This window comes from Bufo gargarizans, chromosome 6 (assembly GCF_014858855.1).
Source record: "Bufo gargarizans isolate SCDJY-AF-19 chromosome 6, ASM1485885v1, whole genome shotgun sequence".
In the NCBI taxonomy this organism is placed as follows: domain Eukaryota; kingdom Metazoa; phylum Chordata; class Amphibia; order Anura; family Bufonidae; genus Bufo; species Bufo gargarizans.
Window position 1 is genome coordinate 29605728 of NC_058085.1, and position 68087 is coordinate 29673814.

Here is a 68087-nt window from a genome sequence, read left to right on the forward strand (position 1 = left end):
GGACATGACAGAGACTCCGCTGTAGTAACTGAACATTACACATACACAGCTCTGCTACATGGACATGACAGAGACTATGCTGTAGTAACTGAACATTACACATACACAGCTCTGCTACATGGACATGACAAAGACTCAGCTGTAGTAACTGAACATTACACATACACAGCTCTGCTACATGGACATGACAAAGACTCTGCTGTAGTAACTGAACATTACACATACACAGCTCTGCTACATGGACATGACAGAGACTCAGCTGTAGTAACTGAACATTACACATACACAGCTCTGCTACATGGACATGACAGAGACTCCGCTGTAGTAACTGAACATTACACATACACAGCTCTGCTACATGGACATGACAGAGACTCAGCTGTAGTAACTGAACATTACACATACACAGCTATGCTACATGGACATGACAGAGACTCAGCTGTAGTAACTGAACATTACACATACACAGCTCTGCTACATGGACATGACAGAGACTCCGCTGTAGTAACTGAACATTACACATACACAGCTCTGCTACATGGACATGACAGAGACTATGCTGTAGTAACTGAACATTACACATACACAGCTCTGCTACATGGACATGACAGAGACTAAGCTGTAGTAACTGAACATTACACATACACAGCTCTGCTACATGGACATGACAGAGACTCAGCTGTAGTAACTGAACATTACACATACACAGCTCTGCTACATGAACATGACAAAGACTCAGCTGTAGTAACTGAACATTACACATACACAGCTCTGCTACATGGACATGACAGAGACTCAGCTATAGTAACTGAACATTACACATACACAGCTCTGCTACATGGACATGACAGAGACTCCGCTGTAGTAACTGAACATTACACATACACAGCTCTGCTACATGGACATGACAGAGACTCCGCTGTAGTCACTGAACATTACACATACACATCTCTGCTACATGGACATGACAGAGACTCAGCTGTAGTAACTGAACATCACACATACACAGCTCTGCTACATGGACATGACAGAGACTCCGCTGTAGTAACTGAACATCACACATACACAGCTCTGCTACATGGACATGACAAAGACCCAGCTGTAGTAACTGAACATTACACATACACAGCTCTGCTACATGGACATGACAGGGACTCAGCTGTAGTAACTGAACATTACACATACACAGCTCTGCTACATGGACATGACAGAGACTCCGCTGTAGTAACTGAACATTACACATACACAGCTCTGCTACATGGACATGACAGAGACTCCGCTGTAGTAACTGAACATCACACATACACAGCTCTGCTGCATGGACATGACAAAGACTCAGCTGTAGTAACTGAACATTACACATACACAGCTCTGCTACATGGACATGACAGAGACTCAGCTGTAGTACATGAACATTACACATACACAGCTCTGCTACATGGACATGACAAAGACTCAGCTGTAGTAACTGAACATTACACATACACAGCTCTGCTACATGGACATGACAGAGACTCCGCTGTAGTAACTGAACATTACACATACACAGCTCTACTACATGGACATGACAAAGACTCTGCTGTAGTAACTGAACATTACACATACACAGCTCTGCTACATGGACATGACAGGGACTCTGCTGTAGTAACTGCACATTACACATACACAGCTCTGCTACATGGACATGACAGAGACTGTAGTAACTGAACATTACACATACACAGCTCTGCTACATGGACATGACAGAGACTCCGCTGTAGTAACTGAACATCACACATACACAGCTCTGCTACATGGACATGACAGAGACTCAGCTGTAGTAACTGAACATTACACATACACAGCTCTGCTACATGGACATGACAGAGACTCCGCTGTAGTAACTGAACATTACACATACACAGCTCTGCTGCATGGACATGACAGAGACTCAGCTGTAGTAACTGAAAATTACACATACACAGCTCTGCTACATGGACATGACAGAGACTCCGCTGTAGTAACTGAACAATACACATACACAGCTCTGCTACATGGACATGACAGACTCAGCTGTAGTAACTGAACATTACACATACACAGCTCTGCTACATGGACATGACAAAGACTCAGCTGTAGTAACTGAACATTACACATACACAGCTCTGCTACATGGACATGACAGAGACTCTGCTGTAGTAACTGAACATTACACATACACAGCTCTGCTACATGGACATGACAGAGACTCCCTGTAGTAACTGAACATTACACATACACAGCTCTGCTACATGGACATGACAAAGACTTAGCTGTAGTAACTGAATATTACACATACACAGCTCTGCTGCACACACTGATACAAGTCTTCAGAGGCATATTACACATAAACAGCTTGGTTGTATGCACATACAGCTCAACTACACAGACATTACACACATACAGCACAACTACACAGACATTACACACATACAGCTCATCTACATAAACGTTACAGGTTTACAGCTCTGCTACATACAGACTGGGATTACAAGCAGTACAGCAGAGACCTGTGTACAGGGAGCAGATAATCCTGGCCATGTGATCTTCATGACTCCTCCCACACACGATCACATGGTCATGACATCATCACAGGTCCTGTACCTTCTCCTGCAGCACAGCCTGACTCCTCCCACACCTGATCACATGGTTATGACATCACACAGGTCCTGTACCTTATCCTGCAGCACAGCCTGACTCCTCCCACACACGATCACATGGTCATGACATCATTACAGGTCCTGTACTTTCTCCTGCAGCACAGCCTGACTCCTCCCACACATGATCACATGGTCATGACATCATCACAGGTCCTGTACCTTCTCCTGCAGCACAGCCTGACTCCTCCCACACACGATCACATGGTCATGACATCATCACAGGTCCTGTACCTTCTCCCGCAGCACAGCCTGGAGCCCGACTTCTGTACATGGTGGTAGAAATTACAGCCCAGGAGGCTCCATAGTGAAGGGTTGTCAGAGGAGGACACGCCTGCCCCCAGGTAAGTGGAACACTCATCACATCCACACATATAAGGCTCCACAGCCAGAAGGATACACAGCTCCATCCGCCCTTAAAGAGGACCTTTCACCTGGATACCTTTAATCGAATTATTATCCTTATAGTGCGGCCCCCACTGATGTCTTGGCACTTTTTTCTCTCTAAAGATGTACGGTCGGAAGGAAAGGGCAGAATCCAAGATCACTGCAAGGCAGCGGGCTTTGTTGACTGGGGAGAGTGTGCAACCATTGATCATGATAGATAGGTCTGTTGGGGGGGTTGAACAAGATGGGGGAAAGATTATGAATTCTGTCTTATCCATGTTAAGTTTAAGAAAGCGAGAGGCGAAGAAGGATGATATAGAAGATAGACATTGTGGGATTCTAGATAGTAAGGTGGTGATGTCTGGACCAGAGAGGTAGATTTGTGTGTCGTCAGCGTAGGAGTGATACTGAAAGCCATAGGACTCTATGAGCTGTCCCAGGCCAAAAGTGTAGAGAAGAGCAGGGGTCCTAGGACAGAGCCTTGCGGGACACCAAGAGAGAGGGAATGAGACAAGGAGGTGGTGCGGGAGTGGGAGACGCTAAACGTCCGGTCTGTGAGGTATGATGTGATCCAGGAGAGGGCCAGGTCAGTGATGCCAAGAGATGAGAGAGTTTTTAACAAAAGGGAGTGGTCAACAGTGTTGAAGAAGGAGGACAGAGTATTGGTTATTGGTTTTGGCTGTCAGTAGGTCATTGGTGACTTTGGTAGGGGCAGTCTCGGTCGAGTGGTGGGGTCAGAAGCCAGATTGTAAGCAGTCAAAGAGGGAGCAGGAGGAGAGGTGGGAGGACAGTTCTGAATGGACATGTTGTTCAAGTAGCTTTGAGGCATACGGAAGAAGTGATATGGGGCGATAACTGGACAAGGAAGATGGGTCAAGTGAAGGCTTTTTGAGGATGGGTGTAATGGTAGCATGTTTAAAAGAAGAGGGGAAGACACCAGAGTTTAGTGATAGGTTGAAGAGTTGAGTTAGGGCTGGGATAAACACTGCGGTGAGGTTAGGGATGAGGTGGGATGGGATTGGGTCAAGTGCACAGGTGGTCAGATGAGATTTGGAGAGTAGAGTGGAGAGTTTTCCTTCTGTAATGGTAGAGAAGTGGGTTTTGGGAGAAGAGGACCGAGCAGTTGTGTAGAGGGTCTGTGGGGACTGTGTAGTAAAGCTTTCTCTGATGTGGACTATCTTTTGTTTGAAATATTTGGCAAAGTCCTCAGCTGAGAAGAGAGGAGAGGGTGGGGGTGCTGGGGGACGGAGAAGGGAATTAAAAGTGCTAAAAAGTTGTTTAGGGCTGTGTGACAGGGAAGATATGAGAAATGAGAAGTAGGCCTGTTTTGCATCAGCGAGTGAGGATTTGAATATGAGAAGGGATTGCTTGTATGCGGTGAAGTGATCTTTAGAATGGAATTTCTTCCATCGCCGTCTGAGTTTTTTGGTCAGGTTGGTGTGCCAGGGTTGTCTGTTGATTTTCCGGATTTTGTTGTGTGTGAGGGGGGCAACAGTGTCCAGAGCTGTACTTAATGTGGTGTTATATAGGGTGGTAGCAGCTTCTGGGTCTTGGAGGCAACAGATGGTAGAGAGTGGGAGAAGAGAGTCAGAAAGCAAGCGAAAGTCGAGATGTTTGAGGTCCCTGCGGGGGTGTGCTAGTGTGTGGACCGGGGGGGCTGCAGAAGAGACCAGTGAAGAGAAGGTGAGTAGGTTGTGGTCGGATAGGGGGAGAGGCAAATTAGAAAGGTTAGATAGGGAGCAGAGGCGGGAAAAGATCAGATCCAGAGTGTGACCATCTCTGTGGGTGGGAGCTGAAGACCACTGTGATAGGCCGAAGGAGGAAGAGAGCGACAGGAGTTTAGAGGCGGCCGAGTGGCATGTGTCAATAGGGATGTTGAAGTCACCCATGATGATAGTGGGGATGTCGGCAGAAAGAAAGTGTAGTAGCCAGGTGTTAAAGTGGTCAAGAAAGATGGTGGCTGGGCCTGGAGGGCGGTAAATGACTGCTACTTGAAGGTTGGAGGGAGAGTAGATGCGAACATTGTAACAAAAATGTGGTGGACATGGAGCAATGCACCGGTGTGTGAATCGGCAACAGCTGTTTCGCGCTTTGTCAAGCCTCCTTTGACGTGGAGGGGAGGAGGATTTAAATACCTCCCTCCCCTCCCATACACGTCACTGTTATACATGTGCATAAATATACAAAAACATATGCAACCTTTAAAAACATTCAAATGAAGACAGCCAAATAATTTTTATCATTTAACCCTAAAGGTCCCATAGCCTGCATTCTAATTATCCATGCTGCCTCTCGTTGGAGGAGGATGCGTTTTCTGTCTCCACCCCCCCCCCCCCCCCTCTTATTGGGGTCTGAACTATCTCTATCCCTGCACATCTCAAGGCTATGGTACCTTTTAGGGTTAAATGATAAAAATTATTTGGCTGTCTTCATTTGAATGTTTTTAAAGGTTGCATACGTTTTTGTATATTTATGCACATGTATAACAGTGACGTGTATGGGAGGGAGGTATTTAAATCCTCCTCCCCTCCACGTCAAAAGAGGCTTGACAAAGCGCGAAACAGCTGTTGCAGATTCACACACCGGTGCATTGCTCAATGTCCACCACCTTTTTGTTACAATAAAAAAAAAACTGCAATTCAAGATCGATGGTGAGTGCCGCGGTACTTTTTTCTATTTACATACTTCACTATATGGACTATAAAACCAGCAGAGCACCACCTTGAGACCACTGAGTCAGTGTGATACCATGATTTAAGTGATCATACAGACACATGTAGCAGTGCTGGCTGTGTTACTTCTTATTTTCTTTAATATACAATGCATTTCAAAGGCGGCCTTCCTCAGGTGCAACAAAAGCCTGGAGCAGGGGGCATTATATAGAATACATATCCAGGAGATCTCAGAGACGTGGACTGGAGCAGGGGGTGTTATATAGAAGACATATCCAGGAGATCTCAGAGATGTGGACTGGAGCAGGGGACGTTATTAAGAAGACATATCCAGGAGATCTCAGAGATGTGGACTGGAGCAGGGGGCGTTATATAGAAGACATATCCAGGAGATCTCCGAGATGTAGACTGGAGCAGGGGTGTTATAATTAAAGAAGACATATCCAGGAGATCTCCGAGACGTGGACTGGAGGAGGGGGGAGTTATATAGAAGACATATCCAGGAGATCTCAGAGATGTGGACTGGAGCAGGGGGCGTTATATGGAAGACATATCTAGGAGATCTCAGAGACATGGACTAGAGCAGGGAGCGTTATATAGAAGACATATCCAGGAGATCTCCGAGATGTGGACTGGAGGAGGGGGTGTTATATAGAAGACATATCCTGGAGATCTCAGCGACATGGACTGGAGCAGGGGGCGTTACATAGAAGACATATCCAGGAGATCTCAGAGATGTGGACTGGAGGAGGGGGCGTTATATAGAAGACATAACCAGGAGATCTCTGAGACGTGGACTGGAGGAGGGAGCCTTATATAGAAGACATATCCAGGAGATCTCAGAGACGTGGACTGGAGCAGGGGGCGTTATATAGAAGACATATCTAGGAGATCTCAGAGACGTGGACTGGAGCAGGGGGCGTTATATAGAAGACATATCTAGGAGATCTCAGAGACGTGGACTGGAGCAGGGGGCGTTATATAGAAGACATATCCAGGAGATCTCAGAGACGTGGACTGGAGGAGGGAGCCTTATATAGAAGACATATCCAGGAGATCTCAGAGATGTGGACTGGAGGAGGGGGTGTTATATAGAAGACATATCCAGGAGATCTCAGAGACGTGGACTGGAGCAGGGGCGTTACATAGAAGACATATCCAGGAGATCTCAGAGACGTGGACTGGAGCAGGGGCGTTACATAGAAGACATATCCAGGAGATCTCAGAGACGTGGACTGGAGCAGGGGCGTTACATAGAAGACATATCCAGGAGATCTCAGAGACGTGGACTGGAGCAGGGGCGTTACATAGAAGACATATCCAGGAGATCTCAGAGACGTGGACTGGAGCAGGGGCGTTACATAGAAGACATATCCAGGAGATCTCAGAGACGTGGACTGGAGCAGGGGCGTTACATAGAAGACATATCCAGGAGATCTCAGAGACATGGACTGGAGCAGGGGGCGTTATATAGAAGACATATCCAGGAGATCTCAGAGATGTGGACTGGAGCAGGGGTGTTATAATTAAAGAAGACATATCCAGGAGATCTCCGAGACGTGGACTGGAGGAGGGGGGAGTTATATAGAAGACATATCCAGGAGATCTCAGAGACGTGGACTGGAGCAGGGGGCGTTATATGGAAGACATATCTAGGAGATCTCAGAGACATGGACTACAGCAGGGAGCGTTATATAGAAGACATATCCAGGAGATCTCAGCGACATGGACTGGAGCAGGGGGCGTTACATAGAAGACATATCCAGGAGATCTCAGAGACATGGACTGGAGCAGGGGGCGTTATATAGAAGACATATCCAGGAGATCTCAGAGATGTGGACTGGAGGAGGGGGCGTTATATAGAAGACATATCCAGGAGATCTCTGAGACAGGGACTGGAACAGGGTAAAACATATAAAAAGTTACTATAAAGATAGAACTCCACTGACCTCTTTCTGATATCTATAGACACAATAGAGAGATGAATAAATCTAACGCCCAAAACATATAAAATCACAACTTTATTTAAAAAAAGTCACTAAAACCAGGACTGGATAAATACGAGTCACATGGATAAAAAAAGAGGATCGACACCCCCCCCCCCCCCCCCCCAACCCAAGGATTACGAAGCTCATACAGGAGACAAGGCTGAAGTTGGTGTTTTCTTTTTATTCAGTTTCTTATTCATATCCTTAGTATTTTTTATTTTATTTTTTTAAACATATTTTGAGGAGACCTTATTGCAGCGACCAGGCCTCAGGGGCAATGTGTGTGATTTATGTTGGGCTGATGGGTGTAGCAGTTTACTCCAAGTTCTGTAGAGCTTCCTGGGCTGGCGTGCAGTGAATGGAAGGGCAGCAACAGTTCCTTCAGGGCACACTCTGTTGTCCAGGACTCCCGCCAGATGGTGGTTGAGGTGCCCTCGGTGGTGTGGTTTTAAGGTGCAGGGAAGGAAGGGTCCCTGGTGTTCGTGACGCCAGCACCCTTAGGTACAAATTGGTGATACGTTCTCACAATAAGGAGACCAGTTCTCTTAACAAACTCCCATTACTTTACTGAAGCTGATCCAAATTTTTATTTTTAACAATGAATCCCTTGTTTCTCCAGACTGGAGGGATGTACTATGTCTGCTGTACTGTATAGTCATACACTTCTGTATCCTCTCTAGGAATACTATCTCCTGACAGGTGGCCTTTCTGTCTTTGGTTATAGTGGGCAGCCAGTAGCTTAGAATCTATCCACCAGATGCAGAGGAGGCTAAAGCCTGATAAACAATATTCTTATTCCCTCTCTGGGTTGCCTGGATCTTCTGTAATCTTTCCCTTCTATGGGCTGGTACATGGAACTAACTCTGGAGTTTAGATAACTCTCCAAAATGGCTGCTGAGGTGCAGCTTTTCCTCAGACATCACACTCTCCTCCTTCTTCTCCTCTTCTCTCAGAGAGCAGGGCGGAGTCAGTCCTGGGAGGTTTGTTAGACCCTCCTCCTCCTCCCTATGCAACTTTATGGGAACTTGGGCAAAAGCACATTTGTCAAGGTTCATTGTGACTGTTTTGGTCATGTAGGCTGGCTGTATGCTCTCTTGCGTAATGACTGCAGGCAGAGACCTGTGAATGCTGGTTGCTTGGGGCTGCATGCTGGCTGCGGTGTCTTGTGTCAACTATGCCTGTGTATGTGTGTACTCTCCGTGTCGTCTGCATCTCTGTGAAGTTCCTGTCTCTGTTGCTGTGTAGGCTGGCTGCAGTCTCCCTCACGTTCTGGCTGTAGACTGTTTCCTGTGTATGCTGGTTGCTTGGGACTGCGTGCTGGATGCGGTGTGTGTGTGTGAACTATGGCCTGTGGTTGGGGCTTCCGTGTCTGTATATGTGTGGTTCCTGTCTCTGGTGCTGTGCAGGCTGACTGCATGCTCTTTGTGTACTGGCTGCGGTGGACTCCGTGTGTGCTGGTTGCCAGGGCCAATGTCCTATACTGCAGCCTGTGTGTTCTGTGGTTCTGGTACTCCTGTTCTCTTGGGGTTAACGTTCCCTGATCTGTTTCTCAGTGTGGTTTATCAGGTGCCCTTGTTAGGCAGCTATTTCTATCAGTGAGCTGTTGGGCTTGGGGTCAGTCTGTCTTGTGTCTTACAAGGTGTAGCCCCTTGCTGCTGACCCAGGGGTTTTGCCATCTGCCCTTGTTTGTGGTGTTGCCTGGTAAAGCATTGATGTTGTGTCCTTGTCTGATCCTCTGTAACTGTTCTGTAATGATGTTGATGGTTTTCATTTTTGTCCATGCCTTGCCTGTTCTTCTGTACCTGTTCTCTGTCTGGATCCACTCTCTTCCTTGTATAGCCTAGCAGTGCTCTAACTGCATCTGATAGCCTGGCAGTGCTAAACTGCTTTTGATCCTGTTACTTGTCCAGCCTGGCAGTGCCTACTGCTTCTGTTCTAGTCTGTTCCTTGTCTTTCCTGCAATGCCTTACTGCTTTTGTTCCTGTGTTTGTCCTGCCTTCATCAGAGGGCCCCTAGGTTCTCCGGAGGGAGGATCTCTAGTCTTTGTGCAGCTCTGCCTGAGACTGCCATGCTTCCATTCCAATTGGGGTCCAGGCACCTGCTTCTGTGCTTTTCCCGTTTGTCTTGTTGTCCATGTGCTGTGTTTGTATGGGTTTCAGTTCTTCTGATGTCTGTTTCTGCTAGTGCTTGCACCAGCGTGGTTCTTTGCAGGTAGGGGCCAAGTGTATCGGGACCTTCCTGGAGGTGTGACCAGTGAGCCCTTGGCCCAGTTCATCCCCACCACCAGGGGTTCTGTGAAGAACTTCCCTCACTGGCTCCCCGCTGTAACGGTCATGTACACACACACACACGCACACACGCACACACACACACACACACACACACGCGGGGGAGGGAAGTGACCACTGCGTTCCACCCTTACCCCTGGCCCTGCCTATTTGCCTCGCGAGTCCTAATGACAGGGGACAACTGGACGGCAATCCCTAGCTTGAACTAAGTGCAGGGATGACAGACAGACAAACAACAGAACGTGAACGGACCGAGTCAATACCAGGAAAGCTACAAAGTACAAATGGAGCAAGCAGAGAATAGTCAGGAGAAGCCGGGGTCATAAATACCAGGAGAGTCGCGAAGTACCAAAGGAGTCAGCAGAGGATCGTCAGGAGGAGGCCAGGGTCAGAATACCAGGAGAGCAGCAAAGTACACAAGGAACAGGCAGAGGATCGTCAGGAAACAGCAGGATGTAAGTACGCCAGGAAATACAACATCACAGGTGGAACCTAAAATTAACAGGCAAGCTGTGGCCAGCAGGCTGCCTGTATTTATAGTGGGGAGTGAGGGTCATTTGATGTGGCCAGCGTCACATGACCGACAGACCAACCAGTCGAGCACCGAGTGATCAGCTCGGCGCTCAAGGCAGACTTAGGAGCAGGGAACCTCCCAGCTAGCAAAGTCGCCCTGGGAACGAGGTCAAGCACAGATCCTCGCTCCCGAAGCTAAGCAGCTAATGGGAGACCGAGTGCATCTTCGGAACCCCGTTACACTCGCCCTCTGGATGTTTTGCCTCTGGTCTGCCGGTGCACTTGATTCTGTGGTAGTGCTAGCACTATTGCCTATCCTGCTTACTGTTATGTGCTTTTATTACACTTGTAATAAAGTTCTGTGTGGTCCTTGGGCACGTGACGTTTTACATGAAACACAATCACAATATTAAGCAGTGTGTTTCAGGACACAGCAGCCTCCGCCTACTTTAATGTAAGCCATCCTCAGCACACTCTTGCCACAGTGATGCTTCACCTGAAAAATATAAAAAGAGCATGCATGTATATACACCGTGTCATTACCCCATTCTTGTGTTTTCTCTTCTTTGGCTGCAAGAGACCCTGCTCTCCGGCGGACTCCATTCGTAAGCTGACAGGGAAACGCTGGGGTCGCACTCCCTGTTGAGCAGGAGCCTGCCCTAAGCTGCTGCAGTGTCGTCTACCTCCCTGTGTAGGTAGCTGGCCGGAGGATGTTTTGCGCAGGCGCGCACATCTGTTGTCACTTCCGGGCAAACCCAGAAGCGGACGTCCTCAAAGAAAAGCTCACATGCGTTCTCTGTATTACCGGGCGAAATGTCGGACCAAGAGAAGGAGCCGCAGCAGAAGGAGCAGACCGCTCCAGAGCGCCCCTGCATAAGTAGCCCATCTGGGCATGCCGGCTGCTTGACATATGCTGATCTGGGGTCAATGGGGAGGGTGCCTCAGTATTACTGTTCAGGTAGCCACTGGGTATGAGCCCCCCTCCCCTAGTGTCTTCTGGTATTCTGCATCTAAAATGTATGCACCTATACTGGATCTGCACAAAATTGATGGGTTGCTCTCTCACTTTAGGCCAAACTTGCTTTGAAAAAGCCCAGAAAGACTGCCAGATGCATCCAGTTTTCGTCAGGCTTCCCGATGATTATCCTAAGAAACTTTGCAAAGATTGTATTGCCAAGTTGGTAAGAGAAGAACAACCCTCAATTATGCAGGAATTTAGAACTATGATTCAGGAGGAAGTTTAAATCTTCTCTAGCCTCCCTCCGTGAGGACACCTTGGGGGCTCGCCCACCCAAGCATCCCAGAATGGCGGACATCTCCTCCTCAGACTCCGAGGATTTGGAGGGCGAGGCCTCATCTTCCAAAAAGAGGATGACGAATACCCCCTATCAGAGGGCGAAATCATTGAGGAATCTAGAAAATTCTTCTTCTCCCCTAGCGAGATGAGTGACCTTCTGTGACGCTTTGCGATACTAGGAAATGGCAAATGCGCCATATCAACATAGAAATATAGAAACATAGAATGTGTCGGCAGATAAGAACCATTTGGCCCATCTAGTCTGCACAATATACTGAATACTATGGATAGCCCCTGGCCCTATCTTATTTCACAATCACAAAGACAAAAGAGCCTTCACTAAGAATCTTCTCTTTTGACTAAAGGAGTAATTCACAGAGCAGAGGTGCCATTATCACCACCTTGTGACAAACCTTTCCTGCCCATGCCAAGTTGAGTAGCCATCAATCTAGTTCTCTTATGACAGAACCTCATAAACCTGGTCTTTCTGCAGCCATAGTGTCTCCAATACCAGCAGGGGTCTCACACCCACAGCCTGGGCAGCGAGCTTCAGAAGAAAAGGACAGATCCTTATCACACAGCTGGTTGGTACAGGAAGGAAGATGACCTGAAAGTCCCCTTCAATCCATAAGCTTCATATTTTTCCCATATTTTCCTAATATTTCATGGGTTATGGAAATGTGAAAGGAACCATCTTTTCAGAGATGGTTTTGGTTCTTCTAACCCACCTTCTAGGAAACCCGCGGGCAAATCAGAGATTCCCGCTCTGAGATATAAAGGTTCTCAGGCACCCTGTATTATCTTTTAGTCGTATTTGTTATCAGATGATGCGTAAAATTGTACTGATTATCAATATCAACTATATTTCTTGATTGGACTTACGGGATATGGAGACATGGGCAAAGCAAAGATTCTGCCAGATTTTCTCCCTATGGGGCAAAGGACTGCCCCTGTTCCAATTACACAAGGCTGGACCTGAACGTGTCATAACCACTCCCCGCTTCAGAGTAGGTAAAAACAGTGACACACTCAGGTCCTGGGTCCTTATTCTACCATCTGACGTCGACTAACATCACGACCGCCCGCGGGACACGGGCACACCCCACCATCTTGGATTATTCTACAAAGACTTTGCCTATTACTGGACCCTACCACAGTAATTCTGAACTTACAGACATTCTATTCCCTTCCACCTCTTACCTATTTCTATCCAAACCAATCTGTTCAACTGGCAGGTATACAGGGAGTGCAGAATTATTAGGCAAGTTGTATTTTTGAGGATTAATTTTATTATTGAACAACAACCATGTTCTCAATGAACCCAAAAAACTCATTAATATCAAAGCTGAATATTTTTGGAAGTAGTTTTTAGTTTGTTTTTAGTTTTAGCTATTTTAGGGGGATATCTGTGTGTGCAGGTGACTATTACTGTGCATAATTATTAGGCAACTTAACAAAAAACTAATATATACCCATTTCAATTATTTATTTTTACCAGTGAAACCAATATAACATCTCAACATTCACAAATATACATTTCTGACATTCAAAAACAAAACAAATCAGTGACCAATATAGCCACCTTTCTTTGCAAGGACACTCAAAAGCCTGCCATCCATGGATTCTGTCAGTGTTTTGATCTGTTCACCATCAACATTGCGTGCAGCAGCAACCACAGCCTCCCAGACACTGTTCATAGAGGTGTACTGTTTTCCCTCCTTGTAAATCTCACATTTGATGATGGACCACAGGTTCTCAATGGGGTTCAGATCAGGTGAACAAGGAGGCCATGTCATTAGATTTTTATACTTCTTTTATACCCTTTCTTGCCAGCCACGCTGTGGAGTACTTGGACGCGTGTGATGGAGCATTGTCCTGCATATAAATCATGTTTTTCTTGAAGGATGCAGACTTCTTCCTGTACTACTGCTTGAAGAAGGTGTCTTCCAGAAACTGGCAGTAGGACTGGGAGTTGAGCTTGACTCCATCCTCAACCCGAAAAGGCCCCACAAGCTCATCTTTGATGATACCAGCCCAAACCAGTACTCCACCTCCACCTTGCTGGCGTCTGAGTCGGACTGGAGCTCTCTGCCCTTTACCAATCCAGCCACGGGCCCATCCATCTGGCCCATCAAGACTCACTCTCATTTCATCAGTCCATAAAACCTTAGAAAAATCAGTCTTGAGATATTTCTTGGCCCAGTCTTGACGTTTCAGCTTGTGTGTCTTGTTCAGTGGTGGTCGTCTTTCAGCCTTTCTTACCTTGGCCATGTCTCTGAGTATTGCTCGCCTTGTGCTTTTGGGCACTCCAGTGATGTTGCAGCTCTGAAATATGGCTAAACTGGTGGCAAGTGGCATCTTGGCAGCTGCACGCTTGACTTTTCTCAGTTCATGGGCAGTTATTTTGCGCCTTGGTTTTTCCACACGCTTCTTGCGACCCTGTTGACTATTTTGAATGAAACGCTTGATTGTTCGATGATCACGCTTCAGAAGCTTTGCAATTTTAAGAGTGCTGCATCCCTCTGCAAGATATCTCACTATTTTTGACTTTTCTGAGCCTGTCAAGTCCTTCTTTTGACCCATTTTGCCAAAGGAAAGGAAGTTGCCTAATAATTATGCACACCTGATATAGGGTGTTGATGTCATTAGACCACACCCCTTCTCATTACAGAGATGCACATCACCTAATATGCTTAATTGGTAGTAGGCTTTCGAGCCTATACAGCTTGGAGTAAGACAACATGCATAAAGAGGATGATGTGGTCAAAATACTCATTTGCCTAATAATTCTGCACTCCCTGTATTTATCTGTCAGCTTTAATATATATATATATTTTTGTGTATAGTTTTAGAATAAAAAACTAGCGATTTCATCGTTCCAGTTTTGCCCTTGTTACTTGATGACCTGATCTATGCTAAGAACTCTGTCCTCAGAAGACATACTACCAAATAGTTTTATTTTTATAAATTGCTAATGTACTAGCTAGGTTGCAAATAACCGTTTCGTCCCTTTAGGATTAGCTAGCCGGAGTCTCTTCGCCCCGATTCAATACGTAGAGTGGTGGCAGCAAAATTAATTTGATTTCCAGCGTGAAATCAGTAATTTTATTTTTACCGATTGTACATACAATCGTGATTGCATCCGGTCTGGGCCCACCAACCAATCTTAAACGTCTTCTGTGCTCACAGTGGATTCGCCTCCAGAAGTCTCTAGTGGAGACCTGTATGGCAACTGTGGCTTAGTACGACGGGATTGGCGGGTGGTTGTCACACCTTCTAAAAGCGGTAAGGGATACATCGGGGGTGGAAGGTCAAACGTTCCCGTGTATTCCCCATAAATGAAAATATTAAAGAGATGGTGATGGACGAATGGGCCCATCCAGAAAATAAATTAGGTATTTCCAAATAATTCAGGAACCGCCTTGTATTTGACCCGTCAGACTCTAGGATCTTTGACGAGGTCTCCAAAATTGATGTCCAGGTGGCCAAAATTTATAAAAAAGCTCATTACCATTCGAGGACTCCTGTCAGTTAAAGGACACCATGGAGAGGAAGGCGGACAGTCTATTAAAAAAATCTTGGGAGGCAGCTATGTTCAGTGTTAAGACCAACATAGCCGCTACTTCAGTCGCCAGGTCTATGTACCTGTGGCTGAATGAGTTAGAGAACCATCTAATCAACAAGACGTCCAGGGAACAAATATTAGACTCCATTCCCTTGTTAAAATCCGCCACGGGGTTCTTGGCGGATGCCTCCGCCGAGACAATTAGATTCTCGACCAAGGACTCGGCTTTGTCCAATGCTGCCCGGAGGGCACTTTGGATGAGATCTTGGTCAGGCGACATCGCTTTTAAAATAAAGCTGTGCTCTATATCCTTCTCGGGCGAATATGTGTTCGGTCCTGTATTGGACAAGATCCTCGAGAAGGCTACTGATAAAAAGAGAGGGTTCCCTGAAGAGAAAACCCCTAAAAAGAAACCCTCCTTTTGTAACCAATACTCCCAAAATAGCTCTTTTCGTGGTAAAGATAAATCCGGATGTTGGAGTTACCCAAGAGGGGAGAAAGGTAGAGGGTACCTTCTTAATCCCCAGAACAAGGGTGGTGAGAAACAGTGATGCCAGGATAGGGGGAAGACTATCCCAATTTTTTGCCCAGTGGCATCAGACTTCTCCCAACCCCTGGGCAAAAAATCTTATCAAAAACAGCTACAGGATAGCATTATCTCCCCCCCCCCCCCCCCCCGAATGTATTTCTGGTATCTCACCACTCTTCCCCATTCCAGCAGAACCAAATTTGGAAGGAGGTCCAGGGGGTTCCTTTCGCATGATTATAAACCTGAAAAGGTTAAACAGATTCGTAGTTTACAAAAGATTTAAGATGGAATCCCTAAACTCTATCATTCCTTTAATTCAAAAAGACGCGTTCCTTTGCACAATCGACCTGAAGGACACATATTATCATGTTCCTATTCACATCCAGTCTCAGAGGCTTCTGCGTTTTGCATTGAGGGATCACAGAGGCTCTGTTCACCATTTCCAGTTCGTGGCTCTCCCCTTCGGGCTGGCCTCAGCCCCAAGGATTTTCACGAAACTGGTGGTAGAGATGGTCGCCTCCCTGAGATCTCAGGGGGTGACTGTCGTTCCTTACCTAGACGACTTTTTGCGGATTTCAGACACTGTGGATCAGTCAATAGCGGATTGAGATACCTTCTGTGCCCTTCTGACAGGCCTAGGTTGGGTGATAAACCTAAAAAAGTCATCCCTAGTTCCAGATACCAGGGAAAAAATCTTAGGGGTATTGCTGGATTCGGTAAAACAGACAGCCTTTCTTCCAGCATAAAGAATTCAAGGTCTTCAGACCTCAATCAGGGCCTTCCTAGGACGTTGTTTCTTCTCCTTCAGAGAAACAATGAGCCTTTTGGGTCAGATGACAGCCTGTATTGTAGCAGTCCCTTGGTGCCAGGTCCATTACAGGGCCCTCCAGTCCTGGCTTCTAAGGAGATGGGACAAACATTTGTCCTCTCTAGACAAAAATATCCTGATCATGTAAAATCATTAGTCCGATGGTGGCTTCATACAGAAAATCTAAAAAAGTGCATGGGTTGGCTCAAAACCCCAGCAGTGCATGTTCAGACAGATGCCAGCGCAAAGGGATGGGGCGCAAGGATATACTCCGACCTCTACCAGGGAGCTTGGTCTCCAAATATTGCAGCCCAGTCCTCTAAATTACAGGGAGCTCAGGGCAGTTTGGGAGACAATACGAGCTGCTGCCCCAAGACTAAAGGACCAACACATAAAAATCTATTCAGACAATGTAACGACCGTGTCCTACCTCAAACATCAGGGGGGCACACGGTCTCAAAAGCTAGAAAATCTCTCCAGAAGAATCTTCCTTTGGGGGAAAAAAATGTTAAATCAGTATCTGCGATTCATTTAAAGGGAAGCCTAAACAGCGCTGTGGACTTCCTCAGCAGGACCACTATATACCAGGGGGAATGGTCTCTAAACATCGTCTTCAATCTGATTGTCCAGAAATGGGTAGATCTATTCGCTTCAAGGAAAAAACACAAAGGTATCAACCTTTTGCTCCTAAAACCCAAGGGACAGGCCTCTAGTGATCGACGCCTTCTCCCTGCACTGGAACTCGGATCTTGCATATGCCTTCCCTCCGTTCCCGTTAATCCCAAAGGTTCTCCAGAAGATCATCAGGGATAGGGCCAGAATAATCCTGGTCACCCCATACTGGCCCAAGAGAATCTGGTTCTCGATCCTAACCAACCTCTCCCCACAGGAAGTATTCATTCTCCCAAGGAGGAAAGGTATCCTGATCCAGGGGCCGGTTCTCCATCCACATCCAGAGATCTTCAACCTCTCGGCTTGGATCCTGAGTTCGACCTTCTAAGACTGTCATTTCCTTGTGAAGGAGAGTATCTATTCGGACCACCTCTGGATGACCTGCTTGATAAGGCTGCTGACAAAAAGAAAACATTTCCTACACAGGGCGCCTTTTTTTTCCAGGGAAAGGTCCAACCAATCCTTTCTCTCTATCCGTTCCTTTCGGAATAACAGAGAAAATGCAAAGGAAGAAAAGTCTTACAAACCAAGATCCTGGAGAGAAGGAGCAAAAGTTTTTTTCTTCAACAAACAGACCAGAGGAGATAAGAAATCTCAACAGCAATGACGCCAGGGACCATGTAGGGGGAAGGTTAAAACACTTTCTTCCTGCATGGACCCAGATTTCCAGCAGCCCTTGGATTCTGGACACATTAAAAGAGGGATTAAAGCTGGAATTTTGTTTAAATCCTCCTTCAAGGTTCGTGGTTACGGAAGCAGCGCAAAAAGATGGAGGGGTGATCAGGTAAGAAGTGCAGTCATTAATAGAAAAGAAGGTCCTAGGGGCAGTCCCAAAGCATCAAGAAGGAGAGGAGTTTTATTCCTCTTTTTAGTAAAAAAAGCCAGATGGTTCCTACAGAACCATAATCAATTTAAAGAAACTGAACCACTTTCTCTTAGAGAAAAAGTTCAGAATGGAGACCATCAATTCAACTATAAACCTACTCTTCCCAGGGTGCTTCATGGCGGTTCTGGACTTGAAGGACACCTATCTTCATGTTCCGATCCATCAGGATTATCAGAAATACCTGAAATTTGCAGTTCAGATGGAAGGGGTATTGAAACACTGGCAGTTCCAGGCGCTCCCATTTGGTTTAGCAATGGCCCCCCAGAGTCTTCACCAAGGTGATAGTGGAATTGTCAGCTCACATCCAAGAAAAGGACACATTGTTTATACCTTATCTCAACGATTTCTTGATTGTGGCACAAACTGAGAAAGCTTGCAAATTGGCAGTCTTGGAAGTAATCCAAGAAGCTGGGTTGGATTCTGAATGACAAGAAGTCAAAGCCAAGGCCTATTTAACGTCAGCAGTTCCTGGGCCTAATCTTGGACTCCAGACACCAGAAGTGTTTTTTGACAGAAGAGAAGATAGCCGTATACGACAGAAGATCCAAAATTTTATAGATCACCCCTGGATCACCTTGAGAAAAGGTATGTCGATCCTAGGGAGTTTAACTTCCTGCATCCCAGCTGTCACTTGGGCACAATTCCATTTAAGAGAACTGCAGTGGGATTCTAGAGACTTGGCAGAAGGGGAGTCTTCCTCTAGATATGATATTCACAATATCTTTCCAGACCTTATTCAACCTAAGGTGTTGGTTGAAGACAGACAATTTAAATCAAGGTCTTCCTTGGTTAAAGAACGAGATTGTTTGTTTGACAACCGACGCAAGTCCATGAGGTTGGGGGGCCCACATTCAGAAGCTCTTTTCAGGGGCGTTGGGAGGGACGCTTGATAAAGGCTTCCTCCAACATGAAGGAGCTCATGGCGGTGAAAGAAGCAATTCAGGAAGCTCTTTCACTATGTGTAGGCAAGGATCTAAGAATTATGTACGACCATACAACAGTTGTTTACTACATAAACAAGCAGGGGGGACCAGGTGTCAGGACCTAATGCTAGTACTAAGTTACATCCTCCACATGGTAGAGGGCAAATTCAGGTCTATTTCAGCAGTTCACATCAGGGGGAAGGAAAATATCCAGGCAGACTTTCTGAGTCGCCATCAGATTTCCCAGGGGGAGTGGTGTCTGGACCACAAGATGTTCACCCAGATTTTGAAAGCTGGGGTCTCCCATATATTGACCTGTTTGCCACGGCTTAGAACAAAAAGGTGAAAAGGTTCTTTTCCCTGTCTCCAGAGGGATCCCCCTGTGGGCTGGATGCTTTCCTCCACAGGTGGGATTTTCCTCTGGCCTTAGTAATACTAATCGCCCCATTTTGGCCGCAGAGGCCATGGTTTACATGGCTGAGGAAGTTATTGATTTTCAGATCCTTGGGTGCTCCCGGCAACTCAGGATCTTCTTTTTCAGGGTCTGATTTTTCCATCCACAGGTGGGTAACCTCAACCTGACGGCGTGGAACTTGAGAGGCAATTGTTGAGGAGTAAGGGATTTTCTGTCAACTTAACAAATACCTTTTTAAGTAGCAGGAAAAAGATAACTATTTATGCCAGAACGTGGCAGAAGTTTTTGTCTTTCGCAGGTCTTCAGTTTAAAAACCTTCCAGGCTCTCCACCCTTAAATGAGGTACTAGAATTCCTTCAGAAAGGGCTAGAAATAGGTCTCTCTCCAAGCACTCTGAAAGTCCAGGTGTCTGCCTTGTCGGCCCTCTTTAACGAACACTTGGCGTCAACCTTGGGTTATGCGTTTCTTTAAAGCAGTTTCCAGATCTTCCCTTAATGTTTCCCAGAGAATAGCCCTTTGGGACCTAAATCTGGTTCTGCAGGCCCTGACAGCCCCTCCCTTTTGAGCCTCTCCATTAGATTATTAGTGGCCTTAACCTCAGCACGTAGAGTCTCCGAAATCCAGGCAATATCCATAAATCCCCCGTACACAGCTATCCTTCAGGATAGTCATTTTAAAACCTGACCCGGCTTTGTTACCTAAAGTGGCTACTAAATTCCATAGATCACAAGAAATTATTCTTCCTTCCTTTTTATGATAATCCATCTTCAGAAAAGGAGGTAGTTTTTAATTGCCTGGATGTCAGAAGATGTCTCATTCAATACCTGAATGATACTAGGGAGTGGAGGAAATATTCCTCGCTATTTGTTCTTTTTCAGGGAAAAAAATAAAGGACATCAGGCCTCAAAGAAGACTCTGGCAAGATGGATCACATCAGCTCTTTCTCTGGCATAATCCTCCTCGGGGAAGGAGCCTCCTCGGGGTCTGCGTGCGCACTCCACAAGGGCTGTATCAACGCCATGGGCTGAAAGAGCGGCGGTCTCTATCAAGGACATCTGTAAAGCTGCAGTTTGGTCTTCTCCTTCTACATTCTTTAACCACTACCAGTTACAATTGAACTCTCCTTCTGATTTATTCTTTGGAGCTTCGGTGCTATCTGCTGTCATCCCACCCTAGTTTTCCTTGGCTCTATCTCTCGTGGTGCTGTCGTCGGTGAGGGGTAAAATGAAAATTAGTTACGAGTAATTGGATTTTCCTGAACCCACGACAGCTCCCTTATTTTTTTCCCTCCCTTCATTCTTTAAAAAAAAGAGTAGAAAAGTTAACCAAAGAAGACGGCGGAGTTCCTCAAATCCGTGGGAATGTCATACTGAGGACAGAGAGGAGTCTCTGCCTTTTTGTGCCGCAGGTTTCCTGTCTTTGGGGGCGTATCCATCCTCTCGTGGTGCCGTTGTGGGTTCAGGAAAATCCAATTACCTGTAAGTAATCTAATCAAAATGATGGTATGTGTCCCATGGTATATTTGTACTCTACAAAGGTCTTATTCTATATATTGGAGTTCATCTTTGTCTTGTGTATATATATTTTTTTCTTGTAAATTTCATTTTATCTGTAATTTTTTAAAATCCTTTTAGTTGTCCGCGAAATCACATACACTTTACTGTATGTATGTGGATATTACGACCACCTTTTTTTGCCATTTTTATCTTTTTATTGTAATCTTCTCCATTATATTTTTATTTATAATTAGTTGATACATGCAGATGCCAACTTAATACCCCCCTTCCTTGTCTTAACCTGCCCCTCCCTCGATTCTCAGCACTACACCGACAAGAGGGTGGTTCTTAGGGGCAGAGTAATAGGCAGGAGGTATGTAACATTGAGAGCGGTGCGCCATACCACAGGAAGAGGGAAAAGGTGAAGAATTGTGAGGGCGGCGCGATCCTTAGTGGAACGCACAGCTTGGGTGCAGGAATGCACCACCGGAATAGTAACCCCGATCACCATTAACTATTTCAAAACCACTGGGGGCGATGCTCTCATCAGCAGGCCTTTCCAGCACAGCCCTGGGGCAATAGTTTCTCTCCCCCTTATTTATGGAATTCTTAATTTTACCACTCATCTTAAGTTAAGCGTTCCACCCTGAGACTAAAAAAACGGAAGTGAGTCTCAACTTTCGGTACCTTACACCTCGCACTTTACACATGTGTTTTCAGTCCTGTGGGTATATAAGAATGTATCCAAAGTGTTATGTGATCGTGGGACCATTTGTATCCATTGGTCATTGTATACCATGTACTACTCCTGAAGATAAGTATCCTATGCTTTCCACAGGTGTTCTTAAAGCCCTATAGCCTTATGTCAAAGGGTAATGTCATTTTAAGATTATTTTAAGATTGTTTTGTAAGTATGGATCTTTTTTTTACTCCTGAAGAAGGGGGCATCCAGAACCCCAAACACGTTGAGCCATATATTATTTGTCAAAATAAAGTGATTGATCAGAAGCCTCCAGACGTGGGCTGCCATCAATTTCCAACACTTCTATGTGCGATCCTGGCCAGGGGGGTTTAAAGTCTCAGGTGTCTTGAGTTTATCCTGTTGACTACCCTCCAGCGAAGTGAGTACCGTATTTTTCGGCCCTATAAGACGCAACTAGGTTTTTGAGAAGGAAAAAAATATTTTGAACTAAAAAGGTGTGCTTTTGGTGGGCTTTGAACTAATGGTGGCCTGTGAATGGCACTGTTATGGGGGCGTCTGTGGATGACAGATAAATAGCATCTTATGCTATTTGACATCCACAGATCCCCCCCCCCCCCATAACAGTGTCAGCCACTGTGAATAACCCCCAATACAGGGGGTGGGGGCTGGCATCTACACTAGTTTTTAAATGGCAGCGAGGGCCCAGTGCAGTCATTGTATTCCATTGCACTGGGCCCCGCTCACTGTACTAATGGTATCTGTAACTGCAGGCAGGCAATGGTTAAATATACATATGTTCAATCCAGCACTGAGCAGCCTGTACTTACGATCATAGCAGGCTGGATGCTGGAGGCAGGGCGGGCACTGGCAGCTTAACTTCCTACGTCACGTGCCTGCGCCACCTGCCTCATTTATAAAGTGGGCGGAGCAGGCACGTGATGTAGGAAGTTATGCTGCCAGGGCCCGCCCTGCCTCCAGCATCCAGCCTGCTATGATCGTAAGTACAGGCTGCTCAGTGCTGGATCGAACATATGTATAGTTAACCATTGCCTGCCTGCAGTTACAGATACCATTAGTACAGTGAGCTGGGCCCAGTGCAATTGGATACAGTGACTGCATCGGGCCCCGCTGCCATTAAAAAAAACTAAAGGCCGGCCTCCAGCCCCTTCTCCCCCCTCGCTGATGCACACGCCAGCCGCGCTGTGCAGCTTGCGGTCGGCAGTGTATCAGTGTAAAAATGGCAGCCTTCGCCCCATAAGACGCACTGCCATTTTCCTCCCACTTTTTTTGGGGGGGGGGGTGCGTCTTATAGGGTGAAAAATACGGGTACATACAGATTTTTATTTTATTTTGCTTCAACTGATTTTATTAATTATTCATTCATTCATACTGATGTGTTTTCTGTATTTATCTATCCTACTGCACATACCACATACCATATGTGTTCTAACCATTTACTTACACTAGGTAGAGGCGCCTTATTGTGTGTTTGTTTTTTTCTTTGACAGTTCACGGGAGGTATTTGCCTGGCTCCACCTGTGCCAGTCTCGTCTTTTGATCACTTATATCATTTGGGTGTGGGATTTGTCCCACTCCCATTAACACCTGTGCTGCCTTCCCATCGTATCAATCTGCGCACCTGCATTAATCTGTTCACTTATCTCTTTCTGCTTTTACTCCACCATCCTGGCACCCAATATCCTTAGGTACTTTGTTTTTCTGGGTTGACCATCCTTGATTAGTATCTTGCACCATAATCTTCTCTTTTTTATTTTCTCTTTCTCAAGCAAAGTGGACAGACAGACAGACACTGTCACGGATTTCAATGAGTAACTAGTGTTTTTAAAGGGTTAATTGAATATTGGCCGGGCTGAACTGAAATGTATATGATGTGGGGTATCACCCTCTGTAAGTTGGCAGTGTGAGATCTGTGGCCGAATTCATTTAACACCGTGGATGTCACTGTTGGGAAGGGGGGGCGCTGTGGATGTCTGTTATGGGGTGTCGGAGAGTTCAAGGGATGATTGTGGATGATAGATACAAAGCTGCCCATAATTATTCATACCCTTAGCAAATTTTGACTTAAAGTTACTTTTATTTAACCAGCAAGTAATTTTTTGACGGGAAATGACATAGGTGTCTCCCAAAAGATAAGACTATGTACAAGAGGCATTATTGTGGGGGAAAAAAAATTTCTCAGCTTTTATTTACATTTGAGCAAAAAGTGTTAAGTCCAAAATTATTCATACCCTTCTCAATAATCAATAGAAAAGTCTTTATTGGCTATTACAGCAATCAAACACTTCCTATAATTGCAGACCAGCTTTTTGCATGTCTCCACAGGTATTTTTGCCCATTTTATCTTTAGCAACGAGCTCCAAATATTTCAGGTTTGAGGGTCTTCTTGCCATCACCCTGATCTTTGACTCCCTCCAAAGATTCTCAGTTGGATTCAAGTCTCGACTCTGGCTGGGCCACTCCAAAACGTTAATGTCTGCTAACCATTTCTTCACCACTTTTGCTGTGTGTTTTGGGACATTGTCATGCTGAAATGTCAACTGGTGCCCAAGGCCAAGTTTCTCTGCAGACTGCCTGATGTTGACGTTGAGAATCCCCATGTATTGCTCTTTTTTTCATGGTGCTTTTTACTGTGAATAGGTTCCCTGGTCCATTGGCTGAAAAACACCCCCAAGGCATTAGGTTCCCACCACCATGTTTGACAGTGGGGATGGTGTTCTTTGGATTGAAGGCTTCTCCTTTTTTACGCAAAATGAAGGTAACATCATTGTGCCTAAATAATTCAATCTTTGTTTCATCTGACCATAACATAGAAGACCAGAAGTCTTCTTATTTGTCCAGATGAGCTTTTGCAAAGGCCAAGCGAGCTTTTGTGTGCCTTATCTGGAGAAGTGGAGTCCTCCTTTGTATGCATCCGTGGAACCCAACAGTGTGCAGTCTCGAGTGGATTGTCTGCCTTGAGACATTGCCACCAGCAGAGCCCAGATTCACCAGGATGGCCTTGGTGGTGATCCTTGGATTCTTTTTCACCTCTATAACTATCCTCCTGGCCAGCACAGGTGTCACTTTTGGCTTCCGACCACATTCTCTGAGGTTTTCCACAGTGCTGAACATCTTGTATTTTTTAATTATACTTTGCACTGTAGCCACTGGAACTTGAAAACATTTAGAAATGGCCTTGTAGCCCTTTCCTGACCTGTGAGCAGCCACAATGCGCAGCCGCAGGTCCTCACTGACCTCCTTTGTCTTAGCCATGACTGTCCACAAACCAACTGCAGAAAGCTGCTGTTTTTCACCTGTTGAGTTGATTAAAACAGCTGTTCCCAATTATTCAGGGTGATTAGGATGCTTTAAAACAGCTTGGACTATTTGGAATGGTATAGAACTTTTGATTTTCCCACAGACTGTGACCGTTTGTCAAGGGTATGAATAATTTTGGACTGGACACTTTTTGCTCAAATGTAAATAAAAGCTAAAGAAATGTTTTTTTTTTCCACAATAATGCCTCTTGTACATTGTCTTATTATCTTTTGGGAGACACCCATGTCATTTCCCGTCAAAAAATTACTTGCTGGTTGAATAAAAGTTACTTTAAGTCAAAATTTGCCTGGGGTATGAATAATTATGGGCAGCACTGTATGTGTCATCAAGGTTCCTGGCCTTGGTGAAGTAAGAGCCAGTTTCATGTGTTAGCAGCAGTTGCTGTTTGACACGTTGCTATTTAGTATGACACTGATAGCTGAACTGGGACGGCTCTTACTGGGAGTAGTCAAAGTGCTGGGTGGGTGACTACTCCCCACGTTCCAGCCCGGGTCTTGGTTTTGGCTATAAAACACAGGCAGCACAGTCAGGTGGTGTGAATTACTCCTCTCTAACAGTGGAGCTCTGTCAGTCTCTGTGTTGGGACCTGGAAGTTTGGGCCTGGATTAAGGCCTGCTATCATGTTGGTGTGAAAGCAGGTGGATTCTGCTTTGTCCAAGGACTTCTTCTTTGCTGCATGGTGCGAACGAACACCAGAATCACAAGGTGACTGTTTTCCTTAAAACTTTGTCATTTACTTCTTGTGTGAATAAGCACTGAACTGTTTAATTCAAAGACTTTGTTGTTGCCTCTATACTGTGTCGGCTAACCTGCCTATCCTAGCAAATTCCCCACAATGGGCCCTGTGGATGTCACTGTTATGGGGGCCCTGTGGATACCACTTTTATGGAGGCACTGTGGATGTCACTGTATACTGTTGAGGCGACCTTTACAATAAAATCTTTTTTTATCTTCCACCTGAGTGGGCCCCTTCTGAGTTTGGGCCCCAAAGCAGAAGCTTCCCCTATATCTACGTCCCTGTGACAGAGAAACCCTTTAACCCCTTGGCTTCCAGCATCATACATGTACAGCACTGTTGCGATGGGCAAACATGGCACCTGCACAAGTGCGCAGCGGGCCGGTCGCGGTCATTAATGCCTTTTTAAATGCCGTGATCAAGTGAGATCACTGCATTCAAAGGGTGAAAAACCCAGAAGCTTGTGCTTCCGGGCTTCTTACCAGCATCCCCTGCGGCCAATGAGGATGTTGGTAATTGGTTTCAATGTGCTGGGTCTTGCTGAAGAGACCTCAGGGTATTGAAGCTGCAATTCTTATTTTGGCCAGCAGGCGGCATGCCAACATAAGAAATGAGCAATTCAGAACATCTACAAAATCCATGATTGTTCAGAATTTTTTTTAAAAATTGGATTTTGTAGGCTAAAATCCGAGCTTCAAAATCATAAAAAAGTTTTAAAAAAAATGTTAAATATATTTACATTTAAAAAAATTGCATTTTTAATCACAAACTTTCCGTAGAATAAAAAATAGGTACATAAAAAAAATATCTCTTCTCTTACCCCCCAAAATTTAATACAATGTGATGAAAAACTCCCACACACACTTCAAAAAGTTATCAATAAAAACTACAGATTGTCCCGCAAAACATGAGTCCCCACACAGCTCAGTAGATATAACTATAAAAAAGGTTGTGGGGGTACCAAGTAAACTTTTTTTTTTAACACTATTTAGACGTAAAACCCTATACATATGTGGTATCATTGTAATTGTACTGACCCAGAGAATGAAGGGCACAGGTCAGTTTTTCCACAAATAGAAACAGAACCCGTAAAAAGGTGGTGTAATTGCGTTTTTTTTTTTCCAATTCCAATCCATTTGGAATTTACATTCTGCTTCCCACTACATTGTATGCCATATTAAATGATGGCATTAGAAAGTAAAGTGTGTCCCGCTAGAAATAAGCCCCATACAGCTATGTGAACGGAAAATAAAAAAGTTATGGCTTAAGGAAGATGGGGAAGAAATTATGAAAACTAAAAAAACCTCCGGTATCCTAAGGGTTAAGGACCGCTGTATTTAGTCATGCCGCTTGTTAAAATAAATCTATTAAACTGCAACACCTGTGTGGTCGTGAGTAGAGATGAGCAAATTTCTAAAAAATTTGATTAAGGCAGTTCGCCGAATTTCCCCCCAAAATTTGATTTGATACAAATTTATTTGTGACGAATCGCGTTAAAAACAGGTATTCCTGGCTGCGGAGAGCCTGTATAGTGGTGTAGAACACTGTGCATTGCAGAAAAATGCATAGGGAGTCAGTATGACACGCAGATGACAGGCGTCGCTCTTAGAATCACTGCACACTTTACTTATTTGGTCAGTTACGGGGCCAAAACTGACCAAATAACTCAGTGTCAACTCAGCCTTACAGGTCAATGTTAGTCCCAGGTATGAAGAACCGTGCAGCGGCCCAAGATCCTACTATAGCGTGAACGGGCGTACTCCTTTTACACCGTCGGCTAATTCCACATTTGTTTTCTGCAGAACCTGTTCGGTTATACGCTGAAACAAGTAGTGCCCCCATTACTGAGTGGTGAGGTTGGGAATCGCATGAGACGTCAACACAGTGGCCCAGTCACACAGTGGGCCATGTTCATCATCCTCCGGCAGTCCACACCGCCGAGTATGGCATTTTCCCCCCACTGTGCTGACTGCCTGCTACCACTGCCTCCGTGAACCCGCGCACCGCTACTTTTGGGACGAGTCTAATTTTTCCAGAAATTCAGATCGAATTCCACTTCGTCATCTTCATTTCGCTCATCTGTAGTCGTGAGCAGCTGTGAAAAACAAAATCTGCTAACCAAATGTCTGTCTAGATAGTAGTAATAACAAATCTTTATGTATCGTCAACATATTCCGCAGCAATTTACAATTAGCCGGATAACTTAGGACCTATAGAATCCTCCACTGCTCCAGCACTGAGGCTCCTGTGGTCTCCTTCAGTCTGTTTACATCACTGCAATGACAACATTGGTTGGAGCTCTGATGGCAGCATGTATATCACATGACCATTGAGGCCTATGATGGTCAATAGCATTCAGGTGCTGTTCATATTGGCATCACTAATCCATCTTTCATTCGCTGTAGGAAGGTGTGACATAACCATGAAATTGCTTTAACCTCAAGCATGGAACGGCCTTGACTAAGTTATTCAACTCATGTTCCAATTTATACAAAAAGATAGAACATAACATCTACACTTTATTATCTCCTTCAATGTCTCCTCCTGGTATCTCCAGTAATTGTATCTTACATCAGATTCTTTATGATTTTACATTGTCTCTTCTTCTCTCCATTCAGGTTCTTACAATATAGGATCCGCTCAGTGGATATCTTCTATATCAGATCCTTCTCTGGACTTACCCATAAGAATGGACAGAGACTTGATGGCAGAGAATATAATAAATCTCACCCTTGAGATCCTCTTCCGGCTTACTGGAGAGGTGAGGGATTCTGATGATGTCGCATTACATCATCTTATATATGCTACAAACAGATGTCTGTGAAGGTTCTCATTTATCCAGGTCATGGTATATATCTGTAAAGAATAAATCAAGGCAACTGGACTTACTGTAGATTTCTTGAAAACGATTCACTCGTTCTTCCAACGAGCTTTCTCAATTCTGAGTGAATTGAGAAAGCTTGTTGGAAGAACGAGTAAAACGTTTTCAAGAAATCTACAGTAAGTCCAGTTGCCTTGATTTATTCTTTACAGCTTTACTAACCGATGGACATGACTGGAGAGGTGAGGGACTCTGGAGATGTATGGAGTGATAGTTATTACTGTGTCTCTCCATAACCAGGACTACACAGTAGTGAAGAAGACCTCTAGAGAGCGCTATCAGGCCCCTGTGTCTGAAGGATGGAGAAGAACCCTGAGCCCAATCACGGGGCCTCCACCTCACCCCCTGATACATGAGGAAATTAATAGAGAGACGATCCTAGAATTCACCAACAAGATGATTGAGCTGCTGACTGGAGAGGTGACACTGCTGGGAATGCTTGGACATTATACAGGAAGGCTATGAAGGGATCTGGGTGATGACTGTATCATTTTGTTGTCAGGTTCCTATAAGGTGTCAGGATGTCACTGTCTATTTCTCCATGGAGGAGTGGGAGTATTTAGAAGAACACAAAGATCTGTACAAGGACGTCATGATGGGGGGTCACCGGCCCCTCACATCACCAGGTAATAGACATGACTAAATACACATGTCCTCTCATTATCTGTATGTAAGGAATGAATTCAGTCACTGGATGTGTTTCCTACAGTTAAGGAAGAGATAATAACACCGGAGAGATGTCCCAGTCCTCTTCTTCCACAGGATGATCAGGTAGATGGAGATAAAGTCTCATGAAATGTTCCCTATGACCTGTAGAAGCATTTGTAGATCTTGGGTCCAATGTTGTTTTATCCACCGTTATTATGTTTTACGTTGCATAATGAGTAAGTCAAAGATGGAAGGATTACAACTGATCATAGCTTTCTGGTTGTTCTCGCAATTTTCTGCCAATGGAGACTTTAAAATTGACCTTCTCTGTGAACTGCTGCAGACCTTTTGTGGTTGCACAAAGGTTGAACTCCATTTTTTGGAGCAGTCCTCAGCTTGCACCATGTGATACTAAAACTTGTGAACCATAGTTGAGTTGTATCCAAATGTTCAGCTTTTGCCTGTCTTACAATGTATCTATAGATATCTAAGATGCTACTCCCTTCCTATAGCCTGCCCTGCCTGGGAATTTCACAAAGAGTTGCAACATTTACTGAGAAAGGAGTTCTGTGGGCTACTCTCCCTGCACTGCAAACTTCTGGTTCGAATAACAAAGCAATCAGATCGAATTGATACAGGAGACCTGCAGATATTTGGGTTAGATAAGTCCTGTTCTCTGTTTTTGGGCATCATTCTAATTACTGATCTTCTCTGGTCATATAAAACCTTCCACGCGACTTCTCCAACCGTCTGATGACTTCTACAATATTTATTTCACAGCTTGTGAATCCAGGTGAAGATCTGAACAATATTAATCCTACAGAGACATATGTGAGGGGTGATGAGCAGAGTACAGAGGACATTCCTACAGATAACCACCCAGGTGAGTAGTAACCACTAAGTAAAGCAGAGAAGACTCACAGATTCTACTCCATCACTGGATACTACTATTTTATGTTAAATGTTTAGGTTCTCCCTTTCCTTTTTTTTTCAGCATTATATTCGATTGAGTTCAAATTAAATATGGATGAAAATGTGATAGTGTTACAGGTGATCAGTCATATGGGCGTCGCTCAGTCTGATTCAGTTGAATGGGTCTGAGATGCAATGCGAAGCACAGCCACTATCTAATAGACGGCGCTGTTCATGGTAAGCTGTGAGGAGGCCATCGCGTGCACTGGAGCTCCAGCGAGCCTTGAGGCTTCGTAAGACAGCCGATTGGTGGGGTGCAGAGAGTCGGACGCCCCACTGATCTCATATTGATGGCCTATGCTCAGAAAAATCTTGGAGAAGCCCTTTAATGATTTGCAAATGATAAAAAGTGGTATTTAAAATCACTTTCTTTTAAACTGGCTTTTATGTCCCTCCCACATGCCACAGACTGAAACTAGGTGCTCGACAATTTCATCATCTGCAGATCTTCTCCACTCCTACTGCTTCCTCTATTATGATAATCTCACGGCTTGTCATTCCCGGCATTACACTCATCAAAATGGAAATTGCATGTCCCTTCTGCACTCTCTAAATATCAACAAGTTTTGTTTTATAAAAATCATGTCACATTTTGCCTCAACCCTTGAATCCATAGCAGATTTTAACCCTTTAGCAAATTCTGGATTGAAAGTAGGTCCATATAAAAAATCATTTAGCTCAATGATTAGAAAGGATATGGTCCTGAGGAATCCTCCTGGCATGTACTGCCTGGTGATGGAGCTAAATTCCTTTCCTTGCTTCTTCCTATGTATTGCTAGTGGCTACTGTATTTGATTCTCCTCCTGACCACACTACTGCCTTGTCTTTTTGTATTGTATACCAAGAACCTATTGTCCTTCTGTCTTTGATCCTTGGCAACGTTTCTGAACATGCTCTTGTCCTTTTGACCAGTTGCATTTTGACTGAGCTCCTAGTGACGACACTTGCCTCCGTTCCTTACTATAATACTACTGCATCAACACTACTGTCACGAATCTGTGACTGCAGATCAAAACCTGAGGATCATCCATCAGATATGTCCTTACCCCAGAACTAAACATCACAGTCATTACTACGACTAGAACACAGTTCACACTCAGGTCACTCTTATATAAACAAAGTGCATGGTCCTCACCTTAAATTCTTGCTTTTTGTGGATTTACATCAAGTGCTTGCAATCTACTTATATGCAAAACACCCATAGATAAAGAAAAGTGTGTTAGGCTGACAGTCCATGTCCACCACTGTCCTGCTCTGCTTTGTATGTGTTGCCCCACTCTCCCTATGTGTATTGGGACTAGTGCTAAGTGAACTTCCTTGCAGCACTGATGGAGTTAATCCTTCTCTTTTGCTCCCTGTCCGGCTGCTGAGTAAGGTGCTGATCAACCTCCCTATTTATGTGGGTGATCCATGGCTTGCAACTGAGCATTACCATCTCTGCATCTTCTCCGATTCACTCATGCAGTCTGGTGTGAGGCTCTTCTAAGCGCTGATCCCTAACTGCAGACATTAGGGGCTCTGACTGCTCTCCTTATATACTGTTTTTAGATGAACTGGAACCATCTAGTTGGAGGGGAGGAATGGAGAAACTCAGCACAAACAGATACAAAGTTACAAGTTACAAATCCGGCCTGTCATAGACTTGATTTGGAGCTTTAATGATACTCGGGGCAATTATGCAGCAGTTTTTCAGGCTTAATAAGATAGCAGCAGGTGGCATTCAAAAGGCCAGTCTGTCTGAGTTTTGGTGGTAAACAACATCTGGCTTTTGCTCTCCAATAAGCTCTTTTTCAACCCTTTATTGTAGCTTCTCATTATTAACTAGAAAGTCCCCAAAGTTCCTTTGCTGTGTAAACACAGTGCAAATGAGCAAAGTATATCACAGCCTATAAAGTGCAGTTACAGTATTATGCAGTATAAATCAATGCAGCTTAACCCTTTTTAAAGTGGAATAAACTAAGGAGTTGATTTTGTATAGGGAAAATGGGGGCAAAATGGCTACAAATGTCCAAAGTTCAAAGTACCCCTGCTCCACAGCGGAATACGGACGTGTGTGACTGTCGAGTTACTAATGCAGGTGCAGGGACACACCACTACTGGTAACACCCACCTGTACCTTTACTGAAGGCTTTATAAACTTCCAGTAGAAATAACAGAGGGATGGTACAACATAGAGCAATACGAGTAGATCCTCCAGAATTGTTATTTCCTGGGGAATGCAAGTAGTTACTACAGCAGCCAAGTCTAGTGAGGTGACAGGTCCTCTTTAAAAATACAATGTCTGGTAAACAACAGAGTGGCAGTGGGCGAGTAATGGAAAATGAACAGTGGCGTAACTAGAGTTCTATTGGCCCCAGAGCAAACTTTGAATTGCCTCCCTGCCCACTATAGGTTTTAATGTGTTGTAGTAGAATATTAAATATAAGAGGTAGGTGTTTAATTTTTATTAATTTTATTATTTTGCCCCCTCTGTGTGTGTGTTTATATATATATATATATATATATATATATATATATCCATTTTTCCCCCTCTGTATACAGTATATGTCTATTTTGCACCGTGTGTGTGTGTGTGTGTGTGTGTGTGTATATATATATATATATATATATATATATATACACATTTTGCTCTGTGTATATACAGGGAGTGCAGAATTATTAGGCCTACTACCAATTAAGCATATTAGGTGATGTGCATCTCTGTAGTGAGAAGGGGTGTGGTCTAATGACATCAACACCCTATATCAGGTGTGCATAATTATTAGGCAACTTCCTTTCCTTTTGGCAAAATGGGTCAAAAGAAGGACTTGACAGGCTCAGAAAAGTCAAAAATAGTGAGATATCTTGCAGAGGGATGCAGCACTCTTAAAATTGCAAAGCTTCTGAAGCGTGATCATCGAACAATCAAGCGTTTCATTCAAAATAGTCAACAGGGTCGCAAGAAGCGTGTGGAAAAACCAAGGCGCAAAATAACTGCCCATGAACTGAGAAAAGTCAAGCGTGCAGCTGCCAAGATGCCACTTGCCACCAGTTTGGCCATATTTCAGAGCTGCAACATCACTGGAGTGCCCAAAAGCACAAGGTGTGCAATACTCAGAGACATGGCCAAGGTAAGAAAGGCTGAAAGACGACCACCACTGAACAAGACACACAAGCTGAAACGTCAAGACTGGGCCAAGAAATATCTCAAGACTGATTTTTCTAAGGTTTTATGGACTGATGAAATGAGAGTGAGTCTTGATGGGCCAGATGGATGGGCCCGTGGCTGGATTGGTAAAGGGCAGAGAGCTCCAGTCCGACTCAGATGCCAGCAAGGTGGAGGTGGAGTACTGGTTTGGGCTGGTATCATCAAAGATGAGCTTGTGGGGCCTTTTCGGGTTGAGGATGGAGTCAAGCTCAACTCCCAGTCCTACTGCCAGTTTCTGGAAGACACTTTCTTCAAGCAGTAGTACAGGAAGAAGTCTGCATCCTTCAAGAAAAACATGATTTTCATGCAGGACAATGCTCTATCACACGCGTCCAAGTACTCCACAGCGTGGCTGGCAAGAAAGGGTATAAAAGAAGAAAATCTAATGACATGGCCTCCTTGTTCACCTGATCTGAACCCCATTGAGAACCTGTGGTCCATCATCAAATGTGAGATTTACAAGGAGGGAAAACAGTACACCTCTCTGAACAGTGTCTGGGAGGTTGTGGTTGCTGCTGCACGCAATGTTGATGGTGAACAGATCAAAACACTGACAGAATCCATGGATGGCAGGCTTTTGAGTGTCCTTGCAAAGAAAGGTGGCTATATTGGTCACTGATTTGTTTTTGTTTTGTTTTTGAATGTCAGAAATGTATATTTGTGAATGTTGAGATGTTATATTGGTTTCACTGGTAAAAATAAATAATTGAAATGGGTATATATTTGTTTTTTGTTAATTTGCCTAATAAATATGCACAGTAATAGTCACCTGCACACACAGATATCCCCCTAAAATAGCTAAAACTAAAAACTACTTCCAAAAATATTCAGCTTTGATATTAATGAGTTTTTTGGGTTCATTGAGAACATGGTTGTTCAATAATAAAATTAATCCTCAAAAATACAACTTGCCTAATAATTCTGCACTCCCTGTATATCCATTATCCCTCTGTGTGTGTGTGTGTGTGTGTGTGTGTGTGTGTGTATATATATATATATATATATATATATATATATATATATATATATATATATAATATCCATTTTGCCCCCTCTGTATATATTCAAATTTTTTTTTTTCATTTTTGGGTTTTTTGCCCCTGTGCCTCACTGCCTGGTGCCCCCTTGTGAGTATGAAGCCAGCAGTGTATGCACATTTACACATGCCCAAAAAATAATAATATTTGCCTACTCTGAGACTGCTCCGCTCCCGCCATCTTGTTCTCGCACAATCCCATCATCCGACATGCGCCGCGAGCCCGCGTCAACCTGCGAGACCCGCCAGCGCTGTGGTCACAGGTCTGGATCATTCATCACAGCAAGAAAGGCGCAGCGTCGGGTGGCGGCATGGCCGGGGGTGGTTAGCAGAGCAAGGTGTAACTAATTTGCGCAGTGCTGCCGACAGGCCATTAAACCATTTAAAATTGAAATCACTGTGGACAACCTGCCGGGCCCGATCATTACGCCACTGAAAATGAAAGACCTGTGCTACATCATCCACAAGTGAGAATGTGGTTGGCTGTAGCTGTGTAAGCAGCACTGTTGTCAGTACTAGTAGCAGGCCACAGATCTCCCTCTCTTCCAGTAGGTGGCAGAGCATTATTGAGGAGGATAACATTGTGCGCTGGATGGCTCACTCATCATCTCAGTCACAGCCGGATGATGCTGCTACCTCTTTATCTGATACTGAGCCTTTGAACCAGAGTTCCGCACAGTTTTGTTGTTCCTCCTCCATATGGCCCCAGTGAAGCTTTTTCTTTGCACCAAAACTGTCTTTACTGCCTCCTCCTAGTGGCCTTTTTTTCCCCTCCCCCCCCACAACAGCACTACAGAGAGAAAGGATCTGCCCCCAGGGACAGGAAACCTGCAGAATAAAAAGGTGGAGCCTCTCTCCAACCTTAGTGGTTTCCTGTCTCTGGAGCGGGAGACCTGCAGTTTTCTTTTCAGGTAAATATGTTCTGGAGGGCTATGCGGTAATACCTGCTGGGGTCTATCGCCCATAGGTTGGACTGGCAGGACCTAGGAGCCGGAGGGGGGGTCTGGGCCCTCCGTCCGGTTCTTGTGGCAGGTGCGTGGGCCCCTCCAGGGGAGTAAGGCCACGTGACGTTTGGAGCCCAGGGGGGGTATTGCGTCCCAATGCATGCAGCCTAGATCCATATAGGGAACATATATTCCGGTGCATCCTCTGGCGTGCGGCTCAGATGAGGAAGAAGGAGCCTAGATCATGCAGCCCCCAGGGCTGTGAAAGAAGGTACTCCTTATGATTGTCCTTAGGTTATACAGCAAATATTTGTGTTATGTGGTTGGTATGAATCTGGCTGAATGCATTGGGGCCTGATTGGCTGGTTGTCTGCCTCATGACTTTAGGGCTTGGTTGTCTGACTCATGGCTTTAGATCCTGGTTGTCTGCCTTGGGGCCTGATTGGCTGGTTGTCTGACTCGTGGCTTTAGGGCCTGGTTGTCTGCCTCGTGGCTTTAGGGCCTGGTTGTCTGCCTCGTCTCTCTCTGTGTCTCTCTCTCTCGCTCTCTCTCATAAAATACAAACTGTCAGAGCCAGATCTGCTTCTCTTGAGGTCAATCCAACAATGATATTGCTGATACTATTAGTGAAGGTTCAAAACATGTCAGACCCAGCTTGGCTGCTGGTAGCTCTGTGCAGATATCTCCCATATGACTATTTTATCCACATCATCTCTAGACAAAACTGATGGCATGTGCACCATCTGCTTGATGAAAATAAGCTGTGAGAGTTCAAGCACAAGTGTAGATGTCACTGCTTTACTACAGAACATGAGGCATTATGAGATCCAGTGGAAAAATCAAAGTGCCCAGCAATCATTACAGTGTCCTTGTCATTAACATCATCAGATGTCACTGTCTGCTCCTTCATAAGTTATCCCTATTGGCCAGCAAACAACTATATGCACCCAGTAATCCACTTGTGTGCAAACTTAACTCCCACCCTGCCAACTGGATGGTGGTGCAGTTTCTGCAGTTCACCATAATAGACTCCAATCGTCCTCGATGAAAGATGCCTAGCAACCATTATTTCTCAAGAAAGAAAACCATCCCTGCTTTGTACTCCACATGGCAGAGAATGTCGGCCACTCCTTGGAATTGATGCTGTGCTGCAAGGTGTGACCATAGGGACCCTTGTCAAATGTGTGTCGTATTTCTCAGAATTCTTTATTTACAATTAGACGTTAAGATTATTAGTTGCCAAGTTTCACATTTGGCAAAATTAAAACTTCACTTTTATTAATATTCTCTAAAAGTAGAAGAATATTGCTATAATTACTGTTGCAATGTATTGTCTTTGTGTTCGACCAGGTGCACAGAAGTATCGACACATTGAGCAGCTGTTATGGGCAGGGTCAGTACATGTCTTTCACACCTCTCTGGGTGAATGTTTTTATCTGCAGCAACAATGCTACAGCACTGCAATAAGGCGAGGTCTGATTGACCTCTCCACGTTTGTGTTAGTCTGGTACCCCTACACCAGGTGCCTATTCACATCCTCCTCAATGGACATCCTCCTATCCCCAACAAAAACAAAGAAGAGTGTTGCTTCCACTTCTACTCCCTCCTTTTATATGCGCAAACTGAAGCATTGCCATGTTGTCTTAAAACGGATGAGCTTGGGCGAGAGAAGCTACAAAGATCAGTTGGTAATGTGCATCAACTAGCAATTTTCCTGATGGATTTTTCTCCTCCGTCTAAGACTAGTCAACATGGCCAGTGACTGTCACGGTGGACAGGATTGAAAATACAATAGACAAACAGAAAACCACAAAACAAGTGTCTAAGGTAGAAGCTGGGGATAAAGGTCACCTCCTGACTAATCCCTACCAGCTCTCCCTAGACTTCTGTGCCTATGTTCAGACCCTAAATGTGGGAATAAACGTGCCCCCGTGCCTAAGGCTGAAGATTCCCTAAAATCCCTAGGATGGTGAAAGGGGGAAAGAGACAGCCTGCTTCCTCAGGACCTGGAGGGGGAAGGCTTCTCTCTAACAGCCTAGACAGAAAACAAAAGAAAACAAAACCAACTTATCTTGTTACTGAGCAAAAACAGCAAATCCTTCCTTCCTCTGAGCAAGATAGAAGCTATAACCCGCACAGGACACTAGGAAGGGCGTAATTTAAACTCATACAAACAACCCCACCCAGTGCACCTGAATGGAGGCGGATACAGCTCAACTCCAAACCTAAAACAAAAAACTACACACGTGCTGCTAACCTGGCAGACCTCCGCACATAACCCCCCTTCTACGGGTGACATCCGGACACCCCGCCCCAACTTTATCTGAGTGGGCCCTGTGAAAAGCCCTCACCAGTCGGCTGGCACTAACATCCACAGCCGGAACCCACATCCTCTCCTCAGGACCGTATCCCCCCCAGTGTACCAGGTACTGAAGGGAACCACGAAGAACACGTGAGTCGAGAACCCTAGAGATCTCGAACTCTAAATTTCCATCAACCAGAACAGGGGTAGGAGGCAATGGCGATGGTTCCACCGGTTTCACATATTTCTTCAGTTAAAACCTGTCGAACACATCATGGATCCTCCAGATCTGCAGAAGATCCAGACGAAACGCTACTTGATTGACCACCGCAGATATTTTGTAAGGTCCAATAAATCTTGGACCCAGAGATACTAACGGGCATCGAAGCCCGTTACCCCTGAAGAAGCCAGAGATACTGGCGAAACATGTCGGGGGGGCAGTTTTAGGTTTTAATAAGCGGTCATGTTTCCACTGTTAGAGATAAACAGTAGTCCGGCTGGATTACTGTGACCTGTTCGGTACAATCAGCAGCTGGCATACACAGGAGTCGCAACTGTGTTGCCAACGTCTGCAATAACTGTTAGCTGTCAAACAGCACTTCAAGTTTCACAGTGGGTTGATGGAATAAGTCCCCCACTATCTAATGATACTAATTGATAATCAGATATAGCTGACAATTAGACCGAGTTGGCAAAAACATTTGCAGACGTGGCATGGCAAGAGGTTGCCCTTATAGCCTTTAGAGTGAGTGATTGTGCACATCGCCTCTAATTGACTAAATCATCACCTCCAACAGTGGATTGTAGACTGTGTTTTTAATACCTTAGTAGCCATTTTGTTTCTTTGTTTGTAGCCCAACAGTGACACATTTTAATGAATATTACAATAAAAGTGAAGTATTAGTTTGCACCCGGGCCAAGATAGGTTCTATTGCCTATTTAGGCATCTGTAAATAAAGTTAATTAACCTTGCCCAGGTCAGGTCCTGTATTTATAGATTCATTAGATTTAGGGCTCATTCACACAAATGTGTGCTGCCCGTTGCCGTATTGCGGACCGCATTTGCTAATCCGCAATACACGGGCATCGTTCCATAGCCATTAAGCATCACAGATGTGGACCAATTCATTTCAATGGGTCCGCAAATCTGGAGATGCACAACAGAATTTCGTGGAATTTTTTATTAGCATAGGATGACTATAGTGGACTTTCTCTTTAGCTTAGGAATGTTATGTAGGTTTATTTTGTATATGCCTCCCTGTGTAAATTCTGACCGGATTACGGTTATAGAGCGTGATCGGGTCAGGACGGTACCAGGGAAATTCTATAGTTCAGCACTCGGGTTCCTACTCCCCCATGTGAAAGCTGCCACCGTTGGTTTGAGGGGGATCAAATGGCTGCTGGCTCTGAGAGCAATGTTCTTGGTGAAAGCTACCAGCAGGTCCCCCTCAGCAACGGTGGGGTATAGCACGCTGATGCTGGTCCCACTGAACCATGGGGGCCCCAACATGGTTATCCCAGTAAAAGGTAAGTGATGGTGGTTTCTCATCTTCCTGTATATCATCACTTCCTATATGTTTGTTACATGAAGGAAGTGGTCGGATGACGGGCCTGCCCCTTTCTATTGTTACACCTTTTGTGGATATAAAATAAAGGGAAGAGACTGGGCAGGAAGAAGAGGCCCTAGTTAAGTATTTGTTAGTTCTCACTTGTTTTCGTCATGGTGGATGGAATGGAAAACTGCAAATAGACTTACCGGTAATTCTGTTTCCTTGAATCCACCATGAAGGGCCATATATATCCCTCCCCCCAAAAAATAAAAAAATAAATTGTGTGTGTATATATACAGTCACCTAAAAAATTATTAGGAACACCTGTTCTATTTCTCATTAATGCGATTATCTAGTCAACCAATCACATGGCAGTTGCTTCAATGCATGTAGGGTTGTGGTCCTGGTCAAGACAATCTCCTGAACTCCAAACTGAATGTCAGAATGGGGAAGAAAGGTGATTTAAGCAATTTTGAGTGTGGCATGGTTGTTGGTGCCAGACGGGCCGGTCTGAGTATTTCACAATCTGCTCAGTTACTGGGATTTTCACGCACAACCATTTCTAGGGTTTACAAAGAATGGTGTGAAAAGGGAAAAACATCCAGTATGCGGCAGTCCTGTGGGCGAAAATGCCTTGTTGATGCTAGAGGTCAGAGGAGAATGGGCCGACTGATTCAAGCTGATAGAAGAGCAACGTTGACTGAAATAACCACTCGTTACAACCGAGGTATGCAGCAAAGCATTTGGGAAGCCACAACACGCACAACCTTGAGGCGGATGGGCTACAACAGCAGAAGACCCCACCGGGTACCACTCATCTCTACTACAAATAGGAAAAAGAGGCTACAATTTGCACGAGCTCACCAAAATTGGACTGTTGAAGACTGGAAAAATGTTGCCTGGTCTGAGGAGTCTCGATTTCTGTTGAGACATTCAAATGGTAGAGTCCGAATTTGGCGTAAACAAAATGAGAACATGTAACCATCATGCCTTGTTACCACAGTGCAGGCTGGTGGTGGTGGTGTAATGGTGTGGGGGATGTTTTCTGGTGTGGGGATCCGCTCTGGTAGGCAGTGGTAGCGAGTGCAGTATAGAGGTAACACAGAATGGTCTTGGTGTAAAACACGATGCTTTGTTTATTCACACGGTGCATATTTGTTAAAGTTCATAGGGAGGGTGGTCACACACAACAGCAAAATAATAGTTCAAACAAAGCAAGTCCCTGCTGCAGGCTACTTGAGGCCTGTTTCAGTCACATAAAGCAAAGTCTATTTAAAGCCAGGAGTAATGTCACCTTTTTCTCCTTGGTGAAGTAAGTCCATAGGTTTTGCTTCTAGCCACAGGACACGGATACCTCCTGGTTTCAGCTGCAGGATCCTGCACAGTCCTTTACAGGCCTCAGCACACAGCCCAGCTCACCTCCACTTCTCACTCTCACAGCCAGAGAACACAGAAGCTCCACATTGCGCACCACACCCTTGTTGCTGGTCAGGTTTTAACCCTTCCCTGCAAAACCTGGCCTGGACCGTGGGGAGACAGGCACCCGCCCGCATATCTGCCTGCTCCCAATAAGAGCCGGCCCGGATCCGCTGTTAACAGCATAACTGCTGCAAAATGCACTTTTCTGGCTCTTACTCCACCGGGGCCAGGACCCCCGGTGGCACGTACCTCCCGTCTACTACCACCCCAGGTACTCTCCTACACTGGGCACACTTTAGGCCCCTTAGTGCAAATTGGCCATCGTTTAAATGCCACGGGCTACCTGAGCATTGTTTCTGACCATGTCCATCCCTTCATGACCACCATATACCTATCCTCTGATGGCTACTTCCAGCAGGATAATGCATCATGTCACAAAGGTCGAATAATTTTCAAATTGGTTTCTTGAAAATGACAATGAGTTCACTGTACTAAAATGACCCCCACAGTCACCAGATCTCAACCCAATAGAGCATCTTTGGGATGTGGTGGAACGGGAGCTTCGTGCCCTGGATGTGCATCCCTCAAATCTCCATCAACTGCAAGATGCTAACCTATCAATATGGGCCAACATTTCAAAAAAATGCTATCAGCACCTTGTTGAATCAATGTCACGTAGAATTAAGGCAGTTCTGAAGGCAAAATGGGGTCCAACACCGTATTAGTATGGTGTTCCTAATAATTCTTTGTGTGTATGTGTGTGTGTATATATATATATAGTACAGACCAAAAGTTTGGACACACCTCATTCAAAGAGTTTTCTTTATTTTCATGACTATGAAAATTGTAGATTCACACTGAAGGCATCAAAACTATGAAATAACACATGTGGAATTATATACATAACAAAAAAAAGTGTGAAACAACTAGAATATGACATTTTCAGGTTCTTCAAAGTAGCCACCTTTTTGCTTTGATTACTGCTTTGCACACTCTTGGCATTCTCTTGATGAGCTTCAAGAGGTAGTCACCTGAAATGGTCTTCCAACAGTCTTGAAGGAGTTCCCAGAGATGCTTAGCACTTGTTGGCCCTTTTGCCTTCACTCTGCGGTCCAGCTCACCCCAAACCATCTCGATTGGGTTCAAGTCCGGTGACTGTGGAGGCCAGGTCATCTGGCGCAGCACCCCATAACTCTCTTTCATGGTCAAATAGCCCTTACACAGCCTGGAGGTGTGTTTGGGATCATTGTCCTGTTGAAAAATAAATGATGGTCCAACTAAACGCAAACCGGATGAAATAGCATGCCGCTGCAAGATGCTGTGGTAGCCATGCTGGTTCAGTATGTCTTCAATTTTGAATAAATCCCCAACAGTGTCACCAGAAAAGCACCATCACACCTCCTCCTCCATGCTTCACGGTGGGAACCAGGCATGTAGAGTCCATCCGTTCACCTTTTCTGCGTCGCACAAAGACACAGTGGTTGGAATCAAAGATCTCAAATTTGGACTCATCAGACCAAAGCACAGATTTCCACTGGTCTAATGTCCATTCCTTGTGTTCTTTAGCCCAAACAAGTCTCTTCTGCTTGTTGCCTGTCCTTTAGCAGTGGTTTCCTAGCAGATATTCTACCATGAAGGCCTGATTCACACAGTCTACTCTTAACCGTGTGTCTGCTGCTAGAACTCTGTGTGGCATTGACCTGGTCTCTAATCTGAGCTGCTGTTAACCTGCGATTTCTGAGGCTGGTGACTCGGATGAACTTATCCTCCGCAGCAGAGGTGACTCTTGGTCTTCCTTTCCTGGGGCGGTCCGCATGTGAGCCAATTTCTTAGTAGCGCTTGATGGTTTTTGTGACTGCACTTGGGGACACTTTCAAACTTTTCCCAATTTTTCGGACTGACTGACCTTCATTTCTTAAAGTAATTATGGCGACTCGTTTTTCTTTACTTAGCTGCTGTTTTACTTAGCTATCTTTATCAGTGAAATTGCAGAAGGCCTCAATGGTAAGGTGTGTCTTTTTGCTGATGACACAAAGATTTGTAATTGGGTTGATGTTCCTGGAGGGATACACCAAATGGAAAAGGACTTAGGAAAACTAGAGGAATGGTCAAAAATCTGGCAACTAAAATTTAATGTTGTGTAGTGCCAGATAATGCACCTGGGACGTAAAAACCCAAGAGCAGAATATAAAATCAGTGATACAGTCCTAACCTCAGTATCTGAGGAAAGGGATTTAGGGATCATTATTTCAGAAGACTTAAAGGTAGGCAGACAATGTCATAGAGCAGCAGGAAATGCTAGCAGAATGCTTGGGTGTATAGGGAGAGGAATTACCAGTAGAAAGAGGGAGGTGCTCATGCCGCTCTACAGAGCACTAGTGAGACCTCATTTGGAGTATTGTGCTCAGTACTGGAGACCATATCTCCAGAAGGATATTGATACTTTGGAGAGAGTTCAGAGAAGAGCTACTAAACTGGTACATGGATTGCAGGATAAAACTTACCAGGAAAGATTAAAGGACCTTAACATGTATAGCTTGGAAGAAAGACGAGACAGAGGGGATATGATAGAAACTTTTAAATACATAAAGGGAATCAACAAGGTAAAAGAGGAGAGAATATTTAAAAGAAGAAAAACTGCTACAAGAGGACATAGTTTTAAATTAGAGGGGCAAAGGTTTAAAAGTAATATCAGGAAGTATTACTTTACTGAGAGAGTAGTGGATGCATGGAATAGCCTTCCTGCAGAAGTGGTAGCTGCAAATACAGTGGAGGAGTTTAAGCATGCATGGAATAGGCATAAGGTCATCCTTCATATAAGATAGGGCCAGGGGCTATCCATAGTATTTAGTATATTGGGCAGACTAGATGGGCCAAATGGTTCTTATCTGCCGATACGTTCTATGTTTCTATGTTTTCTTGCCATAATACAAATTCTAACAGTCTATTCAGTAGGACTATCAGCTGTGTAGCCACCTGACTTCTCCACCAGGCAACTGATGGTCCCAACCACGTTTATAAGGCAAGAAATCCCACTTATTACACCTGACAGGGCACACCTGTAAAGTGAAAACCATTTCAGATGACTACCTCTTGAAGCTCAACAAGAGAATGCAAAGAGTGTGCAAAGCAGTAATCAAAGCAAAAGGTGGCTATTTTGAAGAACCTAGAACATGACATATTTTCAGTTGTTTCACACTTTTTTGTTATGTACAGGTCCTTCTAAAAAAATTAGCATATTGTGATAAAGTTCATTATTTTCTGTAATGTACTGATAAACATTAGACTTTCATATATTTTAGATTCATTACACACCAACTGAAGTAGTTCAAGCCTTTTTTTGTTTTAATATTGATGATTTTGGCATACAGCTCATGAAAACCCCAATTTCCTATCTAAAAAAATTAGCATATTTCATCCGACCAATAAAAGAAAAGTGTTTTTAATACAAAAAAGTCAACCTTCAAATAATTATGTTCCGTTATGCCCTCAATACTTGGTCGGGAATCCTTTTGCAGAAATGACTGCTTCAATGCGGCGTGGCATGGAGGCAATCAGCCTGTGGCACTGCTGAGGTGTTATGGAGGCCCAGGATGCTTCCATAGTGGCCTTAAGCTCATCCAGAGTGTTGGGTCTTGCGTCTCTCAACTTTCTCTTCCCAATATCCCACAGATTCTCTATGGGGTTCAGGTCAGGAGAGTTGGCAGGCCAATTGAGCACAGTAATACCATGGTCAGTAAACCATTTACCAGTGGTTTTGGCACTGTGAGCAGGTGCCAGGTCGTGCTGAAAAATGAAATCTTCATCTCCATAAGGCTTTTCAGCAGATGGAAGCATGAAGTGTTCCGAAATCTCCTGATAGCTAGCTGCATTGACCCTGCCCTTGATAAAACACAGTGGACCAACACCAGCAGCTGACATGGCACCCCAGACCATCACTGACTGTGGGTACTTGACACTGGACTTCAGGCATTTTGGCATTTCCCTCTCCCCAGTCTTCCTCCAGACTCTGGCACCTTGATTTCCGAATGACATGCAAAATTTGCTTTCATCCGAAAAAAGTACTTTGGACCACTGAGCAACAGTCCAGTGCTGCTTCTATGTAGCCCAGGTCAGGCGCTTCTGCCGCTGTTTCTGGTTCAAAAGTGGCTTGACCTGGGGAATGCGGCACCTGTAGCCCATTTCCTGCACACGCCTGTACACGGTGGCTCTGGATGTTTCTACTCCAGACTCAGTCCACTGCTTCCGCAGGTCCCCCAAGGTCTGGAATTGGTCCTTCTCCACAATCTTCCTCAGGGTCCGGTCACCTCTTCTCGTTTCGCAGCGTTTTCTGCCACACTTTTTCCTTCCCACAGACTTCCCACTGAGGTGCCTTGATACAGCACTCTGGGAACAGCCTATTCGTTCAGAAATTTCTTTCTGTGTCTTACCCTCTTGCTTGAGGGTGTCAATGATGGCCTTCTGGACAGCAGTCAGGTCGGCAGTCTTACCCATGATTGCGGTTTTGAGTAATGAACCAGGCTGGGAGTTTTTAAAAGCCTCAGGAATCTTTTGCAGGAGTTTAGAGTTAATTAGTTGATTCAGATGATTAGGTTAATAGCTCGTTTAGAGAACCTTTTCATGATATGCTAATTTTTTTAGATGGGAATTTTGGGTTTTCATGAGCTGTATGCCAAAATCATCAATATTAAAACAATAAAAGGCTTGAACTACTTCAGTTGGTGTGTAATGAATCTAAAATATATGAAAGTCTAATGTTTATCAGTACATTACAGAAAATAATGAACTTTATCACAATATGCTAATTTTTTTAGAAGGACCTGTATATAATTCCACATGTGTAAATTCATAGTTTTGATGCCTTCAGTGTGAATCTGCAATTTTCATAGTCCTGAAAATAAAGAAAACTCTTTGAATGAGGTGTGTCCAAACTTTTGGTCCGTAATGTATGTGTGTGTGTGTGTGTGTGTGTGTGTGTATATATATATATATATAGTGATGAAAGACGGACAGCACTCCAGGTAAAAGCAATGGTGTTTATTCACCCATGTGGATCGCAACGTTTCAGCTCATACAAGAGCCCTTTTCAAGCGAATATATATACACCTTTTTGTTGATGTTTTTGTATTGGATATGAAGTAATATTCAAGGGGACACACATTATTGCTCACCTTCCTTAGTAATTTGTAAAAACACTGAGAGGGAGGAGGGGTGGGGGCATTTTAAACTCTCTGTATATTCCTGCGGTCATCTCACTTGTGGCCGTCATGGTGGGTTTAGGGAAACGAAATTACCGGTAAGTCTGATTATGATTATCCCAGGAACAGGTAGGGAAGGAGGCTGGAGCTCGTTATGATAGACCTTCGTATGATGATGATGAAGATGAAATTGGTCCTGACCAACCATTGCAGTAAAGTCTTAAAAAAACGGTGTCCTTAGGCACGGTGGGGAGCATGACAAACTGCATATTTAGTTGCCTATGTGCCAGCAAGCATGTGGTTAGCATTAAGCAAAGTGATGGATTAGTCTTGCTTTTGGGGGGAGTCTCCTCTCCAACCTAGTAAAAGACCTCCCGCCCTCTCTGCTGGTGCTACTGCTACAATAAGTATCAGAAGCAGCAGCAGCCAGTTTAGTTTGTTTAATGTAATAGAAGTTTTTTAAGTGTTTTGCCGACCTGGAGCACATCAGCAAAAGAATAAACATTGCCTGAACAACCATGTTCAGTCGTACCTAGACTGTGCCCTTTTTTCTGCACATAACCCAGTTTCCTGAACAACTAGGTTCAGTCGTACCTGGACTGTGCCGTTTCTTCTTCACATAACCCGGTTTCCTGAACAATTGGGTTCAGTCGTACCTGGACTGTGCCCTTTCTTCTGCACATAACCTATCCCCTGACTCCATGGACTTCTCAGAGGGAGACTGGAACATGGGCTGGAACTGGCCCAGTTTGATATGTGTACTGTGTTGACCAGCCTCCAGTGCAGGGTATTCAGTGCGGCAGGTGGTGTCATCACAAGGAAGAAAGTGTAGAACATTTTACATTTGTGAAAATGAATGAGACCTGGATCCATGAAGGATATCGTCTTAGATAGGCACTCGGACATCTGGAGTTCATGCAGTACACAACATTTTTATTTGCAATTAAAAAAACAACAATCAATAAAAACAATAAAATAATAGGATAGGTAATATAATATTATGTAAATACTGACAGTTCATCACATTAAAAACAGTCCACCCTGGGATAGGTATTTGCTTAATGATAATCCATTATTGCACATAACTCCTCATACTATTCAGTGCCTTTCATTATATAGTCCACCCAATATTGTAGTCAATGGAATAGTTCTCCTTTTATGTATCTGTCATGCCCTGCTCGGAGGTCTGTCAGATTGGCAGCACGTGTCTAACCTTTTGTTTGTTTTGGAATCGTGCTGGATCCGCCTTCCTTCAGGTGCTCTGGGTGGGGTCATTGGCCTTAATTGCCTTCAATCCCAGAGGGCTGTGCGGGTTATACAATTCATTCTGGTTTTGGATTCAGGAAGGAAGGATTGTCTGTTCCAGCTCAGATAAGTTTTGTTTCTGTTTGTGTTGTTTGCAGTCTAGGCTATTTGTGTGTCTTCTGCCCCTTCTCCCCTTTCACCATCTCAGGGATTCTAGGGTGTTTTGCAGTCCAGGCACGAGGACACTTCATACCTACCATCAAGGTCTGAATGTGGGCTTAGCAGTATAGGGAGAGAAGTCAGGGATGTGCTAGGAGGTGACCTGTCCCCAGCATCTAGCCTAGACACTTGTGTATTTGGTTGTCTGTGTATCTGAGTTCCTGTCCGCCGTGACAGTATCTTATTATATAGGTTTCATTTAGTGTAGCCATTTTATTATTTTCCTTCTAAGTAATCACATAGTTCATTAGGGTGTTGTATCTGAAGGAGTTAGTGGATCGTATCAATCTAACGGCATATACATAATCGGTATCACACAATTGTATTTCAGAGGTACTCACTGTTCGGTCGGTCTTTGCGTGGTAGATATGCAATAGCGTTTCCACACAAATTTTTAGTATGGATGTTTTTTCTTACCTCCGCTTCCAACCTTATTTTTGTTGAGTATTACCTCTATTCTTGTGTGAGCGATCGTATTTTCCGGCGGAATTCGGTGTCCCTCGTGTTACAGACTCCTCCTCCTCCAATCAATCACGTGGTGGCGATCAGCTAACTGAGTGGCTCTCTTTTCCCACTTGCCGGCTAAGCGGGGATTTCGAATGGTAAGTGTCTGTTCCAACAAATAAATCAGCTGATTGTATAGTAACTTGATGACGTTTATCCTTTCCAGCATACACTAGGAACAAGTATCGTGAAGCCAAATGAAGGTTTTCACACACCTCCAGCTGATGCCAATAACAGAATCCACAAGAGAGTCATAGACAGATTATCAGCCCAATTGGAACACATTTGATTCTGGTTGAGTTTGTTCCCTAATTGACTCTTTTGACTGATTCATCAGAATTATACCAGAAACAAATTTCAAGAAATTTCTTCATCTCTAGCGATACACTTTTCATTATCTTTGGATGGTGTGTATTAGAGATGAGCAAACCAGTCAAAATTAGTTTTGGGTCCGGTTTACCGAATTTATGAAAAAGTTTGGTTCATAAACACAGTATTTTGAAGTAACGTGATGGTTGGCAAGAGGCATGATGCAGCAGCAGCCGTACAGAACGTGATGGTTGGAAAGTGGCATATGTAGCATGATGTAGCAAGAGTGGCAAGGCGGTGCAGGCAAGGGCTATACATCGTAATTAGCTGAGCCGGAGGAGTATAAAAATCCTCCTGAATCCAGGCTTGGTTCATTTTGCCAAAAGTGATGTTGGACAATAGCGGAGGACAACCCTCTCCGAGATGACACTGGCGGCAGGGCAAGAAAGAAGAGACAGAGAGAGACCTACCTTTTGCCAGTTTGGGCCACTTTTCCAGTCTGCATGTCTAGAAATCCCATGTAATCAGAGACTGGCCATAGTTTAGTTATGTGGGGGTTGAGGTGGGAGATGTCAACTTGCTGACTGGCCTCAGTCCGGCGTGGCACGTGGAAAAACTGCTCCAGCATGTTGAAGAGACAGAAATGACTGCCGCTGCGGCTTCTGCTTCTCTTGGCTGGGGGAAGGGGGTGATTCATCAGGGAGGCCTCCTTTTGAGACACACTGGCAGCAGGCGTCTGCTTTCCTTAAGCTGCATACACAGTGTTTCCTGGTAGTAACGTAATTTGTCTTTTCTTTCTGCCAAAGGAAAATATTCCCCTATTTTGCCTTGGTATAGTGGGTATAAAAGCATGTTTATCCAGTAATCATCAGACTGCTTGATGTCAATAATACACCCGTCACTGCATAAGCAAGCGAGCATATAGGTGGTCATTCTGGAAAAACGTGCTTGACAAACCGCTTCTTTCTGGCTCAACTGTTCTGTCGCTGCAGGTACAGAAAAGTGTTGCTCTCCATGTAAGAGTAAGCACCATGCGCTAGCCACTGTACTTATTTCAAAGTGCTGCACCACTAGGTTGAACACATGCGCCATGCAGGGAGCATGTGTTATTTCACCCAGATTCCTGGAGGCCACGATCGCCCATTGTCGCTGACCACCTTGTCTAGTTGGAGTCAGCAGGGTGACAACCAGTGGGATGTTTGCTGCTTGATGTACTTGAGCAACTGTTCGCCGGTGTTGTTACTCTCTCCTAGGCCGATGAGATTTAACATGGCGTGGCAACGTTTGACCTGATGCATGTGATAGGAAGGAGGGGTAGGGTGAGCGACCTTGCACCCAGCTGCTGATGGGGACAGGAAAGTGTCTACGGAGGAAGAGGAGGTGGCAGCTAAATGCCTGGTGTATGAGCCAGGCTGACACAATCATGGGGGATCAAAAGGGCCTAGCTGTGTTGCCGGTGTGGTGCCTCACTGCTGCCAGAAAAAACATTGGCCCAGTGTTCCGTGAAACACATGTACAGTCCCTGCCTATAAGAGGGACTGCTCTTATGGGCAGGGACTGTACCATGGTGTGAACTTTGCCGCACAGCGAAAATCTTAGGTAGTGGCCCATGTTGTCCACCACTTGAGAGTACTAACAAGGATGGCTTTTTTTGAGAAATAATCCAGGTTAGGAATGTTCCAGCAATGCTGAGCACTCTCCATTAGCTCCCTAAAAGCAGCAGACTCGACTAAATGGTATGGAAGCAACAGGACCACCAGCAACTTGGCCAGGTGGGAATTAAGCAGCCTCAGCATAGGATTGCTGGGTGCATAGAGTTGTTTCCTAGCCATGCATTCTGTTATTGAATGCTGACGATGGAGCGGAGGAGGAGGAGTCTGAGCGAGAGAAGGAGAAAGGCATGATGAGGATGTGAAAGATGGAATATTGCTTGTGGATGCGGCCTGGCTGGCACAAAGGGGATCGGGAGAAGGAGGGAACTTCTGCTGCAGTGGCTTGCTTCCACATATGTTTGCCCACGGGATGCGGTGATACCGCATCATGCAGTTTGATAAAGCTGTGGTGCCTATGTTTGAGTTGGCTTGCCCACGTCATATTTTGCTCCTGCACAGCTTGCACAAGGCTGTGCTTTTGTCTTCCGGCAGCATGAAGAAAAACTGAGTTTTGGGCCTAACCCATCCACAGCTTCAGTCGCATCACCAAAATACGAAGCGGACGTGGCCATGGCTGTTATTTGGAAGGTATGTGGCCTCTCCTCCTCTGATGTTGCCACCTTCTCAGCACCTGGGTCCTGCTCCCAGGTTCTGTCTATCACACAATCGTCATCAGAGTCCTCACCTTCCTTTTCGCTTCTATTAGACTTTGGGTTATCATGGTGGGTTCTCTGCCACCCTTGCCTTGCTCTGCCTTGACTGCCACTGTCACTGCCCGCAACACCAATACCGTGACTACTGGGGCCACTTGCACCACCACTCACATGGCTATGCCTGGGGTCTGCAGCCTCCTCCTTAGGGCAGTACAAACCCTGACTGCTCTCATACGATTCGTCAACAGGGAGACTTTAGACTGTCTGCTGTAGAGCGTAATGGGGTTTTCTTTCTACTTCTTAGACAAAGGGAAGCCACCCATCTATGAATGGACTGGGAGGACTCCACTGAAAGCCTTCTTTGGGGTTTCTGGGAAAATGGCTGAAAGAAATGAAAGTATTTGCTTGCAGGTAGCTGCTTTTAAGGTCTGCACTGCAGCACCTGCACTTCTGATAGCAGGCACAGCCAGCCACAGGTCTTCTCTATCCTTGTCTCTCAGCTGCATTGCTTCTCCCTATTCTACACAACTTCTTTGGAATTCCTAGTCTTTCCCTTCACTCTCCCCGGCAAAAACCTTTGATTGATTTCAGACTCTCCCTGACTCCCTACAATCATTTTCCTGGCAGGCATTGGGTGTGACAATCCTCCTCAGTCACAGCTTAGCACAGAATTGCCTAAGTCCATGAAAAAAATGAAGATTTTATGGTGTGCGACATGCAGATTGTTTACTTGAGAGTGACAGGACTGAGATTTGGAAAGACCCCAGTGTGCACATTGTCCTAGCTGCAGTAACGATTATGATGTTCATATCACTTGATTATTCTTTTGCGCTATATGTTATTTGTGTAATCGGCAAAAGGACAGCCACTTTTAAAATTAATTGAAGTCAATGAAGCTATTCGTAGTGGTTGTGAAAAATAGGACATGTCCTAGTTTTTTACTGTTTTAACTGCCAGATGGACTAATTTAAATCAATGGGACCATTTTAATGGCCATTAGACAGGAGTGCATTCATTTAACACCCTTTTTAAAAAAGGGTACTCTAGTAGAAATCGGCCTTATCCACTTGCACGCACAAAGGCAGTTGTCCCTCTCTTGATGCTGAACGACCTGTGCTACCAACACGAGGACTTCACCATGTGCTCCCAGCATTACCGCTAGGAATGCAAGGTGGCATCACCGCACTGGCAGTGCAGGTTTAGTGTTGTGCGAATCAATGTATCCAAAGTGGACTTTGATTCGAATTTCAGGAAAAATTCAATTTGTTGCGAAGCCAAATTACCTTGTGCTTTGCGTCAACGAATCAATTTTTCCTAAAATGGTGGCTGAAAAAAAAACCTTATCCACTTGTTGGCGGAGAGGGACCTCTGAGCATGAGGACTACAAGACATAAGCGGACGGCCTCTCCACGAGCAAGTGGAAGAGTTCAGTATTTTTTTTTAACTCCTGGTTAACCCTTGAAAGGCTTAATGTGAGGCACAGCGGCTGCAATCTGCATTAAACGCAGCCTCTGAGAAATTAAATGATGGGAGGTGGCATCATTGCCGTTCCTCATCATTGCGACCACTCCATACAGTGAAAAGCGATTTTGTGACAAAGTAATTTGTGACAAATAGAATTTCTTGTCCAAGATCATCTAAGGAGCCAAATCGATTTTTTTTAAAACTTTGCTCATCTCTATGCAGGTCCTTCACCATCAGGAGAAGAGCCTGCATATTCTTGCCTTAAAAATTAAACTCTGAACATTATTACTGCTGGAGTCTTCTCTGGGGGACATTATGTACACTGCAGGGGTTGGTAATGAAATAAATAAAAGCCAATAAAAAAAAATTAATTCATATTTTTAACAGCCATTAAAAATGGATTGAAAATGTCTAAACAGCCTGTATTGGAATACAAAAATTGTTGAAAAATGGCCATGAAAAACTGACAGTGTGTCATGTGCTCTGTCACGACCATGTTCATGGCCGTGACTCCTTGGGAGCCGCATGCAGTTGCCCGCAGTCTGGTGTTGTCAACCGCAGCTGGGGGCACTTTGTTGTTTGCCTCAAGTGCGGTTGCCGCGGACAACAGGTATGCGTGCGGTTGCCTTTGGTTATGTGTGGGTGTTTGTATGCACTTTGAATGTCTGGTGTGCACTGTGTTTTAGGTTATGTGTGCACTCTGACATTTTCCCTTCGCCTGTGGCTGCCCGTGGCAACGTGTGGTGTTGTGTACATGTGGTGGCAGTGTCTCGGCCTTTTGGCCGGCTCCCAGGACACGTTTGCTACGCATGTCGTTGTCGACGGTAACAGCTGCAGTGAGAGTTTGTTTGTGTATTCCCCTTTATGTGGTTTCACAACACTCCCTGGTTAAGGAAGGGTTAACTCCCTCAGTGTGTGTGCACTGGGTGTATCTGAGTGTGGGTGTGGCTACTTTGGGCTATAAAGCCTCTGCTGGTTTCAGTTAGCTGAGGGGTTCTTCAGCCATGGTTGCTGGAGACATCCTCCTGTTATTTACCTACTGCCAGTGGGGGCCACCCTTGTGGTCATAAAACTCTATGTCTGGTGTTAGATGATGTGTTTATGGTCTATCTGTTTATTACAACTATCGATGTCCTGGTTACCTGTGTGATATGTGTTGTGTGCTGTGTCCCTTAGTGTTTTGTGGACATCAGTTGTCATGCACGGGTTCCAGTCAGCGTGGCTGTGGCAGGTAGGTTTGGAACTGCTTTAGTTCTCCTGCCATATATATATGTTGTATTTGTGTTCCCCTTTTCCTTGCAGCTTGGCCAGTGAGACTCTTGTTTCTCCGTGTCCAGGAGGAACAGGTCGTCTTACCCTGCTCCTAGTTTAGGGCCACCCTGAGGGCTAGCATGAGCCCTCCTACCATCAGGGTCGGCTCATACAGCTAGGAGTCAGGGTCAGATTAGGGATGCGATTAGGAGGTGACCTGCTCCCTAATTCTGTCGTCCTGGTCGAGCAGCGACCACCATCATCCGGCATCGCACGGCTGAGGGTTTTCCCCATCCTCAGCCGTGACATGCATTTAGCCTTAAGAGGTAATACAAAAAAGTCTCACCACTGAACACCAGATATTTCCTATCCACCGGTCAATAAAGACCTCAAGATCTCCTGACCCAGATGACTAACTTTGCATATTATTAATAGTAATTATATCTTGAGGGAAAAAAAATCATGTTGAGGAGCTCCCCAATGGTCAGTGACAGCTTACTGTGCTTCCTGTTGGCCTTTTCTCACCTTCCTTTCTCTGCGTCCAACTCCTTTATCTGTCATCGATTATAGCCCAGGTGTCATTCCCCGACCTGCACTCTCCCCTGCATCAGGTGTGATACGGTGATGTCATTGCACCTGCTGGGAGTGGAAGAGTGCACAGACCAGAGATAATCTCCCGGCCTGTGCACTCTCCTCAGCTTAGCAGGAGAGATGACGTCATCATATCATGTTTGCTGCTGGGAAGAGCATGATGTGCTCAGTATTACTATTTAATTTTATTCATGGTACAGGAGCCCTACTACTATCAGGGGGACACTGAGGGTCAGCATTATTGCAGGGGAGCACAAGGGAAGCATAACTAATGTGTTGGGCCACTATGGGGCAGCATTATTGTAAGGGGGCATAACTACTGTTTGGAGACATGAAGGGGACATTCTACTGAGTGGGGACACTTTTTGAGCATCAGTACTGTGACAAGGGCACTAAGGAGGAAGTTCACTGTGAAAGGGGAGATAACTTTTGTGTGGGGAACTAAGGTGACATTAATTGTCTCATGTCCAGCGCTAATAAGTGTTTTATTTGTATATCTTTTAAATGACTAATTGGGTGGGGGTTGCAGGGAAGTTGCTGAATGTGGAGGCCGACCATTCCTACTTATACCCCTCGGTCTACTATTAGATTGTGATCTGTTTGGCCACCACTGTTATAGTCAATTGATACTTGAAGATTTGCACCATGCCTTGTAATTTCTGTGGATTTTTTTTTATGCAGAAATGTTATAAAATTTCTATAGAATTTTATGGTATATTATTCATCAAAATGTGTTTTATTCTTGGCAGATGGCTGTATTGAGATCTCAGAGAAACATCTGGTATCTTCAGATTTTGAAGTAGATGATCGTGGTATCACACGAGATGAAGAGTATGCCAACATCCAAGATATACCTTCATCCAATGACAGAAAAAATGTATCACTTAATCCTTTTAAACAGGTCCGATCTTCTGATTCATCACAGACTGTAGCACAGAATAAAAGTCGTAGAAGAGGTGTTAAACATCAAACAGTTCACGTAGGAGGGAAGCCATTTTCATGTTTAGAATGTGGAAAATGTTTTAGATATAAATCAACTATTGTTAGACATCAGAGAATTCACACAGGGGAGAAGCCATTTTCATGTTCAGAATGTGGAAAATGTTTTACCCGTAAATCATCTTTATTGAAACATCAGAGAATTCACACAGGAGAGAAGCCATTTTTATGTTCAGAATGTGGAAAATGTTTTAAGCAGAAATGGGCTCTTGTTATACATCAGAGAATTCACACAGGGGAGAAGCCATATTCATGTTCAGAATGTAGAAAATGTTTTAGTTGTAAATCAGAACTTGTCACACATCAGAGAATTCACACAGGGGAGAAGCCATTTTCATGTTCAGAATGTGGGAAATGTTTTACACAGAAATCAGCTCTTGTCATACATCAGAGAATTCACACAGGGGAGAAGCCATTTTCATGTTCAGAATGTGGAAAATGCTTTAACAGTAAATCCTCTTTTGTTCTACATCAGAGAGTTTACACAGGACAGAAGCCATTCACATGTTCAGAATGTGGGAAATGTTTTCATCAGAAATCAGAACTTGCCACACATCAAAGAATACACACAGTGGAGAAGCAATTTTCATGTTCAGAATGTGGGAAATGTTTTAATCAGAAATCAGAACTTGTCACACATCAAAAAATTCACACAGAGGAGAAGCCATTTTCATGTTCAGAATGTGAAACATATTTTACCCATAAATCATCTCTTTTTAAACATCAGAAAACTCACACAGGGGAGAAAGGATTTTCATGTTTAGAATGTAGCAAATGTTTTAGATGTGAATCAGAACTTGTCACACATCAGAGAATTCACACAGGGGAGAAGCCATTTTCATGTTCAGAATGCGGGAATTGTTTTCATTGTAAATCACATCTTGTTAGACATCAGAGAATTCACAGAGGGGAGAAGCCATTTTCACGTTCAGAATGCGAGAAATCTTTTACCCATAAATCATCGCTATTTAAACATCAGAAAACTTACACAGAGGAGAAGCCAGTTTTATGTTTAGAATGTGGAAAATGTTTTAGATGTAAATCAGAACTTGTCACACATCAGAGAATTCACACAGGGGAGAAGCCATTTTCATGTTCAGAATGTGGGAAATGTTTTCATAAGAAATCAGTTCTTGTTAAACATCAGAGAATTCACAGAGGAGAGAAGCCATCTTCTTGTTTAGCCCGTTAGTGACCTCCCCTATGTGTTTTTATGGTGTTCACTAATTGGCTTTATTCCATCACATACGTTTTTTTAGGGCTCATGCACATGGTAGTATTGCTGAGATGCCCGTATTGTGAACCAGAAACAGCAGATCTTCAATATACAGGCACCAAACGTGTGCACGCCATATCACAGACGCTGACCCATTGAGTTGAATGTGTCTGCATTCCGCAAGATATGGCAAGGTTTGGAGCAGAGGCACAGATCGAAGTGCTTCAGCAGGATTTCAGTCCATGCATCCACACTGCAAAAAAAAAAAAAAAACATGTTCTATTTTTTTTTGGCGGGACAGAATGTATCTTGCTAATCGTGGACCTTTTGAAGTGAATTGGTCTGCATCTGCAACCGGCGTGCACTATTCCGGTGGCTGTGCACTGCGGAGCCCTTTCAGTGAGATAACACATCACCTTGCTTTCAGCTACCAGAGGTAGCTGAGGCCTTGGAGACGTGAGAGCTCCCCAACAATTCATGGCCTCCTGTATTGAATGAATGCTGGTGATCAAAGGACAGATTCAGTTAAAGTGAAAGTAAGTTTTTCTTTAAAAATCTCCTCCAAACAAAAATGTTTGAGATTAAATAAAAAACCCTACAGATTCCCAAAGGTACCACCCAGCCTGTGATTAGTATGGGGACCCTCCAGTCCTGTAAAACTGCAAATACAGAGTCCTATGAGAATGTCCATAAAATAGAGCTGGATTCCCATAATAACTGGTGTCCAGACATATGGAAAAAGGGGCATCATTCACACTTGTAAATGGACAGTTACTTGCAGTCAAGTGGAATGACAGATAGGATGTCTGCAGGCTTTCCACTAAGCATGAGGACAGCACAGGGGTAGTAATAGAGAGAGGCGCCACCACTGGTAAGAGTAAGCCTGTCTACATGACACATCGTAAATCTATGGGAGTAGTATATCTTTCAACCATATCTGGTGAAGCACAAAACCAGAAAAATAAATGGGCATTACATCAAATATGGGCTTGTCGGGAAACCGTCAGCTCTGGTCCTACTGGGCACATTTCATCAGTAATGTGCAAGTTCTCCCAACAAGTGACCCCGGCTAGGATTGCCTCATTACATAGATGCCATTACTCGCCCTCCTAAAGGAATATCATCTTAATCTGTACGCCCTGACCAAAATGTACCTGTAGATAAATTCAACAAGTTGGGTCCCCGCCACCGCTGTATTTGTATATTTGTAAGTCATGTGGTTCACTCATCTCACATGATCTTAATCTGTACACCCTGACACTGTTTCTTAATATATTCTGTTGTCTGTTTTGCACATAGTGGTTACTACCTTGCCAGGCAGAGGCTGTTTTGGTGCACAAGCTTCACATTTGGATGCCCCAGTTACAGTGATGTGTAAATGTCCCACCTGCCAAAATATATTTTCTAAGTATCAAAATATATAATAAAATAGAAAAAAACAGCCCACACCTGCCGAAACGGTTGGCATAGTTGCTCCTTTCACACGAAACAAACAAAAATACCAAAACAGGGAACCAATTTTAACCATTTCTTCTGTGTCAATTTGCATATTTAACCCTTAGGATACAGAAGGTTTTTTCATTTTTGCATTTTTCTTTTTCTTCCCTATTTTCCTTGAGCCATAACTTTTTTTTATATTTCCGGTGACATAGCTGTATGAGGGCTTATTTTTTGTGGGACGGTAGTATTTTCTAATGCCACTATTAATTATAGCATAAAATGTAGTGGGAAGCAGTTAAAAAAATTCGAAATGGGCTGGAATTGGGAAAAAAAATGCAATTCCTCCACCGTTTTATAGGTTTTTTTCCCCAGCAATTTGTTTACTACAAAAATGACCCATGCCCTTCATTCTCTGTCATTACGATTACAACAATACCCCATTTGTATAGGTTTTTATGTCTAAATAGTGTAAAAATAAATGTTTTTTTTTTTGTTTTTTTTTACATGTATGGCGCTGGTAGCGAACAGGTTAAAGGAGCTTGAGTTTGAAATAAAACGACTTTCTTCATCAAATAAAAAAAAAAAAAACTCTAAAAACATATTAATAAAGAGCCCTATGTGCCATGTAAAAAATACGTTGTAAAAATCTGGTGGATTGAACAAAAATACATTTTTATGTTTGGATCATTAAACCACCACGTTTTATGTCATTCTCTTTTAGCCAAGGAGGGTTTTTCATTTTTCACATTTTTATTTCTCTATTCACATAGTCGTATGAGGGCTTTTTTTTTTTTTTTATAAGATAAGTTGCACTTCCTAGTTCTACCATTTAATATTTTATATAAAGTAGTGGGGACCTCGGAAAAAAATCCAAAAGGGGTGAAATTGGAAAAAAACAAGTCCACAACATGGGTTTTGTTTTTATGACATTTCCTATATGGTAAAACTGACCTGTTATTTCATTCTTATAGTCAGTACGATTACATTGATACCACATATGTACCACAGGGGCGGATCAGCCATAGAACTTATAGGGAAATTTCCTGGTGGGCCGATGCCCTCCTCGTGGTCGGCAAGTGGAAGTTTTGGGGGATGTATTTTGTGCTGCTGGCAGTATTTTCTAGACTTCCCAGACTGCCCCTGTATGTATCATTTTCTTGCATTTTAATGCTGAAAAAAACTAAATCTTTGAATAAAAGCTTTTCTTCTCATTGCCATATTCTGACCCCTATAACTTTTTTTTTTCTGTGTGTACGGAGCTGTGTGAGAGCTCTTTTTCATTGATACCATTCTGGGGTGTATAGGACTTTTTGATCACTTTTTATAAAAACAAATGGTGGGAAGGTGAAGCGACCAAAAAACTGAAATTCAGCCATTTTTCCGTTTTCGAGATTTGTCAAATGGGAAAAATTTATTTTTCCATTTTAATCAAATGGGCGTTTTCGCATGTGGCAATATCAATCATATTTTTTTTACACTTTGGGGAGCGGGGGTCGATTTTGCATTTAAATTATTTTTTTTTTTACACTATTTAATAGTTCCCATAGGGAACTATAACAAGCAATCAATAGATTGCTTCTCTTATACACTCAATGTATTATCATTAGAAATTATTACTGTGTGCCTATGGAGCCCTGCCACAAGCAGAGGCTCCATAGGAACAAATGTGTGGCGGCCTCATTTCATTCTGGAGGACTGAAGCTGCCGCACTATCCATCTGGCTTCCCCGATCCTCGCCAGGGGGAGCCGAAGAAGGCCAGTAAGCGCATGCGTCTAGGTTTTAACACTTTTAGATGCCATGGTCATGCTTTACAATGGCATCTGAAGGGTTAAGTCCGCAGTCAGCATTACCATCATCCACGGATTTTAGCCATGAGTGTCTGCTTTATAAAACATGTTTAGAGTCCAGGCCATATATGTACGGCGCTGGTCGCTCAGGGTTTTCCAGTATTTTGATCTTGATGGCCTATCGTCAGTATAGGCCATGAGTATCGGATTGATAGGGGAGCCTGGTGTCACACCTCCACCATTCTGGTCCAATCAGATGGTCTGCAGTAGCGCTGGCACCATAATTCCACAGCTCCATCGATTGGTCACCGCCCCTGTCTACAGCACAATCACTTCAATGGGAGCAGCTCCAACACAACCTGATCCATCCACTACACAACTAGACATCTACTGCAGAACATCTGATCAGCGGGGAGCAGAGTGTCGGACCCATGGCAATATGATTAGGATAGGCCATCAATATCAAGATACTTGAAAACAATTATAAAGAGATGTCCTATTCTCAGGATAAGCCATGGATAACTGATTGGTGTGGTCTGACAACTTGCAGTCCGCCATTCAGCTTTTCTGCAATAGCTTCAGCTCAGAGGTTTGTACCAGAACTACACATCTCTGTTCCCTATGTAGAGGATGGGGACGGTTATTGCACGACTTTCTCCTATTCAACCAGCTCCACTTACTACAGAATGAATGGAATTGTGCAGTTCAGGTCCTGGAGCTACACTGGAACCCCAACTGAGCAGATAGTGATGGCCTATCCTGATAATCGCTGGTAAAATGCTGGAAAACCCTTTTAAATTAAATGTTGAGTGTTAGCTGTAAGAAGCAGAAAAACAAATAATAAGTATGGAGATATAGAAGTGTTCAAATTTAGTGAATATAAATGTCCGAGATTATATAATTAAAACAACGGCTTGATTATTGCAGCACAGGCCTATTCACTAGAATGGGGCTGAGCTGTGCCTAGGCCTTGTGACCAATGCGTGTGCCATCACATGGCCTAGGAAGAGACCTTATCACTCAGAGAGTGCTGAATCCTCTACATACAACTGATCATGGGGGTGCGGGAGTCAGAACCCTACTGATCTCATACTCCTGACCTACCGTGTGGATAGGCCAAAATCTCGGAGAAACATGGGATCAAAATGCTCATGACACCCTGCAATGAATACCTCAGAGCGTGTGATTTTCAAAATTCATTTCTAGAGGGTGTCTATTCCGATTTTGCTGAAAAATAACCCTTTTGTAAACTTTGCTTGCTGCAGGAAAAAAAAGATGTGTGGTACTTCAAAAAAATTTAAATTAATGCTGAAATTGTCTAAAAGTCTCCTAAACTTCTCAAAATTTTTTAAAAAAATCTAAAGTGTGGCTACAAAAAAGTAAGCACATAGAAATGTATTCTTGATAAAGATGTTGAACAATGTATATCGGTATGTACATGTAGCATTTTTAATAAATATAGTCAATTTGTATTGGCATAATAAAGTACAATATGTGACAAAACCATTGTCCTAATTACTTGGATCAGCAAAACCATTAGAGCTTAGTTATTCTTGGCTAAAGTGACACATGGCAAATTTCCAAAATGTGGCTTCATCATGAAGGCTCCAACAGGCTTGGTCATGAAGGGGTTAGGGTTCATGCACACGAACCTATTTTCTTTGTGTGTCCGTTCCGTATTTTTTATTGCAGACCGTATGTAGAACCATTTCAATGGGTCAGCAAAACAAACGGAAGTTACTCCGTGTGCATTCCATTTCCGTATGTCCTTTTCGCAACAAAATAGATAATGTCCTATTATTGTCCGCATTACGGACAAGGATTGTACTGTTCTATTAGAGGCCAGCTGTTCCGTTCCGCAAAATACGTAATGCACACGGACGTCATGCATGTTTTTGCGGATCCGTTATTTGCGAACCGCATACAGGGGAGAAGCTATTTTTATGTTCTGAATTTGGGAAATGTTTTATCCTGAAGTCCGATCTTATTCAACATGAAAGGGAAAAAAAATTCAGAATGTGGGAAATTCTTTACTCAGAAGTCAATCCTTGCTGATCGTCACAGATAGAGATGAGCAAATCAAAGCTGACGAGGTGGAATTCGATCTGAATTTCAGGAATTTCTTCAAGCTTCGTGGTTACGAATCGCAGTTTTCTCTAAAATGGCTGCTGCACGTGTGAGGACATGGAGCAAGGAACTCTGGTAAGGCGGGATCACCCATGATAAGATAATAGTGGCTCACCAATTTGATAAATAATGGGCCGTTGCTCACCCCTCAACACACCCAATGTCGATCAAGAAAATAAAAATAAAGAAACAGTCAGGGGAGCACTCTGCTCCCAGGGGCCAGACGGACACACATACAAGTGTAAAAATGTATTAAAAAAACACTATACATATAATAAACACTCCAATAATCGAGCAAATCAAGGTCAACCTGGTGCTCTATAAAGCCAATATAAACAAAAAAAAAACATATACAGGCGGCACTCGCCATTCGGTGCAAACTTCCTTTAGTACATGAAGCTAGGTACATCACGGCTGGATACATAAAGGGCTCGGGGCAGACAAACATACAGCACAGTGTGCAGATATACGGCAACGGTCGTAACATGCACGGTGCCGATATTTAAATGTCGGCTCCCATACGTCATCTGTGTGACGTGCGCGACCTCACCAGCAGCGTCGTGAAACGGCGCTTACATGTAAGATCACACAGAGTTCGGCATTACATGAAGTGTTACAAAACACACATTTTAAAAACATAATCCTACACTAGGACACACTGGATATTACAAGAGCACTCCTAAATCGATATATATATATATATATATATTTTTTTTTTTTCATTTAAACCTAAAGGGCCCATTGCGCAGGAGCGCAAAATCCATTTGCTTTCTCTTCTAAGGAGTTCACTGTGTCTGCCTCCCCCTAGTGGGGGGTTGGATACAATCCAGCAAATCTCAGAACATTGCTATTACCTCCATGCTCGTGGTTTACATGGTCAATAAGGCGTGGACATCCTTTACCTGTGCTCAATGAATTTATGTGCTCTCTAAATCTTTCATTAAGACACCTGATAGTTTTCCCTATATAAAACCTACCACAAATGCATGAGATTAAATAGACTACGAACTTGGTTTTGCATGTGATTTAAGGTGTTAACTTTATGTTGTAATCCACCAAAGGATAGGACCTCCCACTGAGGGTTATACCTGCAATATGAGCAATTACCACAACGGCGGTTTCCCTTAGGTCGCCATCCTTCTAGCCAAGTGCCAACTTTATTTTCTCTGAATCGACTCCGGACCAACTTGTCCTTTAACGTGTGGCACCTCCTAAATGCTATGATTGTACTAGTTACCCTAACATCTCTAAGGTTATTATCTCCTTCCAATGTATTCCAGTTATCGCTTATTACCTTTTTGATTTAGTCAGCCATGGGGCTGTATTTTAAAGAAAACACAAAGGATCGTGAATTTACCTGCTGGTGCCTCATCCCACTATCGCTCTCTATGGTAGATCTCTTTTCCTGATCGAAGTGTGTGGCCTTAATCATTGCTCATATTTTTATGAAACAGATAAAAATACCTATAGCAAAAATAAAACCAAAATACAAAATCTAAATGTATCAAGGATTGTAGGATACAAAAATATCCATATTTTTTTTATTTTATTAGTAAATTACAAAAAAGAAATAGCAATACATTTTACACTTACATAATAAAAACATCAAGCATCAGCCAGAGAGGATTGAGAGTAATTAAAACAAGTACATAAATAGGGTGGTAGGGCATCCATTCCCCTCCCATTTAAATACCCTCTACATGGGAATACTTGACCTATCCAATACATTACAATAAGTATCACATTGCTTATCTTGCCTTTAACCCTCTTTCCTCCCTCCCCTCCTCCACCCCTACCCACACCCACCACCCCATCCACCTCGTGTAGGTGGGGGGGGGGGGGACAGAGAGCGAGAGAGACAAGTAAAAATAAATATTATATATTTATTTATATGTTTTGACCACCGAGTCCAAATTTTCTCATATCTGTAACCTCTATTACTCTTAATATATCCTGTTCTTTCTATTATACAGTTGGAATTCATTAAACTTTCCCATTCTTTTATTGTTGGTAACACGGGGCGCATCCATCTTCTTGCCATCAATAGACTAGCTATAAAACATGATTTATATAGCACAATTTCATTCTCCTTTTGATAACTCATAAGGAATTTCACCCAAAATACATATAGAAGCCGTCCACTGGATTTTAAGACTAAAAATATCCCCGATTAATTCGATCAGACTGCACCAAAATGGTTGTATCTTTGGGCACCTCCACCACATATGAATAATGTCTGCTTTATCTTTAGGACATAGTCTGGGCATTTTAGCTGAAACTTTTTTAAGCCATTTTGGTGTTATATGGAGAAGGGTTCCTTAAATATGATTTAAAACACCAGAGTTTTCTCCACTGATCGTCTGTTATTATCCCTATATCATTCTCCCATTTTAATTTACTATTACAAATAAATCCCTCATTTCTAGTTTCTCGTATCTTTTTATACAAATTTGACACCAATTTGTGCTTACCTTTCCGACCTAATTTGTAGTTCATCACCTTGTGTAATTTTATCATTGTATCTTCATTTTTTTATAACCGTTTTAACAATATCCACCAGCTGATCATATCTAAAATAACTTTGTCGATCTTCCCTCCCATTCATTAATAATATGTCCCTATCCTTCAGTGTTTCATTTTGAAAATATTGTGAAATGTACAATAATCTTTTATCAACCCAATATTTGGCCTCTTTAAAAAAAAGTAACACTACCTAACCTCATATTATACCATAAAGGTGTGGCTTTAATCTGCCCCTCTAAATTCAATATCTTTTAAACTTTGCCCGATAACCCCACCAGTGACTTTACCAATGGGATTTTATATAGGTGCGTACTTTCCAATTGTCCTGATTCAAGTAATGTAAATATATCCGGTAAACCGCCCTTACTCATATGTACCAAATGGCTCAAAAAATCCACCTGTGTCCAATTCATCATTATAGCAATATTAGCTACCATATAGTACAATCTGATATCTGGGAACTCTAGTCCTCCTTGTAAGCCAATATATCTTTCTCCTTACCCTTTTATTTGACCAGATTAATACATAAAAAAATATCCATATTAATAAAATAATATATAGAAAACGCATGTATTATTTTTAATTTTTTTTTCCATGCGGTTCTTATAAGTTTATCTTGCGTTTTTTTGCATGCATGCAGCCAATCAACAGCCAGCCAGCCCTGTGCCCTATAAATAGCCGCGCCCATCTACCATTTTCCAGTGTGCTTAGTGCAGGGAGAGACGTCAGCCGGCGCTAGGGACAGTGCTAGGAAAGACTTCATTGTACTGAAAAAACGATTTACAAGTTCAGGGAAAGATTATTTAAGGTGTAGGAAAAGGATAGGGAGGAATCATTCCACAGCCCTTATGTTAAACACGGTTCAGTAGGGAGGTTAAAGCCTGGGTAATAGGAACAATCCTATTACACCTTGCTGCACTGACTGGGGATCCAAATTGCCATTATACGGCTCTGTAATCCCAGCAAACTGTTCTTGTTATTGGGGTGCAAGTGATGTTTCTACATCTTATTTGCCCTTGTGCGGTTTTACAGTTATACAGTTGTGTTCAAAATAATAGCAGTCAGACATCACTAACCTGATCAATCACGGTTTTTGGTAGAAATTATATTTCTAAATGACAATTTACTAGCAGGTGTAGTAGAGTAATAGAAATCCAACAGACCCAAAATAGAGAAGAACTGTGGAATGCAGTCCAATCATCCTGGGCTGGAATACCTGTTCAGAGATGCCAGACGTTGCTTGACTCCTTGCAACACAGACGTCCAGCAGTTCTCAGAAACAGCGGTTATACAACTAAATATTAGTGAAGTGATTCAAAGGAAAGCAAAATCTTAAACATTTCTCAGTTTATATAGTGAATGTTTGAGTTTGTAAAGAAGAATACAAACACTGCTATTTTTTTGAACAGTCTAATATTCACTTTTCCTCAATTTTTTTTTTTAGAGGAACAACACAAATTTGATATATTTTTTTTCATGTTTTGATTTGGAATAGAATGTGTAGTGTTCCCAATGCATTTGTTTGTATGGAAATAAAAGCTATTAGAAGGATTTTGAGCTTTATTCACTTTTTTAAACACACTGCTATTATTTTGATCACAAATGTATGTTCTAAAGCATTTTTCGGCTACAGCCCTTGTTGGTGTTTAATAGTGGCAAAAAATTTTTTTTTTATATTATTTGCCGTTCAGCATTGCAGTTATATGTTCTAAAGCCCTTTTTGCCGTGTATTAGTGGCACACAAAGTATTTGCGGTTGTGTGATGAAGTGAGAAAATTACAGCCCTTTTTTCCATGTATTAGTGGGGGGGGGGGGGGGGAGGCTTATTAGCCCTTGTGTGGTGAAGTGAGAAAATTGCTGACTTTTTTGGGGTGTTTTAATTTCCTTTCATTTCCTATTTATGTCAGACAGAAGTGCCAGAGTAAGGGGGCGTTGCAGCAGGGGTCACTTCGAGAGGCCTGAGCTCCCAGTGTCAGCTAGTGGTCGTGTCGTGACCAGCAAACCAGCGGTACTTAAATGGTTGACTCTGTCTTCGACTTTTTCGCAAGCGATATCAGACACCCCCAGCCACGAGTCGGTGTGTTCGTCAGACACAACGCTTACTTGGCATGGCCGAAGCTGAGAAATGTTTTTTTTTCCACAATAATGCCTCTTGCACATCGTCTTGTTATCTTTTGGGAGACACCTATGTCATTTCCCGTCAAATAATTACTTGCTGGTTGAATAAAAGTAACTTTAAGTCAAAATTTGCCTGCGATAAGAATAATTATGGGCAGCACTGTAATTGCACTTGGCTAGATTTGGAACCGTTGGTTAAAGCAAAAGCTGGGGAAGGCCTTGGTCATATACTGGAGCAGGTGACTCAACATCACAAGGACTCCTGACTAGCAACTGATGGAGCCAATTAGCTCCGGACCACAGAACAATCAGTCTCCCTGAATGACATGTCGCAGGAGAAGGGGTAAAGTGTAAAGAAATATTTTGCTCAAGTGCAAATGCGCTAATCTGACATGGGGTATACTGCCTCGTCCTGAAGTGGTGCTCCTTCAGTATGGGGATGATCTCTTACTTTGCTGCCATGATCGAGAGGTCTACACTCAGATCTCTGTATCTTTGCTCTGCTTTCTTGCAGAGCAGGGGTTTAAGGCCTCCAAGTAAAAGCTTCAGTACTGCCAGGACAAAGTGGTAATCTTGGGCCACTGACTATCCCAATGATCCCAACACTTCAGAGGAAGCAGGCAGTGGAGGCCATAAATGTCCCCTAAAATGTGTCCCAGTTACATACCTTCCCGGGCCTTGTTTCCTACCGCAGGCCATGGATATAGTTTGCCTCCAGCCTTATGCAGCCCCTTTATGATTGTATCGCCAAGACACCTTTTACACTCACAGATGAGGCTGTTGATTGCTTCTCTTTAAAGTTAGCCATTGTTGCTGTATTGGCCTTGGGCACTCCAAATTATAGCATGCCCTTCTCTTTATACTGCGCAGAGTTGGGAGGACATGCCATGTCAACCCTTACCCAGATTCATGGACAAAAGCCTGTGGCTTATTATTTGATTACCACCCTAAATCCAGCAACTTTGCTGCCCATAGATTCAAGGGTGGGAAGAAGGCAGCTCAGACTTTAGCTGAGAATTATTTTTGCGGTCCCTCAATGAGGAAGAGCTGGAGGAATTTAGGACAGCACATGGTTGTGTTGCACTAACGACATAAGAAACTGTGAGGTTAGAACATGTGTCTGATGAACTCATTGTTAATGCAAACTTTTAGTTTTTTGTAGATACAGTACCTCCAGGTACCAGGAAGAAGGACACATCTACACAGAGTATGCAGTGTTCACCTAGCATGAGGTAATAAAAGCAGAACCACTGCCTCCTCACCAGTCTGCACAGGAGGTGAACATAAATGCAGTCCCCAAACACCCTTTACCATAGGGCTGCAGCAGTGGCATAACTAAAAATGACTGGGCCCCACAGCAAATTATTGATCCCCCACCCCAGAAACTTCTTTGCAACCACCTCCTTCCATGCAACCCCCACTCCTGTGGCTAGTGAAGATCGCTCTCTCAGACCAGGCCTGGCAGCTGCTCCATCAGTTTCATACAGTGTCACTGTATATAACGTCATTGTATAAAACTGTTGAGGGGGCCCTGACAAGAAAATCTGTTAGTCCTCCTCCTGGGTGGGCCCCTTCTGAGTCCCCAAAGCAGCCATTTCCCCTATAGCTACTCCCCTGGGCTGCAGACAACACCCCTAGACAAAATGGATAACCCTATGTAGTATCAACGAGCATCCCTAATAAGTTTTTTAGTAGGGATGAGCAAACCCAGGTCGTACGGTTTGGGTTTGTATTAAACAATATGGTGTCTGGGCACCCAAACCTGAAAATTGGCGCAAAAGTCCATGTTCTTTGTTTGTATTTTAAATAAAGCTTGTTGAAAGGCTGCAGTGCTGCCAATCAGCAAGCGTTTAAGCCGTGGGCACTTGGAAGCCATCACAGTCATGCCTATTATTGGCAGGGCTGTGGTTAGCCGGAGCACCATGTGACCATGCATGCATAAATGCCGGATCACATGGT

At 43.8% G+C, this 68087-nt stretch overlaps 1 protein-coding gene across 1 annotated transcript; it reads left to right on the forward strand.

Moving 5' to 3' along the window:
* The first annotated feature begins 29979 nt into the window (after positions 1-29979).
* On the forward strand, positions 29980-57769 carry LOC122942513 (zinc finger protein OZF-like). Its single transcript, XM_044300179.1, has 2 exons — positions 29980-30304; positions 54667-57769. The coding sequence occupies exons 1-2, from the start codon at positions 30175-30177 to the stop codon at positions 56106-56108; spliced, it is 1572 nt and encodes a 523-aa protein (XP_044156114.1). The 5' UTR covers positions 29980-30174; the 3' UTR covers positions 56109-57769.
* Positions 57770-68087: the final 10318 nt, after the last annotated feature.

Excerpts from the sequence above, each read along its gene's own strand:
- LOC122942513 (XM_044300179.1), top strand. The coding sequence starts at position 30,175 with ATGACTTCTACAATATTTATTTCACAGCTTGTGAATCCAGGTGAAGAT. Across the intron at positions 30,305-54,666 it reads TCCTACAGATAACCACCCAG|ATGGCTGTATTGAGATCTCA; the intron begins GTGAGTAGTAAC and ends TATTCTTGGCAG.